Source organism: Rutidosis leptorrhynchoides, chromosome 4 (genome assembly GCF_046630445.1).
Source record: "Rutidosis leptorrhynchoides isolate AG116_Rl617_1_P2 chromosome 4, CSIRO_AGI_Rlap_v1, whole genome shotgun sequence".
Taxonomy (NCBI): domain Eukaryota; kingdom Viridiplantae; phylum Streptophyta; class Magnoliopsida; order Asterales; family Asteraceae; genus Rutidosis; species Rutidosis leptorrhynchoides.
Window position 1 is genome coordinate 198,537,578 of NC_092336.1, and position 72,089 is coordinate 198,609,666.

General features: G+C 34.4%; 3 protein-coding genes across 3 annotated transcripts in view; 2 read left to right on the forward strand and 1 right to left on the reverse strand.

Moving 5' to 3' along the window:
* LOC139843220 (oleoyl-acyl carrier protein thioesterase, chloroplastic-like) overlaps positions 1-5,470 on the forward strand; it is a 10,579-nt gene extending 5,109 nt beyond the window's left edge. The window contains exons 2-7 of the mRNA XM_071833285.1: positions 2,526-2,659; positions 2,767-2,880; positions 3,542-3,637; positions 3,722-3,809; positions 3,922-3,990; positions 4,989-5,470. Of these exons, the coding sequence (XP_071689386.1) occupies positions 2,526-2,659; positions 2,767-2,880; positions 3,542-3,637; positions 3,722-3,809; positions 3,922-3,990; positions 4,989-5,261 (774 nt within the window). The 3' untranslated portion in view covers positions 5,262-5,470. The remainder of the gene's footprint in view (positions 1-2,525; positions 2,660-2,766; positions 2,881-3,541; positions 3,638-3,721; positions 3,810-3,921; positions 3,991-4,988) is intronic.
* Positions 5,471-10,229: 4,759 nt separating this feature from the next.
* On the reverse strand, positions 10,230-16,221 carry LOC139841334 (uncharacterized). Its single transcript, XM_071831557.1, has 7 exons — positions 15,926-16,221; positions 14,197-14,261; positions 13,896-14,113; positions 12,986-13,057; positions 12,839-12,901; positions 11,721-11,761; positions 10,230-10,593 (listed from the first exon to the last, which is right to left on the reverse strand). The coding sequence occupies exons 1-7, from the start codon at positions 16,030-16,032 to the stop codon at positions 10,230-10,232; spliced, it is 930 nt and encodes a 309-aa protein (XP_071687658.1). The 5' UTR covers positions 16,033-16,221.
* A 29,586-nt stretch (positions 16,222-45,807) lies between these two features.
* LOC139841335 (uncharacterized) lies at positions 45,808-50,549 on the forward strand. Its single transcript, XM_071831558.1, has 5 exons — positions 45,808-46,105; positions 46,586-46,675; positions 46,765-46,866; positions 47,553-47,642; positions 50,422-50,549. Exons 1-5 carry the CDS (start codon positions 45,808-45,810, stop codon positions 50,547-50,549), a joined length of 708 nt encoding a protein of 235 aa, XP_071687659.1.
* The last annotated feature ends 21,540 nt before the right edge of the window (positions 50,550-72,089 follow it).

A 72,089-nucleotide genomic window follows, 5' to 3' on the forward strand; every position in this document is an offset into this window, starting at 1 on the left:
AAATAGCACACTATATCCTTGATCATCAAGCTGTCCAACAGAGATTAGTTTCTTCTTTAGGCCATGAATAACTCGGACATTTTCCAAGGTCCAATTAGTACCCAAAGAGGTCTTCAGCTCTAAGTCTCCAATCCCTGTAATGTCAAGACAATGATCATTAGCCAAACGAACTTTACCAAGATTACCTATTCGTAGATTCTTCATCAAACGTGGACTTGGAGTAGCATGAAACGATGCTCCTGAATCCATAACCCACGCATCAATTGTATTCTCAATGCAGCAAACAAGGACGTTATCATAATCATCTGTTGCAACTGCAACATTAACTTCCTTTGGCTTTGATGATGTTCCTGGCTTAGTGCACTGGTTTCGGAAGTGCCCAGTCTCCTGACAATTCCAACATTTAATATCATTCCTCGTTCTCGACACACTCCTCCTTCCTCCTTCTTGACTTTGACCTGCCCCTGGTGGTGTTACTTCTGCCTTTTCTCCTACCCATCTCTTCTGTGCTCAGCAAGTTTCCTGATGGTTCTCCTGAGCTCTTTCTTCTTATATCTTCCCCAAGAATAAAATCACGAATGCTTTCAAACTTGAGCTTTGAGGACTCTGTGGATCCACTGATAGCTGTGACTGAACCTGACCAGCTTTCTGGTAACGAAGATAATAATAGAAGAGCTTTGACTTCATCATCGAACTTGATATCAACTGACAGTAACCGAGAGATAATATTGTTGAAGTTATTAACATGATTTGTTACTGAAGCACCTTCTTTCAACCTGGTGTTTACCAACTGTCTTATCAAAAACACCTTGTTAGAAGCAGACGGCTTCTCATACATATTTGCTAAGGTCTTCATCAAACCATGTGTCGTGGTTTCGTTCACAATGTTAAAGGCAACACTTTTTGTCAACGTGAGTCTGACAACTGCTAGGGCTTTCCTGTCAAGTGTTTTCCACTCGTCGTCTTTCATTCCTTCTGGTTTATTCTCATTCAAGGCATCGATCAGATCCTTCTGACATAACAAATCTTCAACTTGCATCTTCCACCATCCAAAATCTTGCCCATCAAACTTGTCGATTTTGATCCTCCCTTCTTCACCCATTGATCTAGCTTAGATCTAAGGAATAGCAGTTGTGATGACCTTTGTAACAGCAACAGCTGTTAGATCCTGTTATCTGGATCAAAAAAGAAAACAAAACAGCAGCAATAATATTTTGGCGGCTGCTAGGGTTGATCCAGCAGTCGGCTAGAATTAAACCTGGATCAGACCTGTAATCAGCTGCGATCAGACCTGCAATCAGAGAAAAAAGTGGCGGCTGCACCTTGATTGCAACTACAGCAGCTGTTGGTGATGGCTAGGGTTAAACCTGAGCTCTAGATACCAGTTGTTAAGGCTAGAACCTGCCTTCTGACTTCTATCAGAGTAGAACCCTAATCGATTAACAATCACAAACAAGCAAGCCGAATAATAAACACAGAATAAAAACAACACGAGAATTATAGTGGTTCGGTTTCTAGGTGAAACCTACATCCACTTTGGAACTAGAGAGTATTATTATTAATTTGGAGGTGATACAAAGCATGTACATGTGAGAAAGTATTTATAGACAAGGATTAAGACAAACCCTAATCTAATTAACCTAAGCCCGGCCCATTTAAATTAGGGTTGGCCAAACCCTAACTTAACCACCAAGTAAGCCTCTGCAGAAGCCTACATACATTAACACAAAAAGCATACATATATGTATATGTAAGTGATGTACTCATTCAAAATATGGGATGTGACATTGCATTTACCAAGAGTAAGAGTGTTGTGACATTGCATTCGATATTTAAGTGGTATTATCAAATAAATTTGATCCAGTAATTCATGTATGTGGGTGGCCGGTAAAGTTTGCACTAAAAATATTTAGCAACCATTCATTCGTGATTAATCCATTATTCACCAAGAGTTAATGTAAGTGACAGGCGGCTGAATATCATCACCGAAATTTAAGTTCTGATCTTTGGAGTTCACCCAAGGTAATTATCTATAAGTTTCTTATTTATCAACGAAAGAAATATCGTACGGAACCACTTGGGCATAGCTAAGTGGCCACCGAGTTCCCATTGAAGCAGGAGATTCAGGTTCAATTCTTGGTAATGCTCCAGACTGAATTAATTGGGCTCTTGACTAGAGGGGGCGCGAATGTGCGCAATTCAGCCGGTTACGGGTCTCGTCGTTGGAGGGCTCGTCACCCAGGGGTTTTACTCGCTAGTGGGGACCCAATGTGGTTGTCGCTAGGGAGGTTTTCTCTGTGAACCCAAAAAAAAATATATCGTACGGAACATTTGTGTTTAAAATTACTTGATTTTTTTGTGTTTGTAGTTGATCATTAATCATAGTTTGTCAATTATATGGAATTATCTTGTGAGACCATCCTAAAATCTTTGCTCCGCCCTGTTAAACTTGTGCATTGTACTATATGTAGGTTATAATGTTATATTCAATGATGTAGATGGTGAATTTTGGTTATTTATTGTAGGAGGTTGGAGGCAATCATGCTCAAAGTGTTGGATTTTCGACGGATGGATTTGCTACAACGACAACTATGAGAAAGTTGCATCTAATATGGGTGACTTCACGAATGCATATTGAGATTTATCGATATCCTGCTTGGTATTATTTAAGATGTTTTTGGCTAGAAGTTGAACTATTTTGTGACATAGATTATTGGTTTTGAAGTATAAATTTTTAAGTAATTGTTGATTAATGTGCTAATAAAGGAGTGATGTGGTTGAAATCGAGACTTGGTGTCAAAGTGAAGGAAGGATTGGGACTAGACGTGATTGGATTATTAAAGACCATGCCAATGGTGAGGTCATTGGACGGGCTACAAGGTGCGTTTTAATTGCTTGTGAATGTTAAAAACTAAATAAATAAATAAAAACACTATTTTGGATTAGATAAGAGTTATAAATATATATATACATTGCTCCTCATTTATAGTTGCAAGCAATAAAATGTGGATTTTAGGATTCAAAATCCCTGTTCATTATTGTATTTTTTATTTTTTTGAAAGGCAAACTCACACACACCATTATCACGATTTAACCCACGAAATATATACAAGATGTCCATAGCAGGACTCGAACCCTCAACCTCCTAATTGGAAGGACCATCTAGAAATCGTTGGGCAGGGGCGGATCCACCCTGGTGCAACCAGGCTCACCGCCCCCGATGACCTAATTTTGTTAATAATTTCAATTGAAAACTGCGTGGCTATATGGTTATAAAATAAATGTTAGAAATGTATAACAAGCTTCTTCCCGATTAGCTCAGTTGGTGATTATGTTGTGGTAATAACTTGCGGTTCGAGACTTCATTAGAAATTTTTTTGCACAATTTCTATAATTTAAATATTTTTAATAAAATTTTGCTCCCGTCCGAAAATTTATCTTTTGGGCCAATGGCCCTTTGTTTCTGTATTCATTATTGTGGACTGCAAATGATCATTATAAAACTAGAATTGTAAATTGATCATTTTTGTTTAAAATGCAGCAAGTGGGTGATGATGAACTCGGATACTCGAAGGCTTCAAAAAGTCAGTGATGATGTAAGAGATGAATATCTAATATTTTGTCCAAAAACACCCAGGTATTTTCGTCTTTTGCTAAATATCTCTCGTTCGTTATAAAACGATAACTCAGCCCTGTTTAATTAATTATGTCGTGCTTGCAGATTAGCATTTCCGGAAGAAAACAATAACAGCCTGAAGAAAATAGCAAAACTCAACGATCCAGCTGAGTATTCAACGCTAGGTCTTGTGGTAAGACCAAATTATTCTCATTTTGCGTATAATCTCCGTTTTCCTGTTATAAACCATGGAACATTTTTCATATATATATTATTTTTTTTTTATTTTTCTTTTAAATATACAGCCAAGAAGAGCTGATCTGGATATGAACAAGCATGTTAACAACGTTACTTACATCGGATGGGTTCTTGAGGTTAGCGAAAATTGTGAATGTTCCATATTTCATTTGTCTGAAATTTTCAAATGATAAGTATCTTCCAACTCTGGCTTTTTTGAGAAAATACGTGTTTCCTAATGTTTTTTTAGAGAGAAAAAATGTGGGTCAGCTAACTGGTCAAATGGCTGATTGTTTTGTATAGGCACTGTTGTAAAATTCGGTTGAGTTGGCCGACGTGTCGGTTTTGGCACTAACCTGTCCCGTTTCGCTCAAAAACGCCTATAAAGTCGATCAACACTAAAAGTCGGGTCAAATTCGGGAAGAGTCTGGTCTGGTTCGGTCAAAGTTGGTCAAAATTTTAAGATTCTTTAAATTAGAGTTTGTGCCCTATATCTATATTTGAAATTTTAATGTTTTGTCTTTGATATGTGTATGTGCAATATATGTATAGGGGCGCGTTCTAGGGAGAAAAAAAAAGAGGAAAGAGGGGGAAGTAGCGTGACGAATGTTATTATGATGGTGATGAATGATATTACGCTGCTTCCCCCTCTTCCCCCCTTTTTTATACTTCCCCGCGATCACTCCACTATATACATATATATGTATATTGCTAAAAGTCAACGTTGGTCAACACACAACTCGTCTCTGTCTCGTCCCTGACTCAACCGACTCGTCCCTCCAAGTTTCTGACTGACTCGTTCCGACTCACAACTTTTACACCCTTGTGTTTAGGTCTGGTTGGATAGACCCAAAACACCTTCTGTTCAAAAAATTCAGAATTCTATCTAGTGTGTCAAATTTGATTAGTTGATCATGTAGTTACATATTATTATTTCCATAATAATCTAACTCTAATTTTATATACAAAATCGAGTACATATTATGATCTATGCATTTTAAATGTATATATGTCGATTTTCCATTTGCTTTTAATCATCTTTTATCGTACCCCTATGACCCGTACATAAGTAAATGGGCCAAATTGCCACTTGTCATTATAATCCAAGATATTGATAAGTTTCTCTTTTCGACAGAGCATCCCACAAGAAGTGATAGACACTCATGAGCTACAAACAATTACGTTGGACTACAGGCGTGAATGCCAACATGACGACGTAGTTGATTCTCTCACAAGTTCAGAATTGCTCATTTCAAAACTTGAAGGAAGCAACGGTTCGGCTCCTTCAAAAACGGACGGACAAGATCTAACCCCATTTTTGCACTTACTGAGATCAGCTGGCAAGGGTCTTGAATTGAACCGAGGTCGTACTGAGTGGAGAAAGAAAGCAGATAAAAGAAAAGCATAATGAACAACGGATTTGCGTTGGTTTATTGTACCTTGTTTTGTGCAATGTTAAACTTTTACTTGCCTATTTCTGTTCCTCCTTAAGACAGAATATATTTCCAGATTCTTAAACCAGAAGTGTTTGTTTTTTCGGCTCTATGTTAGTGTCCTATGTTATGCATGTAGCACCGTATAAATAATTTATCGATAATACAATGTTGTAGGTAGAAAAATAAATGTTTTTTGTTTATTATGTTGAAGTTTTACCATAACTTAACTAGTGGGAGCTGAGATTGCTTTGTTATGTTGGTTGTCTTTAAAGGTTGAAATGCGCATGTGTAAGTGGTTCCGGGTTCTTTTAGTGGGGGTCAATATGGGTCAGTTCGGCTTAGCCAGCAAACAATTCATGCCATTATTCCTTTAGGTAACTAGTTGATGTCTCTAAATAGTAGATCAAACCGATAAGGTTTTTTCCGGTTCAGACTGTTATGAGAAGGGCGATATTTATTAATCATATGTAAGCATCCGGATATCCTGAGACCGGTTTCGTCCCTTTACCCTGACCACCCTAGATTTGAAATTGAGAGGAATTCATGTCATTATTCCTTTTGGTAACTAGTTGATGTCCTAAATAGTAGACTAAAAATAATCTTTAATATTTTAAGTAATACTACAAGCTAGGAGGTTGTATACTAACATGCATTATGATCACATGTCATTATAATCTTTAATTTCAAACGCCAATATTTTCCACGTAAGTGTGAAGCGTCACCAATTTTATATTGTGCATGTTTAAGCGTCGTGAATTAATCTAAAAAGCGTCTAAAATTACAAGGTTTTTTGTAGTGTACCCATTTGACTTTAACATACTTATATGATGTGGCTCATTTAGGCCTTCTAAAAATAACCAATATTTACACATTCATAGTTCCATACAGTTAGAGAACAATACCACCAAGTATAGTTTTTATAACATTATGCATCAAGTATTATAGTATAGATAAATAAATTTTCGGCACATTATATTAGAAGTTGGCTTAAAAGCCATATTACATCTATTTATTAATGTCAATAAACATAACCAAACTCTTGTGAAACACAAACACAAATACACAAATCTTCTCATTATATCTAATTTATTTTCTAGGACTTCACATGTTTATATAAATTCATGGAGACAGAACTTTTCTAGAATTTTTAATTTTTCCAACCTTCGATTTACCAGGACCGCTTGAATAGGCACCATAGCCTCCGGGAAAACCACCATAGCCACCCGGAAAACCACCATAACCGCCTGGAAATCCACCCCACCAACCTGGTAGAAAACCCCCCAACAGGCCTCCAGGCGGGAATCCAAACGCCCCTGGAAATGGGAATGGGAACGGAAACCCAAGAATACCCGGAAGGATCCCGTGAAGATGAGCGAATTTCTCACCATTTACCGTATCAAACTTCTCGGCCTTGGTTGATTGACCCACAATCGGAATCGTAATACTCAAGAAAGCCATAAGAAAAGCAACAAACAATAACAATACTTGATGAACTCTCCCCATTGATATAAAAAACAACTCTAGAATATAAAAGATTGTTTCTCTTAACATTAATATTTAGTGTTTAACGCCTATTCAATTTATACTGCAATTTATAAGATTAGGTGTTTGAATTCATGTACTTGTTTACCTGTTATAGATGCTAATTAACAAGTGCATCTGCATCAGAACTTTACTTTGATTAGAACTCATTTATGATAGCTGAAATAATTCTTTACGACACGAAACCATTTGGGATTACAAAACACTTAATGATCTGACACAACAAACTTACATTTTTGTATTTTGTACCAGGGTTGCAATTCGTATAGGGGTAGAAATAAGTACAATACAACAACGTATCATAATGCATTTAATTGTTCGGTTCATGACTCCACGTAACTGTGTATTTGTCGCCTTGTCGGGTCAAATGTGTTTAGATTGTGGGTCGTGTTTCTTACAAATTTTCGTAGAATAATACGTTTAACCACAGTTCGCGGTACGGTGTTACTGGTAGAAGAATGTTGTGAATTGTCTTGCAATCATATTAATCTTTTCCGCTCCAAGTAAAATAAGTTTAATGTGTATATGTATGTATATGTATATATGCAATATCCACCCTAAAACGTAGTCTGTAAAATAAAAATATTCTTCCTTAGATCTCAATCCTAGACTTTTTCTCTTAATAAATTACCTTAGGTGCTAAAAGTTCAGGAAAAGACTTCGGGACAGTAAGTGATGATTTAAAAAGTGATTGTCCCAACTCTTTTACAGTTCCAGAGCAGAGGGAGCTTCAATAGTTCCATCTCTCTAGTCCACTACTTTGTTTTAGGGGTGAAGTAGCTGCTTCGAGTTGGACGTTCATGACTAGATAGGTCGTCTGGGGTAGCCGCGGTTCATTGTTCTGCTTACACACTGAGTAGGTCTCCCATTAATACTTCATCGTGAATCACCTTTGGAACTGTCGTCGTGGGATCCGTAATAGTGATCATTTAACTGATATCAGGAGTTTAATATCTAGTTATTTCTGCTTACGATACGCTTACACTTACTATAAGGACTAGGGTATCTTTTCAAAAGTAAAAGCGAGCAGTGACTCTATCGGAATTTATAAAACTCGACTGGGAGTGGGTGGAACCCAGCATAACAATTAGCATAAGCAAAGTCGAATATTTGTCACAAATCCAGATCTTGCATTCTCATCACTAGTTTTATTTTCTTTTCCCATTTTCGAATGATTGTCCCATTCTATTTTTGGTATAACTTCAAGCCTGGCTCGTTCATTCACTTGCTCATGAAACTCCATCAACTACGGCGCCCGTGAAGGGGGGGGGGGAAGGGGGGGGGGGGGGGGGGGGGGGCTAATCCAACCATCTTGCTTGCACAATGGGAAGTGCCACCAGTTTATATCTTTAACGAATCAAATTAGCCACTCCCCTTCTTTAAGGCTTTAAGGCGAACTGTATGGCGAGATAAAGACGACCTCACCTTCTCGTAGATGTGAAGAAACAAGGGTCGAAGTTTATATTGCTCACAGTAATTCCACCGATAGAAAGGATCAAGAAAGAGGCGATTAGAGTGGTACTCAAATCCATTACAGACGGCTCTAGTTATTGAGTTGACAGCAAGCGTCGATTTATTGGCGACTTGACCTACTCTTAGAGAAACTCATGGAAATTTTACCATTTTCATGGAGTCTCAATTTTATTTTTAATTTTATTTAATACTTTTTTTAAAAAAATTCCTACTTATTGGCCGGGGGTCCACTCGGAAGCAATCTCCCTATCTGTTGAATAGAGAGAGGGATGACTTTTTCTACTTTTGAGAGTGTTTTCACTCTCCGTGGAGAAATGACTTGTCTTTATTCTCGGATAGGGGAATACATCTCACCTCCCCCATACACAACTTATGTGATATTGGGGTTTGTTGTTGTTGTTGTTGTCAAATCCATTTACAATTCCAAGTTTCCTGACACATCGCATTTTCGCTTGGGTCGAGGCTACCACTCAGCCCTATGTATCAAAGAAGAATGGGAATCCTCTCGCTGGTTTTTGGAATTCGATATAAAATTCAATATCAGTAAGTGCTTTCACACCATCAACTGACATCGACTCAATCCCATTTTTAAGGAAGAGATCGGTGACCCCAAGTTCTTTACCTCATTAAGAATTTCTTTTCTGTAGGGCGAATTGTAGAGGCAAAGAAGGGCCGTTACTCCGTCCCACACAGTGTATTACTATTGGTATGTCTTTGCATATTATATAGTATCCATGTTGTAGTTTTGGATTATATAAATCCGTCGTCTCGTATAACTTCTCCAAGTATGTATCGGATTTTATTTGCATTCTTATATATATGTGCGTTTTTTCAATTTTATTACTTATTGGTTGGAAGTTCTTCCTGAAGGAGTCTCTATACTCTAGAGAAATGACTTTTCTTTACTATAAGATAAAGGAATTATTTTCGTTAAAAAATAAATGTTTTTCGTTTGTTATCTATATGAAAACGTGCCGTTGATCATGACAAATTTTTTTTTTTTCCTAAAGGCAGGCCCCCCAAAGTGTAGCAGGTGGGGATTGAACCTGGGTTCCTTTAGAACTTTTCAAGCTTCTTACCATCAAGTCACCCCTTGGGGGACAAATTTATGTTTGTTGGTTACGGTTCTTGTGTCATTTTGTGGTTTGTATTTTAGCTTATAGTTGTGTGGGTTTTTTCATCTGTAAGCTAGATGGTTAGGATTCCTACTGTTCGGTGTGGAATTTTCGCCCTCTACATTGTCTTGTTATTGGTTATCGGGTTAGCTTTTTCGGGTTGGCATAGTCATGTTTGGGGTAGCTCTTGTGTTGGGTTGGTTTGCTTTCTTCGTTGTAATTTTTTCGGTTGTTAATAAAGTTTTCGTTATTTTGGTAAAAAAAAAAGAGGGACGTTGCTTTGTTATGTTGATTTTCTCAGAGAAAGTGGTTTATGGTCCTTTTAGTGGGGGTCAATGTGGGTCAGTTTGACTTAGACAGCAAAACAATTCATGTCATTATTCCTTTTGGTAACTACTAAATGTCTTTAAATAATAGACTAATAATCTTTTAATATGTCAAGTAATACAAGCTAGAAGATTGTATACTACCCTGCATTATAACACATGTTGGGCACCCGTTTCTACCCATTTGATTTTGACATGTTTCCGTCTTAGCTATAAATATAATACAACCCAAAATGACAGATTCATATTTTAATAAAAGTTAATAGTAATAATAATAATAATAATAATACAACCAAGTATAGTATTATTTATAAAGATTATGCATCAAGTATTAGAGGTCTGTTTAACAGGCATATTACATACGTGTATTATGTCAATAAACATAGCCGAAAACCAATCAAACGCTTATAGAACAAAACATAAATTAACAGATCTTTTCATCATAGTGACTTTATTTTCTAGAGCTTCATAACTTCAGATAAATTCACGGAGATGAATTTTTATTAGATTCGTCAAATTTGTGCACCTTTGGTTTACCATGACCGCCTGAATAGCCACCAGGACCAGGACGGTCCGGAAAACGACCCCACCAACCTGGTGGGAATCCAGGAAACCCTGCTGGAAATGGGAATGGGAATGGGAATGGAAACCCATGAAAACCAGAAAAGATCCTGTGAAAATGAGCGAATTTCTCACCGTTTACCGTACTCGATCCATCAGACTCTTCGACCTTTGTTGGTTGACTTACAATCGGAATCGTAATACTCAAGAAAGTTATAAGAAATGCAGCAAACAATAACAATACTTGATGAACTCTCCCCAATCCCCATTGATATATAAAAACAACTCTAGAATATAAAATACTGTTTCTCTTAATATTTTTTTTTTTTTTTTTTTTTTTTTTTTTTTTTTTTCTCTTAATATTAATATTTAGAGTTTAGCGCCTATTCAATTTATACTGCAATTTATAAGATTAGGTGTTTAAATTCATGTCCATGTTTACCTGTTATGGATGCTAATTAACAAGTGCATCTGCATCAAAACTTTACTTTGATTAGAACTCATTTATGATAACTGGATTAACGACACGGAACCATTCGGGATTAATGCCCTTTGGGAACAATTAATGATCTGTCACAAAAGACTTACATTTCTAGACTAATTCATATAGCCACACAAGTAAGTACAACACAGCAACGCATCAAAATGCATTTAATTAATTGTTGGGTTCATGAATCCACATAATCGTGGACTTTATCGCCTTGTCGAGTCAAAAGTGTTTGGAAATTCAGGTGTTTCTTTCAAGTCTATTTAGATTAAAACCTTAGTGCCTTTGTAAAATTTTTTACTTATAGAATTAGAAATGTATAATCATTATCGATCAATGGATCGGTTTAACCACAGTTCGTGGTAAGGTTCTTTCGGTAGAAAAATGTTTTGAATTGCTTTGCAATCATATTATTTATTTTCGCTCCAACTTGAAGCTAGTTTGAATATGACTTGCAAAATTTGAGGTCAAGCTTAAAAGGCTCTAACAAAAAAAGTGTGCATATCGTCTCGCTTTTGAGGCTGGCCACGCTTATGCAGTTCAAATTTCAGCCTGCTATTGAGTTCACATTAATGGAGTAGCTATTGGCTCATCAAGCTATCGAATCCAATAAAAGCTTGTAACCTACACTTGTGTGCGCAAACTAGACAACCAATAGACATAGACAACGAATATATATGAAAGAGGATATAAGCTGATACTCGCTAACAAGTAACAACCATCAAACATGGGATTTTTGATCAACTCTACAGCCAATTGTGACAACTTTATATAGTAAACCGCTAGATTCATAAACAATAAAAAGTTCTAATCCTATAAATCTTCGACCTCACCAATACAACCATAACAAAATGTTAACCCACGAAAAAGTTACAAATAGACTCAGACCAGTTCAGTTTATGAGCCTCATGGTTTAATCCAGCTCACAATTTAGCTTCCAATGCCAGGAGGATCTTTTTTCTCGGACCCTACAAATATAAGATCCTTTAAGCAGTCAGAAAAAATGATATCTAGAGTGGGGGCTGATTCGTACACCACTAAATTTAGCCATACACCACCAACTATGCATTACAGTGTTGTACAGTACAATGTTTTAATGCACCATTGGTGGTGTATGGCTAAAATCTAGTGGTGTACGAATCAGCTCCCATTATTTATTGTTGAAGGTAGGGTGGTGAAGTATCCACCACCATTTTTACTACATCCACCATAAATTATGCATTAACATGTTGTACCGTACAATCTATTGATGCACAGTCATGGTTGATGTAGTAAAAATAATGGTGGATATATCTAGCCCATCATAGTAATGCTACTAAAACAATTATCCATAATTCATTATCACATTCTTATTAAAAAACAAATTCACCTCCACCAATAAAGTGGTAATCGTTACATTTTCATAACCATAAAAACAACGTCAAGAGGTTGAGATATGGTAATATCTCGTGCAGAAGACCATGCTAATAAATTGCATTCATATAACCAGAAACCAGAATTGCTGCCTATCAGGATCATCATACTACATTAAATTAGTGTTTTGACACATTTACTTAAAATATATGGGTTAATATGGGTTGTGTTTCATCTCAAATGGGTCAAATGAGCGAAGCCTTGCAGTTTAAGTAACAGGAGAAGGGGTCAGAAAGGGTTAAAGTCGGCTCAAAATTTATTTTTATACATCCAATCTCTTAAGCTATATCAGTCAGACTTGATTAGATATTTTGGTGAGTGTCTTTAAAATCATTATAAACAGACCAACAAGGGCGGGGTACTTTTAGGTCAACCCAATTTGACCCAGCCTATAATAAGGAAGTTTCTACATGTTACCAGACCCACCTGTCTTGCCACCTTTAGTTTCTGGATGAGTGGATGTGTGACGAACCTTAAGTAATCTTTGTGCCTATTTATAATGGTGATCTCCATTTTGTTATTTTCATAGCACCCGGTCATCAACATATACTTTTTATAGCATGCAGAACAAATAAGTAGTACAGCGAACACAGCAGACAAACCGTCAATGAGTCTTGTAGAGCATAACTTACCATTGGTATTCCTATAGCCTTTAGATCTTCATCAGTCATGTGTAAAAGGGCAGTCATATCCACCTGCAAATATAAAAATGTATTAGAGATTGGTGCAGGTTCTAAAAGCCATGCAATCGATAAAAGATTGTTCTAGAACTTTCATACTTCCTCTGCTTGAAATGTAATCGAATACTTTTCAAGACCCAGATCCTGTAAGAAGCTGTCCACTGTTTCACCCTGCGCAAGAGACATAATGCTAAGAAAAACAACCATCATTATTTATAGCAACAAAAAAAAAAAAAGATAAGAAAACAAAGAAAGAAAAAGAAATAACATATTTATGGAGCTACTACTGGTATAACAACAAGAATTTGTTTAGTAGCAGTATTACACTATTACAATATACGATACAGTGAGATTTATTATACGCAAACAAAACTAAGGGCATAAATCCATCATTGGGGTTGAGGTATCAGCACTGTTGTAAAAGTCCCTGATTAATCCCTGATTAATCCCCGATTACTCCTTTTTAAGAATAGTTCGATTTTTCAAAATCCATTGAATCAACGGTCAACATCGGTTAATCAGTCAAAATCATATTTGTCAGTCAAAGTTGGATTTAGTCGGTCAAAATTGGTCTAACATTTTAATAAATAATAAACTTGAATTTAGAGTTTTTGAACAAATGAATGATTATGTTCATATTTCTAGACAATTATGTTAAAGTTTGATTTTGTTTAACAGTTGCACATAATTTAGAAATTTATTATTTAAATTGTGTAAAAAGTCGAATCCAATTAATCCCTGATTAATCCTCGAGTTGCCAATTACTCCCCCCAAACTCCCGAACGAGTACTCCAGAGTAGCGAGTTTTTGGATATCATAGAACCAAATGCTGATTAAGAGAACTACAATCTTCTAAATAAGAACGTGAAAAAAGCGAGTATTGAGTGTTCGAGGGTTTCCAATATTAAGTGGCAACCTTTTTTTCATTAAAATGTATCATAAGCAATGAGATACATTTTAACGTTAAATTGAAACATAAACATTAACATACCTTTCTTTTCTTAGATACAGTGCTAGCAACTTTCCTAGTCTCTGTTGCAGGTACTTTAGCTACAACACTTCTCCTAATAGGACCACTATTTGGTGCCATTTTTGGCTTTGCCGGAGCTGTTACTGCTGGTTGAGAATTTGTTAAACCGGATAGCTTTTCACGCAAGTCTCTTACACCTGACAAAGATCCCTTGTTTTGGAGCTTCGAGCGGAGATCAAGGACACCAACTCTTCGATCTAAGAAAACCATAGAACATAAGTAAAGTTCACAATAAAAAAAAACATTCTTTAGTGTGAAGGCGTAATGATTCAACTCATACTTGATACTTGTGGATCAGCTTGTTCATAGAGATCGTGCTCCCATTTATCATCATCTTGCCTCTGCCTGTAACAGGAAAGTCAATAATAGTTCAAGTAAGATGTATAATACACGGGACAAAGGTGCAAATGTCCTCTATCAAGTCAAAGAATATCAAAGTCCTAAACAAATATATCGAGTGACTAAATTCATATGAAGAACACTGTCTCTAGAGCACGAGTGAAAGCTAATTTTTCTCCGCAGAAGAAAATGTTCACTGATATAGATTGAGAAATAAATATAAATAGTACCAATGATTACAAGAATACAATTCTAGAATTTACACTGCAAACCCTTAACTAACTTTAATGGCATGTTTCAAAAGTACACTAACTATGCTTACAACATAGCCCCAAAAGACCATACAGAGTAGCGAGAAAGAAGCAATAATGCCCATAAGAAAATAAAAGAGAAGATGGCACAACCTAAAATCTAATATAATAAAATCACATTGCCTAAATCCATGGATTTAAACAGAGCTAGGTGGACGAGTGGCATCCTTGCACTTTGTTGCCAAAACAAGAATCAAGCGGAAGCACAAGAGATTTATTATATGTTATTGAAATGTATGAGAATCAAACTGTTGATACTGTCTTACTTTGATACAATCATGTTTTCTAGGTGACTAATATCATTTGTAATGTTGATGACACTACTTTCAGACATGTTAAATAAAAGTCTGTCGATGAAAAAGAGCTCAGAATCGTTGACAAGATACTGGTATCTTCTTGAAATGCTTAAACCAATAAAAAGGGACAGCAGCTCAAGCGAAAATTTATTCAGAACACTAGTTTCCTGTTGTAAGTTAACACCGTATTACGTGTCATAAAGTTGTTATCTTAAGCTAAACCAAATTTCATTGGAGAACAACTCAAGGATCTAGGTTTATACTAACGAAACACTTACACATAATGCTTCCCTCATAACTACTAATGTATTACCTGCACATATTGTGTCTCACTATCTCCACACGTGCATCTAGCTTATACAGTACCATACTACTACCATTTATAAACCCCGTATAAAAAGCTGAAATCTCACTAAAGATGAGCCTGAATGGTCAATAGAATTTCTATCTTTTAGACTACTTGCACATGAACAAGTGAACCTTAACAGCTTCCAATTTCCCTAAACTGCTAAAGACGCAAAATTTGACTCAAAATAGAGAAGTAAAAATAGGATACGAACAACAGACTACAAATTCAACGTCACATAATCACCTCTTAGATATCCTTTTCTCGGAATGCAAGAACAAATAAATTACGTATAGCAACAACATACAAAATACTATTCAAGCCCATTAGGCATTCAAATTAAATGACTCCAAATTCTAAACCATACAAGTTCCACAAGTATATTTCATACAACATCTCTCAATACTAAGGGGCCACTCACATTCTACTTTTTGTAACTCACTAACTCTAAAACTAACCAACCAAGTACACGCATCAAAATCTGATATTTCGACTAGTTGAGCTTAATTACTCCTTTTTAGCAATATATATACATGTAAAACATCATTTTACATTTTCACACTAACCTAAACTTACCTATAAAAAAGATCACAGTATATCTCAATAAGCAGTAAACCTAGTTCCGTTGTTCACATAAACAAACTGCTAAAAGATAGAATTTAAATATAAATACAAAAGCTGTACATATAGTATATCCACACACACACAAAAAAAAACCTCTTGCCGGTAACTTGTCTACGGCGGCCGGAGTTTTCTAGGGTTCCGATATTAAGACGGTCTTTAATTGAATTCTTAGGGGCAGTATCCACACGATCGGCGTACATTCTTTTATAAAATTAAATGGAATCGTAACAAAAGGAGGATATGTTAAAACCCTAACCCTAAAGCCTCCTGTGATGTGATGATTGTATAAAAATTGTTCAGTAGCTCAAAATTGGGGGAACATAAGGTTCGGAAAATCAATTAATAATCGAATTAAATTAAAGGTGCTTCAATCGGGTCATTATTTAACACATCCGGGTCGTTGTTTTTGTTAACTAATGAAGTTTTTATAATGATAACCCTAAGAGCCATTCTTAAAACATTTGGACTTTATTGTTAATTTTGTAATTGTGGATATTGTTAATTGTTTTGTTAACTAATGAAGTTTTTATAATGATAACCCTAAGAGCCATTCTTAAAACATTTGGACTTTATTTGTACATTCATAATAACTATACAATATCTCATAAATAACCAACTTACTACCTTTTGTACCATTTTTTATGCACAATTTTATTCTTAAGCAAGGTTGCAAAAGACGTGATGGGGGTCGAGACATGTGAATCCTAAAAAAGTCGAGACGTTCGAAACAGGGCCGATATGTGATTTAGACGGAGATTGACCAAAGTTGACAACTAAATATATAAGTATATAAATGTATATATGTATACATATTTTAAAGCCAAAAACTTTAATTGACTAATCTGTACTCATAATCGTTATCACTACTGATTTAATACTAAAAGTTTAAACCGACAAATTTGACTGATTTTACAGACTTTCTGGCTTTTCCGAATTTTGACAGACTTTGACCCGATTTTTACATCTTTGACTCGAATTTTGACTGTTAACTGTCATATTAGACGGTTTTCTTCAAGACAGGACGGGGTAGTCACCAAACCGTCGCCACGGGCGTCGCAACGTGTCACACCCCCAAATAGGGCCTGGGGTATTTGTGACTAATTATATCAAATCACAGTTGTATAAACGAGAACGACTCTATATGAGACGTTATATTGAGTTTTGCAGCGGAAGATAAATAGGTTACATTGTATATAATGAACAACGCATTAAATGTCTTTAATTGATATGATATGTAATGAAGACTCCAAGCATAGCAAGCAATCATCATCAATTTAGCAAGTGCAAGTCTTTCAATTTATCCATGAATGACTCGTTGAAATGTTGCTTTCAATTAGCAAATACACAGCGGAAGCAATATTTAAGTACCTGAGAATAAACATGCTTTAAAGTGTCAACACGAGGTTGAGTGAGTTCATAGGTTTGTCATAAACAATGATTTCAGTAATAGATATAGACCACAAGATTTAGTTTATAAAGTTGATCTCGCAGGGACCAAAAAGTTAAGTTGATCTCGCAGGGACCAAAAGTTAAGTTGATCTCGCAAGGACCAAAAAGTTAAGTTGATCTCGCTGGGACTAAAAAGTTATGCCAGTTCGTGATATTTAGATTAAACAGTTTCAAAGTTTGCCCCGTGACAAGTTGTACTGTCCTTGTCGGCTTGAGTGGGGACTTGCAGGACATAGCCAGATATAACACAGTTTAATAGTTGGTATTTGTGTTTAACGTGTAAAACAGTTATAAAAGTTGCGCATGTATTCTCAGCCCAAAAATATATGTAAAAAGGGAGCTATGAAAACTCACGATACTGTATTTCGTATTTTACGAGTATGATAGCACTGAACAAGTGCATAGTTGTCCTCGGATTCGCGAACCAATATCAAGTATATATATTAACACATATACTCGTAATCGAATAAGTTTATATATGTTATTTCAATTGTCATATATTTCTGTAGTTATATATATATATATATATATATATATATATATATATATATATATATATATATATATATATATATATATATATATATATATATATATATATATGTTTGATTGGTATTATATTAAAAATACCTAATTTGTTATATATGAATATTTATATAAAAATGTTAATATGTTTGATATATAATTATATTTATATGAAATATAATTGTAGTATATGAAATGGTGTATTCAATGTACAAAATATTTATTTGTAAAAATAATAGTTTCGATAATTATGATTTACTAATAATTATAATAATAATGGTAATAATAGTAATTTTAATACAATTGATAGCTTTACTAACAATTATAAAGTAAAGATGATAGTTTTAATAATAGTAAAAACGATAATTTTTGTAAAAATGATAATAACGATAATAATTTTTAATAATAATAATACTAATAAAGATAATCATATTAGTAATAATAATAATGATAACATTAATAATAATACTTATTTTAATATTAGTAGTAATAATAATAATAATAATAATAATAATAATAATAATAATAATAATAATAATAATAATAATAATAATAATAATAATAATAATAATAATAATAATACTAAATGATAATACTTACTATAATCATAATAATAATATGTGTTAAATAATAATAATATTAATTATAATACTAGTAATATTAACAATAATTAGTAATAACAATAGCAGCGATAATAACAATAATAATAATAATAATGATAATAATAATTATATTAAAGATAATAATAATATATAGTATTAATGATAGTAATAATAATAATTAATTTAACAATAATAACAATAATTAATAATAATAATAATAATAATAATAATAATAATATAATAATAATAATAATAATAATAATAATAATAATAATAATAATAATAATAATAATAATAATAATAATAATAATAATAATAATAATAATAATAATAATAATAATAATAATAATAATAATAATAATAATAATAAAAACTACCTTCCAAAAGCTTCTCTAAAAAAAATGCCCCGAACCGGGCTCGAACCCGCGACCTCACGCTAACCCGCTAACACCCACGACCATTACGCTGTTACTTGTTTTAATGAATTAAATCACTGACTCATTTATTTAACCAAAAATTGCGTCTTCCTCCTCTTCTAATCGACCATCAATTTAATCGTAATAATTATGTAATCGGTTTTAGGATTTAATAACAAAACACAGACGTTTGAGATCGTTTTTTCAAACTAACAGACACGGGAGGAAAATGAAATAGCAGTAGTTGAGCTTCGAAGAGAAAAAAAAATAGATTATGAACTCAAACACCAATTTTGATTTTAAGACTGTTTTAGACGAAAATTACAACATGAAATACGTTTCAAATCATCTTTAGAAACTTTAGGATTCATCAATTTCAACAGAAACATCAAAACGGACTCAAATTTCTCGAAGAACTATTCGTTGACTTTTTAATTTTAAAACTTTGACTCGTAAATTCGAACTCGATAGGAAAAACTGATGTTTAAAACTTTGCAGATAGTTTTTATGAATGATTCCTAATAACTCTGCATTAATGGAATTTGAAATGGATTCCGAATTCAAGACTTTAAATAATGAGCAAGAATAGAGGTAGCGTGTTTCTTCTAATGGGTTTTCTGTTAAATTAAATTGAATAACAGATTATATTTGAAAATGGAAACGAATAACTGGATATGAAGGATTGATTGAATCGTGAACAATAGCTGTTTGATTTATATAACAACAAAATGTGAGTCGTTCTTCACCACAGATAGATTAGTTTATTCGCAGAAGTCAAGATCAGAGGGAAAAAAAATATTAGAAAATATAAAAGCATAATCACGATAGCTAAAAATTAAAAAAAGAAACAGATTGCAGATAATATAAAAATGGAAAGCAGATCATGTTATATAAAAAAATAGAGAGGCAGATATACCTAATTCTGTATATATATATATATATATATATATATATATATATATATATATATATATATATATATATATATATATATATATATATATATATATATATATATATAATTAATAATAATACAATTAATATTAATAATTAATAATAATAATGCAAATAATAATAATAATAATAATGATGATATTACTAATACTAATACTAATGATAATAATATTAGTAATGATAATACTCTTAATAATAATAATGATAATAATATTAATATGACAATATTAATAATAAAAATGATAATTTTATTTATAATTAATAATAATAATCATTATAGAATGTTAATAATAATATTATTATTATTAATAATAAGTTGTATTAATAATAAAGATATTTATAGTAATCTTAATAATTTTAGTAAAAAGTGATAATACTAATAATATTAATGTTATCAATAATTATTAATAATAATAATATTAATAATATTGAGAGTAATAATACTTGTAAATGATAATGATAAGTGATAATAATAATATTAATATAACAATTTAATATTAATACACAAGTATTTACAAATAATGGTTCGTGAATCGTCGGAATTTGTTGAAGTTTAAATGAACGTCTCAAAGATTTTGTTCAAATTTTTGTCGAAAATTTCCGGGTTGTCATACAATGGCTTGAGGCAGGGTCTTTTGTAACATTGTTTTTAAGGATAGCTCTTAGGGTTAGGGCTATGAATAAAAAAACCTTAAGAATATTCATCTATTGTCTTTGTTAACTATGCGGATTCAACGAGAACTTTTTAGGGGAGGAAACTTGATGGATAAAAAAAAGAGATGGTCGAATATTTTGGGTTTTGTTATAACAATTTCTATTCTACAAAAAATTGTTATTGTTCTTGTACACATAAAATTGTTCTAATTCACCCTTTTTGTTCTAATTCAACTTTTTTCCCCTTTAAATTTAGTCCGACATAGAGTTTAGGGTTTCGTTCTTAGCGTTTATGTTTAGTATTTCGAATTTAGGGTTTAGATTTAGCATTTAACATGAATGGTTTAGAGGTTAGGGTTTTAGGTTTAGAGATCTAAACCCAAAACACTAAACCCTAAACTCTAAATCGGGTGAATTTAATAAAAAAAAATTATTTGAACAAAAAAATTTGATTTAGAACAAAAACATATGAATTGGAACAATTTTTTCCATGTTTAAATAATTTTATGTTCTACACTTTTTTGTTCGAACACACTCAAAATTGTTCGACCGTCGAGTTCTCATCGTTCTCTCCTTAGTTGGGTTCTCATGGGATCCTCACTTTTATATATATATATATATATATATATATATATATATATATATATATATATATATATATATATATAACATCCCGCATTTTTTTCGTTAAATTATTTTAACGCCAGTCTTTTTATTTCAATAATATCCTTCTTAACTAGATTCGTATCCTCCGCTAGCTAACATTCTTAATTTTTTTTTATTGTTATTGGATTATAACGTCTCCCGTACTCTCGTGTAATTTAAAATAATTCGTTTGGTTAATTCCCGCACCCGACTACAAACTTGAGGGACTAATCTTGCCACTCGGGCAAACTTGACTAACTAGTAACTCCTCACCACCACACACTTCATTTCATCACCTCCTTTCCTCTTTTTCTTTCTTCCCTTTTATGCTCTCAAACACCTAAACCATTGATTCATCATCTAAATTCGGATTTGGAAGCTAACATCAAAACAAATTACATATTTGGAATCCTATCTTCATCCTCTACAATTTGATACAAATTTCACCTCCTTTGGGTAACTTTCTAAAATCACTAGATTTTGTGTTCTTGATGTTTTTGAATTATAAAAGTGTTAATTAGTGTCTATGGCTCGTGTATAACATGAATATATGTTTTGTTTGTTCGATTTGTTGTTTTGAGTAACTAGTTTGAACACTTGAAAATGGGTTTGCTTAATCTTTGATTTTGGAAGATTAAATGTTGTTAAATTGTTAAAGTTCATGTTTTAATTGTGTTACTAGTATCACTAGCTTCATTTTGATGTGTAGGTTGATTTGTAAAATTTCAAAAACATGATTAATGATTTTGTGATTCTTGATTAGGGTTTGATCGTTCATGAGATGAACTTTTTGATGCTTGAATGCCATGAAATGTTAATTTTTAGTGTTTAGTTGTAATGCATGTTTCATTACCTTCAAAACGGCATACCATATGTGTGAATTGGATTCCCGAAACGTAAAATGCATTTGTGAACTTGAAACTTGAAAATGGACTTTAAATGATCACATGATGAGAAATCGGTTATTGAAAATGATGTTTTGTTTGATGAAACATATTTAGTTATGTTCCTTGTCAAAAGAGCTTTCCAACGATATAAGATACGAGTTCTAAGTGTTTACAGTTTGTGTTTTGTGTTTGTTTGAGTTTTGATTTGGGACTTAGACAATTGAGCCTGACCAGGTACCAGCACCCGCTAAGTGCCGCGGCGCGGCGATCCTTGTCGCGGCGATCCTTGTCGCGGCGCGACAATAGGCACAGTTTTAATTCTGTCTTTCTTGTCCAAAACACGAAAAATGTTTGATAGTCTATGGACCTCCGATTCACATGTAACTTGTTCTAACATGCTTATATATGAATAAAAACCTCAGAAAAATAGTTCGAGACCCGACCCGAACGCGTTGACTTTTTCGTTGACTTTTACCCGACCAAAGTTTGACTTTTATCAAACTTAACCAAATGATTATGCAATCTTTCTAACATGATTCTATACTTGTATCTTGCATGAAACTTGACAATTTGATTCACATGCTACATAATCGATTCGTAACGAGCCATAGGACTAATTGAACATCTTTGACCGATCGTGTTTACAGTTATTGATACAACCCTATTTGTTTAGGTCAAGACTAGCGTTGTACTTGGTACGTTACTTGTTGAAGTGTCTCTGTACTCTTGCACTCAAGGTGAGATCATAGTCCCACTTTTACTCTTTTGAACTTACATTTGGGATGAGAAAACATAAACATTTCTTTTTAACTAAGTGAACACAAGTAGAGGAAAACAAACATTCTACATACGAGTTTAGAACAAAATCCTCAATTCGATTATCATTAGTTACTCTTGCAGTGTGTAAGTATAGGCGTGAACTTATGTTGTATGGCCATATGGGTTTGACAAACTCTCATCTCGGACGGTTCGCTACCGTCCACAGATGAAATATATTTTCGAGAAACAGTGTTGTTCTAGCACTATTAATGGGGTTCAACGGACGGAATGTTAAGCCTTGATAATTGGGTGCTCGTGAATATTAACTTTTAGAATGTACTACTATTTCATCAATGTTGCAAATCTTGTGGTTCGACTTACTTTTACTCACTTACTTACTTAAACCTATGATTTCACCAACGTTTTCGTTGACAGATTTCTATGTTTTTCTCAGGTCTTTGAACGATATGTGAAACATGCTTCCGCTCATTATTTTGATACTTGCATTGGATGTCGAGTATATGTGCATACATGGAGCGTCTTTCGACTTTCTTTAAAACGGTGTCGCATAGGTTTCACTTGTACTTACAACTTGTAACGAAACTTTTGGTTGAACAATTCTTGTAAACTTTGAAACAATCTTTACTTTGAAATGAATGCGACATATTTTCGAACAAACTTTGTCTTAAAGATTTATGACCATGTAATGGGACCTACGTAGACGGCGCCGTCAAACATGATTTGGTCGGGTCGCTACAGATGGTATCAGAGCATTGGTTGTAGGGATTTAGAGTTCATTGGTGTCGACCCCGAGTCATAGGGTACATTGGTGAGTCTAGACTACAACCGGCATATAGACTTGACGTAGGAATTACTTGACTACTTGTGCATTTATACTCGAACTCTCCTACTCACATCTATTCTTATTCTACCTTAATCTCACGTTGACTAATTTGATTGACACGCCACCTTAACTATATGAAGTAATGTCGAATGCACATATGAATTAGGGTAATATAATTTTCGGGATTATATTACGGTGACTCACATGGACGTTCCGACATTATGACATAAAGAATTTAAGGCGAGTTAAGGGAATTTTTCTCTCTATCCTTATTCCATATCACGGTTAGTATTGTTGAGAATACTAATCAACGATATTCTTGTGTCATGAAGGATCAATGATTCACCAAGGTCAACACAATACTCCTTCCGAAACTCTAGAACAAGCTCTTCAACGAATGATAACCACCGCCGTGGGTGCGGCCGTGGCTGATCACTTTTCCAACAACAACAATCGTGGGACCGGTAATTCAAATGAAGGTTGCTCCTACAAAAACTTCATGAGGTACAATCCTCCCACTTTCGATGGAACCGGGGGACCGGTTGCTCTCACCCGATGGTTTGATCAAACAGAATCCGTTTTTAGCATAAGCGGTTGTCGGGACCAAGATAAGGTCAAGTTTTCCACCCCCACTTTCACCGACATCGCTCTTTCATGGTGGAACAAGTACGTACAATTGGTGGGTATCGATGAAGCCCACACACTCTCCTGGACCGAATTAAGAGAAAGAATGATCACCGAATACTTCCCTCACCGAATACAAGCAATTTTTACATATATCATAAAGCATAAGCACACTATATTACATATATTACACCACACGAATACAACTATCTTATTCCGACTCGCTCGTTTCTTCTTCTTCGGTTTTGGTTCGTTTTGGCAAGTTTCTAGGGATATATGATGTTCCCCTAATACGAGCTGTCGTTTTCCACAACGGTTTAGAAAAACCTGGTGGTTTAGAGGTTCCCGGGTCATTGTTACAACTTAAGGACTTCGGGGGTTGACGATACATATAAAGTTCATCGGGGTTGGAATTAGATTTCTCTATTTTTATGCCCTTTCCCTTATTATTTTCTTTTGCTTTTTTAAATTCAGTTGGGGTAATTTCTATAACATCATCGGAATTCTCGTCGGAATCCGATTCATCGGAGAATTGGTAATCCTCCCAATATTTTGCTTCCTTGGCGGAAACACCATTGACCATAATTAACCTTGGTCGGTTGGTTGAGGATTTTCTTTTACTTAACCGTTTTATTATTTCCCCCACCGGTTCTATTTCCTCCTCCGGTTCCACCTCTTCCGGTTCTGATTCTTCTTCCGGTTCTTCTTCGGGAACTTGTGAATCAGTCCAATATACATTCGACTCTTCGTTATTATTAGGTGAGTCAATGGGATATGTGCTAGAGGCAGACATCTATCACACAATATCAAACATGTTAAGAGATTAATATATCACATAATATATACATGTTAATAATATATAGTTTCCAACAAAAATGTTAAGCAATCATTTTTAAAGAAAACACGGTCGAAGTCCAGACTCACTAATGCATCCTAACAAACTCGATAATACACACTAATGCAAATTTTATGGTTCTCTAAGACCAACGCTCGGATACCAACTAAAATGTCCCGTTCTTATTGATTAAAAACGTTCCATATTAATTGATTTCGTTGCGAGGTTTTGACCTCCATATGAGACGTTTTTCAAAGACTGCATTCATTTTTAAAACAAACCATAACCTTTATTTCATAAATAAAGGTTTAAAAAGCTTTACGTAGATTATCAAATAATGATAATCTAAAATATCCTGTTTACACACGACCATTACATAATGGTTTACAATACAAATATGTTACATCGAAATCAGTTTCTTGAATGCAGTTTTTACACAATTTCATACAAACATGGACTCCAAATCTTGTCCTTATTTTAGTATGCAACAGCGGAAGCTCTTAGTATTCACCTGAGAATAAACATGCTTTAAACGTCAACAAAAATGTTGGTGAGTTATAGGTTTAACCTATATATATCAAATCGTAACAATAGACCACAAGATTTCATATTTCAATACACATCCCATACATAGAGATAAAAATCATTCATATGGTGAACACCTGGTAACCGACATTAACAAGATGCATATATAAGAATATCCCCATCATTCCGGGACACCCTTCGAATATGATATAAATTTCAAAGTACTAAAGCATCCGGTACTTTGGATGGGGTTTGTTAGGCCCAATAGATCTATCTTTAGGATTCGCGTCAATTAGGGTGTCTGTTCCCTAATTCTTAGATTACCAGACTTAATAAAAAGGGGCATATTCGATTTCGATAATTCAACCATAGAATGTAGTTTCACGTACTTGTGTCTATTTTGTAAATCATTTATAAAACCTGCATGTATTCTCATCCCAAAAATATTAGATTTTAAAAGTGGGACTATAACTCACTTTCACAGATTTTTACTTCGTCGGGAAGTAAGACTTGGCCACTGGTTGATTCGCGAACCTATAACAATATATACATATATATCAAAGTATGTTCAAAATATATTTACAACACTTTTAATATATTTTGATGTTTTAAGTTTATTAAGTCAGCTGTCCTCGTTAGTAACCTACAACTAGTTGTCCACAGTTAGATGTACAGAAATAAATCGATAAATATTATCTTGAATCAATCCACGACCCAGTGTATACGTATCTCAGTATTGATCACAATTCAAACTATATATATTTTGGAATCAACCTCAACCCTGTATAGCTAACTCCAACATTCACATATAGAGTGTCTATGGTTGTTCCGAAATATATATAGATGTGTCGACATGATAGGTCGAAACATTGTATACGTGTCTATGGTATCTCAAGATTACATAATATACAATACAAGTTGATTAAGTTATGGTTGGAATAGATTTGTTACCAATTTTCACGTTGCTACAACAAGAAAAATTATCCAATCTTGTTTTACCCATAACTTCTTCATTTTAAATCCGTTTTGAGTGAATCAAATTGCTATGGTTTCATATTGAACTCTATTTTATGAATCTAAACAGAAAAAGTATAGGTTTATAGTCGAAAATATAAGTTACAAGTTGTTTTTGTAAAGGTAGTCATTTCAGTCGAAAGAACGACGTCTAGATGACCATTTTAGAAAACATACTTCCACTTTGAGTTTAACAATAATTTTTGGATATAGTTTCATGTTCATAATAAAAATCATTTTCTCAGAATAACAACTTTTAAATCAAAGTTTATCATAGTTTTTAATTAACTAACTCAAAACAGCCCGCGGTGTTACTACGACGGCGTAAATCCGGTTTTACGGTGTTTTTCGTGTTTCCAGGTTTTAAATCATTAAGTTAGCATATAATATAGATATAGAACATGTGTTTAGTTGATTTTAAAAATCAAGTTAGAAGGATTAACTTTTATTTGCGAACAAGTTTAGAATTAACTAAACTATGTTCTAGTGATTACAAGTTTAAACCTTCGAATAAGATAGCTTTATATGTATGAATCGAATGATGCTATGAACATCATTACTACCTCAAGTTCCTTGGATAAACCTACTAGAAATGATAAAAATAGATCTAGCTTTAAAAGATCCTTGGATGGCTTGAAAGTTCTTGAAGCAGAATCATGACACGAAAACAATTTCAAGTAAGATTTCCACTCGAAATAAGATTGTTATAGTTATAGAAATTGAATTAAAGTTTGAATATGATTATTACCCTGTATTAGAAAGATAACCTACTGTAAGTAACAAAGGTTTCTTGATCTTGGATGATTACTTGGAATGGATTTAGAAAACTTGGAAGTAAACTTGCAATCTTGGAAGTATTCTTGATTTTATGAAACTAGAACTTTTGGAATTTATGAAGAACACTTAGAACTTGAAGATAGAACTTGAGAGAGATCAATTAGATGAATAAAATTGAAGAATGAAAGTGTTTGTAGGTGTTTTTGGTCGTTGGTGTATGGATTAGATATAAAGGATATGTAATTTTGTTTTCATGTAAATAAGTCATGAATGATTACTCATATTTTTGTAATTTTATGAGATATTTCATGCTAGTTGCCAAATGATGGTTCCCACATGTGTTAGATGACTCACATGGGCTGCTAAGAGCTAATCATTGGAGTGTATATACCAATAGTACATACATCTAAAAGTTGTGTATTGTACGAGTACGAATACGGGTGCATACGAGTAGAATTGTTGATGAAACTGAACGAGGATGTAATTGTAAGAATTTTTGTTAAGTAGAAGTATTTTGATAAGTGTCTTGAAGTCTTTCAAAAGTGTATGAATACATATTAAAACACCACATGTATATACATTTTAACTGAGTCGTTAAGTCATCGTTAGTCGTTACATGTAAATGTTGTTTTGAAACCTTTAGGTTAACGATCTTGTTGAATGTTGTTAACCCATTGTTTATTATAACAAATGAGATGTTAAATTGTTATATTATCATGATATTATGATATATAATATATCTTAGTATGATATATATACAGTTAAATGTCGTTACAACGATAATCGTTACATATATGTCTCGTTTCGAAATCATTAAGTTAGTAGTCTTATTTTTACATATGCATTTCATTGTTAATACACTTAATAATATATTTACTTATCATTTAACATATTTAACCAAGTGTATCAATATCTTAATATGATTCATATGTACCTAGTAAGACGTTGTTATAACGATAATCGTTATATATATCGTTTTCTAGTTTCTTAAATTAATAGTCTCATTTTTATGTATATAACTCATTGTTAACATACCTAATGAGATACATACTTATAATAAAATCATGTTAACTATATATATAACTATATATATGTCATCGTATAGTTTTTACAAGTTTTAACGTTCGTGAATCACCGGTCAACTTGGGTGGTCAATTGTCTATATGAAACCTATTTCAATTAATCAAGTCTTAACAAGTTTGATTGCTTAACATGTTGGAAACACTTAATCATGTAAATAACAATTTCATTTAATATATATATATATATAAACATGGAAAAGTTCGGGTCACTACAGTACCTACCCGTTAAATAAATTTCGTCCCAAAATTTTAAGCAGTTGGAGGTGTTGACGTATCTTCTGGAAATAAATGCGGGTATTTATTCTTCATCTGATCTTCACGCTCCCAGGTGAACTCGGGTCCTTTACGAGCATTCCATCGAACCTTAACAATCGGTATCTTGTTTTGTTTAAGTCTCTTAACCTCACGATCCATTATTTCGACGGGTTCTTCAATGAATTGAAGTTTTTCATTGATTTGGATTTCGTCCAACGGAATAGTGAGATCTTCTTTAGCAAAACATTTCTTCAAATTTGAGATATGGAAAGTGTTATGTACAGCTGCGAGTTGTTGAGGTAGCTCCAGTTGGTAAGCTACTGGTCCGACACGATCTATAATCTTGAATGGTCCAATGTACCTTGGATTTAGTTTCCCCCGTTTGCCAAATCGAACAACGCCTTTCCAAGGTGAAACCTTAAGCATGACCATTTCTCTAATTTCATACTCTATATCTTTTCTTTTACTGTCCGCGTAGCTCTTTTGTCGACTCTGGGCGGTTTTCAATCTTTGTTGAATTTGGATGATTTTCTCGGTAGTTTCTTGTATTATCTCCGGGCCCGTAATCTGTCTATCCCTCACTTCACTCCAACAAATCAGAGACCTGCACTTTCTATCATAAAGTGCTTCAAACGGCGCCATCTCAATGCTTGAATGGTAGCTGTTGTTGTAGGAACATTCTGATAATGGTAGATGTCGATCCCAACTGTTTCTGAAATCAATAACACAAGCTCGTAGCATGTCTTCAAGCGTTTGTATCGTCATTTCGCTCTGCCCATTAGTTTGTGGATGATAGGCAGTACTCATGTCTAGACAAGTTCCCAATGCTTGCTGTAATGTCTGCCAGAATCTTGAAATAAATCTGCCATCCCTATCAGAGATAATAGAGATTGGTATTCCATGTCTGGAGACGACTTTCTTCAAATACAGTCGTGCTAACTTCTCCATCTTATCATCTTCTCTTATTGGTAGGAAGTGTGCTGACTTGGTGAGACAATCAACTATTACCCAAATAGTATCATAACCACTTGCAGTCCTTGGCAATTTAGTAATGAAATCCATGGTAATGTTTTCCCATTTCCATTCTGGGATTTCAGGTTGTTGTAGTAGACCTGATGGTTTCTGATGTTCAGCTTTGACCTTAGAACACGTCAAACATTCTCCTACATATTTAGCAATATCGGCTTTCATAACTGGCCACCAAAAATGTTTCTTGAGATCCTTGTACATCTTCCCCGTTCCAGGATGTATTGAGTATCTGGTTTTATGAGCTTCTCTAAGTACCATTTCTCTCATATCTCCAAATTTTGGTACCCAAATTCTTTCAGCCCTATACCGGGTTCCGTCTTCCCGAATATTAAGATGTTTCTCCGATCCTTTGGGTATTTCATCCTTTAAATTTCCCTCTTTTAAAACTCCTTGTTGCGCCTCCTTTATTTGAGTAGTAAGGTTAGTGTGAATCATTATATTCATAGATTTTACTCGAATGGGTTCTCTGTCCTTTCTGCTCAAGGCGTCGGCTACCACATTTGCCTTCCCCAGGTGGTAACGAATCTCAAAGTTGTAATCATTCAACAATTCAATCCACCTACGCTACCTCATATTCAGTTGTTTCTGATTAAATATGTGTTGAAGACTTTTGTGGTCGGTATATATAATACTTTTGACCCCATATAAGTAGTGCCTCCAAGTCTTTAATGCAAAAACAACCGCGCCTAATTCCAAATCATGCGTCGTATAATTTTGCTCGTGAATCTTCAATTGTCTAGACGCATAAGCAATCACCTTCGTTCGTTGTATTAATACACAACCGAGACCTTGCTTTGATGCGTCACAATAAATCACAAAATCATCATTCCCTTCAGGCAATGACAATATAGGTGTCGTAGTTAGCTTTTTCTTCAATAATTGAAACGCCTTCTCTTGTTCATCCTTCCATTCAAATTTCTTCCCTTTATGCGTTAATGCAGTCAAGGTTTTGCTATTTTTGAAAAATCTTGGATGAATCTTCTGTAGTAACCAGCCAATCCTAAATATTGACGTATATGCTTCGGAGTTTTTGGGGTTTCCCACTTTTCAACGGTTTCGATCTTTGCCGGGTCCACCTGAATACCTTCTTTGTTCACTATGTGACCGAGGAATTGAACTTCTTCCAATCAAAATGCACACTTTGAAAACTTAGCGTACAGTTTTTCTTTCCTCAATACTTCTAGCACTTTTCTCAAATGTTCTTCGTGCTCTTGATCATTCTTTGAGTAAATAAGTATGTCATCAATGAAAACAATGACAAACTTGTCAAGATATGGCCCACGCACTCGGTTCATAAGGTCCATGAACACAGCTGGTGCATTAGTCAATCGAAACGGCATAACCATAAACTCGTAATGACCATAACGCGTCCTAAAAGCAGTTTTTGGAATATCATCCTCCTTTACTCGCATTTGATGATATCCAGAACGTAAATCGATCTTCGAATAAACCGACGAGCCTTGTAGTTGATCAAATAAGTCGTCAATTCTCGGCAGTGGATAACGGTTTTTGATGGTAAGTTTGTTCAACTCTCTGTAGTCAATACACAACCTAAATGTACCATCCTTCTTCTTGACAAACAAAACCAGAGCTCCCCATGGTGATGTGCTTGGTCGAATGAAACCACGTTCTAATAGTTCTTGCAGTTGGCTTTGCAGTTCTTTCATCTCGCTGGGTGCGAGTCTATAAGGAGCACGAGCTATTGGTGCAGCTCCTGGTACAAGATCTACTTGAAATTCAACAGATCGATGTGGAGGTAGTCCCGGTAATTCTTTCGGAAATACATCGGGAAATTCTTTTGCGACGGGAACATTATTGATGCTCTTTTCTTCAGTTTGTACTTTCTCGACATGTGCTAGAACAGCATAGCAACCTTTTCTTATTAGTTTTTGTACCTTCAAATTACTAATAAGATGTAGCTTCATGTTGCCCTTTTCTCCGTACACCATTAAGGGTTCTCCTTCTTCTCGTACAATGCGAATTGCATTTTTATAACATACGGTCTCTGCTTTCACCTTCTTCAGCCAGTCCATGCCAACTATTACATCAAAACTCCCTAACTCTACTGGTATCAAATCAATCTTAAATATTTCGCTACCCAGTTTAATTTCTCGATTTCGGCATATATTATCTGCTGAAATTAATTTACCGTTTGCTAATTCGAGTAAAAATTTAATATCCAACGGCATCAATGGACAACTTAATTTAGCACAAAAATCTCTACTCATATAGCTTCTATCCGCACTCGAATCAAATAAAACGTAAGCAGATTTATTGTCAATAAGAAACGTACCCGTAACAAGCTCCGGGTCTTCCTGTGCCTCTGCCGCATTAATATTGAAAACTCTTCCGCGGCCTTGTCCATTCGTGTTCTCCTGGTTCGGGCAATTTCTAATAATGTGGCCCGATTTTCCACATTTATAACAAACTACATTGGCATAACTTGCTCCGACACTACTTGCTCCGCCATTACTCGTTTCGACACCATTTGTTCCTTTCGTTCTGTTAACCCCTGGTCCGTAGACCTCCCACTTCACCGCGCTATGACCATTTCTTTTACACTTGTTGCAAAATTTGGTGCAGAACCCCGAGTGATACTTTTCACACCTTTGGCATAGCTGCTTCTGATTGTTGTTGTTGTTGTTGCGATTGTTATTGTTGTTGGGACGATTGTTGTAGTTGCGATTGATGTTGCGATTGTTGGGATAATTGTTGCGATTATTATTGTAATTGCTGTTGTTGTTGTATTGGTGATTCTTATCACCGTTTTCCTCCCACTTTCTTTTGACTTGCTTCACATTGGCCTCTTCAGCCGTCTGTTCTTTAATTCTTTTCTCAATCTGGTTCACTAGTTTGTGAGCCATTCTACATGCCTGTTGTATGGAGGCGGGCTCGTGTGAACTTATATCTTCTTGGATTCTTTCCGGTAATCCTTTCACAAACGCGTCGATCTTCTCTTCCTCATATTCGAACGCTCCCGGACACAATAGGCACAATTCTGTGAATCGTCTTTCGTACGTGGTAATATCAAATCCTTGGGTTCGTAACCCTCTAAGTTCTGTCTTGAGCTTATTGACCTCGGTTCTGGGACGGTACTTCTCGTTCATCAAGTGCTTGAATGCTGACCACGGTAGTGCGTACGCATCATCTTGTCCCACTTGCTCTAGATAGGTATTCCACCATGTTAACGCAGAACCTATGAAGGTATGCATAGCGTACTTCACTTTGTCCTCTTCAGTACACTTACTTATGGCAAACACCGATTCAACCTTCTCGGTCCACCGTTTCAATCCGATCGGTCCTTCGGTTCCATCAAATTCCAAAGGTTTGCAGGCAGTGAATTCTTTGTAGGTGCATCCTACACGATTTCCTGTACTGCTAGATCCAAGGTTATTGTTGGTATGTAGCGCAGCCTGTACTGCGGCTATGTTTGAAGCTAGAAAAGTACGGAATTCCTCTTCATTCATATTCACGGTGTGTCGAGTAGTCGGTGCCATTTCCTTCAAAATAGTCAAATGGAACAAGTTAATCATACAGAATATTAAGAGTAGTTAATAGTATTTCGTAGCATAATATGAACTCATTTATAAAAGCTTTTTCTTCATATTAGCGTTTTATAAGTTTAAATTCGGGTAGTACCTACCCGTTAAGTTCATACTTAGTAGCTAATATACAATTCAACTACTACAATTCTATATGAAAAACTGATTATAATAATATTTCGCGTTCAAACTTTTATACAATATTTTACAAACTTACAATACCGCTTATTTTACATAAAGCATGAAATATAGCACACAATAACTTTGATACAAGATAGTTGTGAAGATAATTCTAGCTAGTACGCAAGTTGTTCACCAAAGGCAATAAAGAGACGTAATTCATACGTCCAGAAACAAGTCATGCATTCTGGTTTTACTAGGACTACTTCCCATCCTTGGTCTTGTGGAACATAACCGTTATGGCCGTTGATAAGACAGCGTGTTGTAACGTCGTCAAAGGGACGAGGGATACGTAATGACCAACAGTCTCGTAATAACCTAAAAACCTCATTTCTTACCCCAATTACCGACTCCGTCACTTGTGGGAACGTTTTGTTTAATAGTTGTAGCCCGATGTTCTTTTTCTCACTTTGGTGAGAAGCGAACATTACTAACCCGTAAGCATAGCATGCTTCTTTATGTTGCATGTTAGCCGCTTTTTCTAAATCATGAAGTCCTATATTCTGATACATTGAGTCAAAATAATTTCTTAACCCGTTGCGTAAAATAGCATTTGGGTTTCCCGCAATATATGCGTCAAAGTAAACACATCGTAACTTATGGGTTTCCCAATGTGATATCCCCCATCTTTCAAACGAAAGTCTCTTATAAACCAAGACATTCTTGGAACGTTCTTCGAATGTCTTACAAACTGATTTCGCCGTAAATAGTTGTGCCGAAGAATTCTGACCGACTCTAGACAAGATTTCATCAATCATGTCTCCAGGTAGGTCTCTTAAAATATTGGGTTGTCTATCCATTTTGTGTTTTTATACTGTAAAATAGACAAGAGTTAGATTCATAAAAAAAATACTTATTAATACAAGCAATTTTTACATATATCATAAAGCATAAGCACACTATATTACATATATTACACCACACGAATACAACTATCTTATTCCGACTCGCTCGTTTCTTCTTCTTCGGTTTTGGTTCGTTTTGCCAAGTTTCTAGGGATATATGATGTTCCCCTAATACGAGCTGTCGTTTTCCACAACGGTTTAGAAAAACCTGGTGGTTTAGAGGTTCCCGGGTCATTGTTACAACTTAAGGACTTCGGGGTTGACGATACATATAAAGTTCATCGGGGTTGGAATTAGATTTCTCTATTTTTATGCCCTTTCCCTTATTATTTTCTTTTACTTTTTTAAATTCAGTTGGGGTAATTTCTATAACATCATCGGAATTCTCGTCGGAATCCGATTCATCGGAGAATTGGTAATCCTCCCAATATTTTGCTTCCTTGGCGGAAACACCATTGACCATAATTAACCTTGGTCGGTTGGTTGAGGATTTTCTTTTACTTAACCGTTTTATTATTTCCCCCACCGGTTCTATTTCCTCCTCCGGTTCCTCCTCTTCCGGTTCTGATTCTTCTTCCGGTTCTGATTCTTCTTCCGGTTCTTCTTCGGGAATTTGTGAATCAATACAATATATATTCGACTCTTCGTTATTATTAGGTGAGTCAATGGGATATGTGCTAGAGGCAGACATCTATCACACAATATCAAACATGTTAAGAGATTAATATATCACATAATATATACATGTTAATAATATATAGTTTCCAACAAAAATGTTAAGCAATCATTTTTAAAGAAAACACGGTCGAAGTCCAGACTCACTAATGCATCCTAACAAACTCGATAATACACACTAATGCAAATTTTATGGTTCTCTAAGACCAACGCTCGAATACCAACTAAAATGTCCCGTTCTTATTGATTAAAAACGTTCCATATTAATTGATTTCGTTGCGAGGTTTTGACCTCCATATGAGACATTTTTCAAAGACTGCATTCATTTTTAAAACAAACCATAACCTTTATTTCATAAATAAAGGTTTAAAAAGCTTTACGTAGATTATCAAATAATGATAATCTAAAATATCCTGTTTACACACGACCATTACATAATGGTTTACAATACAAATATGTTACATCAAAATCAGTTTCTTGAATGCAGTTTTTACACAATATCATACAAACATGGACTCCAAATCTTGTCCTTATTTTAGTATGCAACAGCGGAAGCTCTTAGTATTCACCTGAGAATAAACATGCTTTAAACGTCAACAAAAATGTTGGTGAGTTATAGGTTTAACCTATATATATCAAATCGTAACAATAGACCACAAGATTTCATATTTCAATACACATCCCATACATAGAGATAAAAATCATTCATATGGTGAACACCTGGTAATCGACATTAACAAGATGCATATATAAGAATATCCCCATCATTCCGGGACACCCTTCGAATATGATATAAATTTCAAAGTACTAAAGCATCCGGTACTTTGAATGGGGTTTGTTAGGCCCAATAGATCTATCTTTAGGATTCGCGTCAATTAGGGTGTCTGTTCCCTAATTCTTAGATTACCAGACTTAATAAAAAGGGGCATATTCGATTTCGATAATTCAACCATAGAATGTAGTTTCACGTACTTGTGTCTATTTTGTAAATCATTTATAAAACCTGCATGTATTCTCATCCCAAAAATATTAGATTTTAAAAGTGGGACTATAACTCACTTTCACAGATTTTTACTTCGTCGGGAAGTAAGACTTGGCCACTGGTTGATTCACGAACCTATAACAATATATACATATATATCAAAGTATGTTCAAAATATATTTACAACACTTTTAATATATTTTGATGTTTTAAGTTTATTAAGTCAGCTGTCCTCGTTAGTAACCTACAACTAGTTGTCCACAGTTAGATGTACAGAAATAAATCGATAAATATTATCTTGAATCAATCCACGACCCAGTGTATACGTATCTCAGTATTGATCACAATTCAAACTATATATATTTTGGAATCAACCTCAACCCTGTATAGCTAACTCCAACATTCACATATAGAGTGTCTATGGTTGTTCCGAAATATATATAGATGTGTCGACATGATAGGTCGAAACATTGTATACGTGTCTATGGTATCTCAAGATTACATAATATACAATACAAGTTGATTAAGTTATGGTTGGAATAGATTTGTTACCAATTTTCACGTTGCTACAACAAGAAAAATTATCCAATCTTGTTTTACCCATAACTTCTTCATTTTAAATCCGTTTTGAGTGAATCAAATTGCTATGGTTTCATATTGAACTCTATTTTATGAATCTAAACAGAAAAAGTATAGGTTTATAGTCGAAAATATAAGTTACAAGTTGTTTTTGTAAAGGTAGTCATTTCAGTCGAAAGAACGACGTCTAGATGACCATTTTAGAAAACATTCTTCCACTTTGAGTTTAACAATAATTTTTGGATATAGTTTCATGTTCATAATAAAAATCATTTTCTCAGAATAACAACTTTTAAATCAAAGTTTATCATAGTTTTTAATTAACTAACCCAAAACAGCCCGCGGTGTTTCAACGACGGCGTAAATCCGGTTTTACGGTGTTTTTCGTGTTTCCAGGTTTTAAATCATTAAGTTAGCATATAATATAGATATAGAACATGTGTTTAGTTGATTTTAAAAATCAAGTTAGAAGGATTAACTTTTATTTGCGAACAAGTTTAGAATTAACTAAACTATGTTCTAGTGATTACAAGTTTAAACCTTCGAATAAGATAGCTTTATATGTATGAATCGAATGATGTTATGAACATCATTACTACCTCAAGTTCCTTGGATAAACCTACTAGAAATGATAAAAATAGATCTAGCTTTAAAAGATCCTTGGATGGCTTGAAAGTTCTTGAAGCAGAATCATGACACGAAAACAATTTCAAGTAAGATTTCCACTCGAAATAAGATTGTTATAGTTATAGAAATTGAATTAAAGTTTGAATATGATTATTACCCTGTATTAGAAAGATAACCTACTGTAAGTAACAAAGGTTTCTTGATCTTGGATGATTACTTGGAATGGATTTAGAAAACTTGGAAGTAAACTTGCAATCTTGGAAGTATTCTTGATTTTATGAAACTAGAACTTTTGGAATTTATGAAGAACACTTAGAACTTGAAGATATAACTTGAGAGAGATTAATTAGATGAAGAAAATTGAAGAATGAAAGTGTTTGTAGGTGTTTTTGGTCGTTGGTGTATGGATTAGATATAAAGGATATGTAATTTTGTTTTCATGTAAATAAGTCATGAATGATTACTCATATTTTTGTAATTTTATGAGATATTTCATGCTAGTTGCCAAATGATGGTTCCCACATGTGTTAGGTGACTCACATGGGCTGCTAAGAGCTGATCATTGGAGTGTATATACCAATAGTACATACATCTAAAAGCTATGTATTGTACGAGTACGAATACGGGTGCATACGAGTAGAATTGTTGATGAAACTGAACGAGGATGTAATTGTAAGCATTTTTGTTAAGTAGAAGTATTTTGATAAGTGTCTTGAAGTCTTTTAAAAGTGTATGAATACATATTAAAACACTACATGTATATACATTTTAACTGAGTCGTTAAGTCATCGTTAGTCATTACATGTAAATGTTGTTTTGAAACCTTTAGGTTAACGATTTTGTTGAATGTTGTTAACCCATTGTTTATTATAACAAATGAGATGTTAAATTGTTATATTATCATGATATTATGATATATAATATATCTTAGTATGATATATATACAGTTAAATGTCGTTACAACGATAATCGTTACATATATGTCTCGTTTCGAAATCATTAAGTTAGTAGTCTTATTTTTACATATGTATTTCATTGTTAATACACTTAATAATATATTTACTTATCATTTAACATAATTAACCAAGTGTATCAATATCTTAATATGATACATATGTACCTAGTAAGACGTTATTATAACGATAATCGTTATATATATCGTTTTCTAGTTTCTTAAATTAATAGTCTCATTTTTATGTATATAACTCATTGTTAACATACCTAATGAGATACATACTTATAATAAAATCATGTTAACTATATATATAACCATATATATGTCATCGTATAGTTTTTACAAGTTTTAATGTTCGTGAATCACCGGTCAACTTGGGTGGTCAATTGTCTATATGAAACCTATTTCAATTAATCAGGTCTTAACAAGTTTGATTGCTTAACATGTTGGAAACACTTAATCATGTAAATAACAATTTCATTTAATATATATATATAAAATGGAAAAGTTCGGGTCACTACAAACAGATGCTACAAACATCACTTTGGTGAATGTGGCAAGCTAATTTGCTGCCGATGCCAAGGAAGGGGTCATATGGCCAAACATTGTGGAAGTGCCACCCCCGTCACACAAAAGGGACCCAGCACACAAAAGTCGGTCACTTGCTACGCATGTGGCCAAACGGGTCATTTTAGGAATGAATGCCCAAAGAAGAAAATCAACCCCAACGCACGCGACTTCAACATTAACACCGAGGAAGCCCGAGATGACAACTAGTCACGGGTATGTTTCTTCTCGAAATTCTCATGTTTCATGTTATTCGATTCGGATGTCAATAAATGTTTTGTATCCAAGGCTAGGAGCCTACTCTTTGCACTCCACCATTTTCCCTAGGTACTACTTACGCCATTTAAGTGACCAACGAAAAATTTTTGTGTATCGATAAATTTTATCGGAGGAAGTACGTTAAACTTATTGGGTGGATAATTTAAATTTTGACTTGACACCTATAGAACTAAGGAGCTTAAAACCTATTCGTTAAGGAGAAATGTTTCCCTGCAATTATGTATAGATTATTGCGAACTAAGTAATTTCCGGTTAAGAACCGATATCCTTTTCCCCGTATCAGCAACCTCTTGAACCGTTACAAGGATCTCGCGTGTATTCCAAAATCGACCTTCATTCTGGTTATCATCAATTGAGGGTTAAGGGAGACGATGTCTCACAAATCGCTTTCCGAACTCGCTACGATAGTTATAAATTTCTTTTAGTGCCGTTCAGTTATCTAAGGCTCCGTCTGTATTCATAGACCTCCGGCACCGCGTATGCAAACTTATCTAGACAAATCCATTATCGTATTTATATACAATGTCTAAACCTATTCAAGTAAAGAAGAAAACGAACAACGTCTCCGTCTTACGCTCGAACTCTTGAGAAAAGAGCAACTCTATACCGAATTCTCCAAGTGAGAATTTTGGTTAAACGAAGTCAAATTTCTAGACCATGTTGTTAGTGGTCAACGCATTACAACACATCTCGCAATCGGAACCAAACGTAATCTGGAAACCCTCACGACTCTGACTTGTATTCGTAAAATCTTAGATCTCGCCGGTTATTACCGCAGATTCATTTTCGACTTTTTCTCGTGTTACTCGTCCTTTAACCCCGTTAACTCCCCCAGGAAAGGACTAAACCTCTCCGTGTCCGAACTTTTAACGCGATTATTCACACCAACCTTACTAGCTAAATTCATGTAACACAATAGAATTCAAATATGGAAATATTTCTACTTGAACACCCGAAAGGCATACTCTCTCGACTCGAAATCAAGGAAACTGAAATTCGTTATTTTTGCACGAACGATTGGAATACTTAATTATGGATCCGATCAATCTTCTCATCACCACGTACCACGTTACATAACACTGTTATTTCACTATGACCGTCTGATATTACTGGGACCTAAGATAACATACAATCCAAGGATACTTCCTTTCTCTTTGACTTATCGTCCTCGTGCTCCTGATACGGACAACTACTACTCAACCTCGAACTATAAAACTACGTGTACTATCTCATTTCCCCACCCAGTCTCAACATTTGACCACTAGATGTGCGATATGGCTACCTCAAGGTATAAACTCACAATGTTCTAAGTCCTCATTTCACTCCTATCTTTTTCGCTCGTACTTTAGTATAAGGAAATCTTTTATTCTAAATTCTTCATGGAGGGAGAGACTCTTCACGTTACACTGGTATTTCGCCATAAGGGTGAATAGTCCTAACGAACGTTTCCAGAAACCGATAAGAAACTTGCTCTAGCGAACGTTTTCAAATCGATAAATCTTCCGCGGCGCGGGAATCCTTGAGAAACAGAAACTTGTCCCAACCAACGTTCCGAACCCTAACTAACTTGTTCGAGCATATCTTAAGAAATTCTTTTCCAACACGGTGTACCATTGTCAATTATCCCGGATCGAAATACCCATTTCACTTCTAGGGTTACAAGAAGCCTTAGGAACACGTTTAGACATGAGTACCGCGTATCATCCACAAACTGACAGACCAAATAAACGTACGATTTACATCTTGGAAAGACATGTTACAAACTTGTATTGTTGCCTTTAGTTGATCCCTCTTACAAAGTAGTTACCACTCGTGTATTAACGCCGCTCTCTTCGAAACCTTACATCACCACAAGTGTTTTTCTTCAATTTCGTTGGACCGAAGTAGATGACAAGCAAATCATCAGATTCGACATCATTTAAGAAATAACCGTTGAGATAGTTCTGGTCCGAGAAGGGCTCAAGACGACCCGTAGTCGCCAAAAGGGCTATACCGATATTCGACGTAAACCTCTCGAATCCCAAGTCAGTAACCGAGTAATATTGAGAACCCGCACCTTGGGAAGGTGAAATCCGTTTCGGGAATCAGGGAAAGTTAAACCCACGATATATAAATCCTTTTGAAACCTTGGGGCGTATTGGAACCGCTTCCTACCGTTTAGAACTTCTGACTCAAGTAAGTTCCCCTTTACCCTACGTTCCATGTAACAAACTTAGAGACGTGTCCTACGGAACAGGAACGCGCTACTCTTCAAGATAAAATTACCATCGATGACAAACTTCTCTTCGTAGAAAGACCGGTTGAAATTATGGATCGAAAACCAAGCCTTAATACAACGTGAAATCCCGAATGTCAAAGTTCATGAGAACGCCCAAGGACGTATCTACACTTATTCATAGCATTGACAACGTAAGGTCTCGAGTAAGAAACAACGACTATTACTTACAACTAAATTTCGGGACGAAATTTCTTTTAAGGTGTGGGTAATGTAACATCCCGCATTTTTTTTCGTTAAATTATTTTAACGCCCGTCTTTTTATTTCAATAATATCCTTCATAACTAGATTCGTATCCTCCGCTAGCTAATATTCTTAATTTTTTTTGCTGTTATTGGATTATAACGTCTCCCGTACTCTCGTGTAATTTAAAATAATTCGTTTGGTTAATTTCCGCACCCGACTACAAACTTGAGGGACTAATCTTGCCACTCGGGGAAACTTGACTAACTAGTAACTCCTCACCACCACACACTTCATTTCATCACCTCCTTTCCTCTTTTTCTTTCTTCCCTTTTATGCTCTCAAACACCTAAACCATTGATTCATCATCTAAATTCGGATTTGGAAGCTAACATCAAAACAAATTACATATTTGGAATCCTATCTTCATCCTCTACAATTTGATACAAATTTCACCTCATTTGGGTAACTTTCTAAAATCACTAGATTTTGTGTTCTTGATGTTTTTGAATTATAAAAGTGTTAATTAGTGTCTATGGCTCGTGTATAACATGAATATATGTTTTGTTTGTTCGATTTGTTGTTTTGAGTAACTAGTTTGAACACTTGAAAATGGGTTTGCTTAATCTTTAATTTTGGAAGATTAAATGTTGTTAAATTGTTAAAGTTCATGTTTTAATTGTGTTACTAGTATCACTAGCTTCATTTTGATGTGTAGGTTGATTTGTAAAACTTCAAAAACATGATTAATGATTTTGTGATTCTTGATTAGGGTTTGATCGTTCTTGAGATGAACTTTTTGATGCTTGAATGCCATGAAATGTTAATTGTTAGTGTTTAGTTGTAATGCATGTTTCATTACCTTCAAAACGGCATACCATATGTGTGAATTGGATTCCCGAAACGTAAAATACATTTGTGAACTTGAAACTTGAAAATGGACTTTAAATGATCACACGATGAGAAATCGGTTATTGAAAATGATGTTTTGTTTGATGAAACAAGTTTAGTTATGTTCCTTGTCAAAAAAGTTTTCCAACGATATAAGATACGAGTTCTAAGTGTTTACGGTTTGTGTTTTGTGTTTGTTTGAGTTTTGATTTGGGACTTAGACAATTGAGCCTGACCAGGTACCAGCACCCGCTAAGTGCTGCGGCGCGGCGATCCTTGTCGCGGCGCGACAATAGGCACAGTTTTAATTTTGTCTTTCTTGTCCAAAACACGAAAAATGTTTGATAGTCTATGGACCTCCGATTCACATGTAACTTGTTCTAACATGCTTATATATGAATAAAAACCTCAGAAAAATAGTTCGAGACCCGACCCGAACGCATTGACTTTTTCGTTGACTTTGACCCGACCAAAGTTTGACTTTTGTCAAACTTAACCAAATGATTATGCAATCTTTCTAACATGATTCTATACTTGTATCTTGCATGAAACTTGACAATTTGATTCACATGCTACATAATCGATTCGTAACGAGCCATAGGACTAATTGAACATCTTTGACCGATCGTGTTTACAGTTATTGATACAACCCTATTTGTTTAGGTCAAGACTAGCGTTGTACTTGGTACGTTACTTGTTGAAGTGTCTCTGTACTCTTGCACTCAAGGTGAGATCATAGTCCCACTTTTACTCTTTTGAACTTACATTTGGGATGAGAAAACATAAACATTTCTTTTTAACTAAGTGAACACAAGTAGAGGAAAACAAACATTCTACATACGAGTTTAGAACAAAATCCTCAATTCGATTATCATTAGTTACTCTTGCAGTGTGTAAGTATAGGCGTGAACTTATGTTGTATGGCCATATGGGTTTGACAAACTCTCATCTCGGACGGTTCGCTACCGTCCACAGATGAAATATATTTTCGAGAAACAGTGTTGTTCTAGCACTATTAATGGGGTTCAACGGACGGAATGTTAAGCCTTGATAATTGGGTGCTCGTGAATATTAACTTTTTGAATGTACTACTATTTCATCAATGTTGCAAATCTTGTGGTTCGACTTACTTTTACTCACTTAGTTACTTAAACCTATGATTTCACCAACGTTTTCGTTGATAGATTTCTATGTTTTTCTCAGGTCTTTGAACGATATGTGAAACATGCTTCCGCTCATTATTTTGATACTTGCATTGGATGTCGAGTATATGTGCATACATGGAGCGTCTTTCGACTTTCTTTAAAACGGTGTCGCATAGGTTTCACTTGTACTTACAACTTGTAACGAAACTTTTGGTTGAACAATTCTTGTAAACTTTGAAACAATCTTTACTTTGAAATGAATGCGACATATTTTCGGTCAAACTTTGTCTTAAAGACTTATGACCATGTAATGGGACCTACGTAGACGGCGCCGTCAAACATGATTTGGTCGGGTCGCTACAATATATATATATATATATATATATATATATATATATATATATATATATATATATATATATATATATATATATATATATATATATATATATATATATATATATATATATATATATATATAGGGGCAGGATCAATGTGGAAGTAACCAATCGGGGGGAAGCGGGGGGAAGTAATTTTTTTTTTTCGTTTTTTTTGAAATTTTTTTTTTCGGCATCAAGATCACGCGAAAATATGAACATTTAGAAGAGAGACTTCGTGATGAATGTTATTATTTAGGCGGAAAAACGATCGACAAAAATAACATTCAAGATAATATTGTTCGTGAAGAATATGAACGTTTTTTTTCCATGTTTTGTGAAGTAAAATTTAGCCCGATTTAGAGTTTAGGGTTTAGGGTTTGGTGTTTTGGGTTTATTCCATAAACCCAAAACACCAAACCCTAAACCCTAAACTCTAAACCGTCCGTGTTAAAAACTCAATCTAAATCCTAAATCTAAACCCTAAACCCTAAATTTCTAAACTCTAATATCTAAACCATATAAACCCTAATATCTAAACCCCAATAGCTAAAACCTCAAAATACGCTCGAAAAACACGATAATTGTTATATATATATTACTTCCTCGAGCGTTTTCTCGCCAAAATAAAAACATTTATCACAAAGTGTCTCTACTAAATGTTCATATTTTCATCTCATCTATAATGTTCGTGAACAAAGTTTTTTCAAAAAACGAAAAAAAAAGTTTTTGCTTCCCCCCGCTTCCCCTCGAATGGTTACTTCCCTCTTGATTCTACCACTATATATATATATATATATATATATATATATATATATATATATATATATATATATATATATATATATATATATATATTTCTGTTTAAAATTTAACCCTTATCAATATGAAATGTTAACAAATAAATAAAATAAGTAAATATATAAGATAACAATAATTCTGGTTATAATATAGTTTAGAAAATTCTCACTTCTCTATTTTCTCGAATACTTATTTCATTTTCCTTTATTAAATATAATGAAAAATATAGAGACAAGGAAGTGGTTATGTGAAGCTAGAATTTTTTTGAAATAGGTTTCGATAATGCTAGACTTGTATCGTATCTCAAAGTTGTACCGTATGACAAAATTTAAAGACAAAATTTTGTTGGTTCTTTAACTTTGTATCAAACGTGTAGATGGCCTTAATTTTTATTTTTTTTACACTTCGTTGACCTCGAACTATCAAGACATCTCACGGATGACCTTGGAGATAACGAAAGTTAACTTTTTCCGTTAAGTTATAACATGTGCACATCATGTGAGGGTACCTTCGTCATCTTACTTTCTTTGCACTTTTGGCCTGTTAATGACATCTTAGATATGACATATAAGTTTTATATTGATCTGCTTTGATCATATATAAGACAAGTATCCACCGCTCACAAAAATGATGAAACTTACTGTTTGATGAGGTAGTGTGGCTTATTAGCGGCTTCAATTTAATTTTAGCTTTCTTACTTTTTACGGTTAGATTCATGACCAACATAACTTGTAAACTTATTTTGCATAAGTTCTTCGAATTAGAAACTGCTTAAACAAGTTGAATGTTTAACAAAAATGTGTTAGTTTTGCAGGATTAGGAAACACTTACCCTGAAATTTTCATCAGGGTTATAATTCATGAATTCGAGAGAAATATGAAATATTGTTGCCATTGAGATGAAGATGAAGTTAAAAGCGAAAGGTAAGTAAAATGACGAATGTACTCTCACGTGATGTGCACATGTTATAACTTAACACGAAAAAGTTAGCTTTCGTTACCTCTAAGATCATTCGTGAGATATCTTAATAGTTTGAGGTCAACAAAGTAAAAAGGAAAAAGTTTAAGGTCACATATGACTTTTAATACAAAGTTAAAGGACTAGCGAAGAAATTTTGTCAAGTTTAAATCATGAAATAGGTCAGATTATTTGCAAGACACTTCGAGAACAGCTGAGAACTTAAAAAGAACAAAACATGTCGGAATCCAAAAGAACGATAAACCTATATTGCCCGGCGCTATCAAAGGTTGCGCAAGTGGTTGCGCTTGACCATCAACGACTTGATTTAGGTGCTATTGCCCGCGCGTTTGGATTGGACCCTGCGACGGTGAAGTTAAACGGCCATTTTATTAGTAGAGGTGTTGATCTTATTGCTTCCTCTGTTACCTGGAAATCTCTAGTTTCGTTTTTTAGCTTACGTGGACTTTCTACCGGAGTTTGTGGGTCCCAACCGTTGATCGTTGATGGCAAGTTACTTAAACCCGGTTCTAAAAGTAAGTCCTTAAACCCTGCTTATATTAAACTCTCTATCTATCTACACGTGTTTGTTTTGTTTATATATCTAAGTATATGAACATTTATATAATATACTCGTATCTTGGAGTGTGTTATTGTGTAAATGATACGTAGTAAGAGTTTATTGTGTTTAGACTCTTTTTAAAAAAAGGTTGACTTGTAGTCAACTTTTTCTATGATGTATAGGAAATTTATATTGATATTCATCTATTATGATATGTTAACATAGGGAAATCAATAGACAAATGTTATACAATTTATGCGCATCTTTAGGCTTATAATATAGGTTTATATAGCATTGCTCTGATTTGTATATTTGTATTTGAAATAAGTTTAGTTACTAAAGGGAAAACAGTTAAGTTACATAGTATTCAAGAATGTGTTATTTAAGCTCATTGAAAACTATACAAGACTAATGCTCATGGTACACTTTCTTATGCTAATTCGTGATTTTTTAGGAGTTCATGATTCAGAAAATGCGATTCTTAACAGGAGAACTAAACTTGAGGAGTCAAACTTGAGCAAGAAAAAGAAGTTCAATGATCTTGGTAATTAATTGAATTTGTAAATTTTCTTGATTCTCTTTGCTATTGTATTAAACAAGTTGAAATGAGTATAATGGTGGTTATCTTTGTAGATATTAATAGGGGAATTGGTGTGAGTATTCCATTTAGCCTGAAGAGAAAGCAAGATGATCTAAATTCTTCTTTAAAGAAATTAAAAGTAGACAATGAACAAGGTAAGTTATTCGGTGTTGAAGCAAGTTCATATAATAAATAATCAATGGTGGCAGTTTAGACCCTTTCTTAATTTAACAGTCAAAAATCAAATGAATGAATGTGGTTAAAACGAAAAGATCAAATGGGGTGATCCTTGTGTTGTTGGTCTAGTGGTAATGGCACATGCCTCTTTGTTAGAGGTTGGGAGTTCGATTCCCTGTAGTGGCAACCATTGTACACAAGGATATTCCCTTGATCTTGAAATCCACCCAAGGTCGCCTTTCGCACATCCCGTTGCGGGGCAGCAGGGAGAGGGTCTTATCGGCCATGCCCTCGGATTTTCTCTAGGGCAACAGTTGGGGCGGGTTATGCAACTGCGAGAGATGATCGCATGGGTGGTTTAGTCCCCTGGGTGATCCCAAACTGCTGTTAAAAAAAAGATCAAATGGGGCGAACATCTCAAACGGGTCAAAAGTCATCTTTAGTGTACTTTCTATGCATACAACATCATGACTCTTTTTCAGAAAATAATATTGTCAATGTAATAAAATATTTTTTAATCACTTACACGATTCACATAATTTGAGCCTCAATTTTACATGTTATTTACCTTCTTGACCCGCTCATTCTGCCACCTCCTAACTAAATACGGGTTACCTGTGTTTTGTTCGTTCTTTTCAATATGATTGCTGATTGTGACTTTTAGGTATGCAAATCAAAGCACAACTCCCGTGCAGTTTTCTCGGCGTAAATATGAAACGGAATTGGGAAGAAGAGACGATTGTACCTGTTGCTTGCAAAAAATGCAGATAATAACATCCAGACTTAAATTGTAAGCAGATTGCATAGACATTAGATACCGTATGTTTTGTAGTTGTACATTGCATCCCTGTAATAAAATAATCCTTCCTTTGATTTATTGATTGATATCTTTAATCAATTATCGTTATATCTGTAGCAGTATTTCATGGATTGCTAAAAGTTTTAACTACTTTTATGTGTGTGAAAATGTTCTGATGATGTAAATAAGATTTGGTTAGTTTCTTGGGCTGCACACTAAAGGCTGGGCTTTTTTGGTCAGTTGACAATTTTTGTGGGTATGGAATGGGCAACTTTAACCATTTTGATAAGCGTAGCTAAATATTTCTGTTATATATATATATATATATATATATATATATATATATATATATATATATTGTAATCTGCAAATGTGTTAGAACTTAGAAGTACAAAACTATCTTTGATGACATTTTTTAGTACCCAAGAATCTTTTAGGTCAGGTAAGTCAAAATACTGTAGCAATGTTTATATATTGTAGTGTCACGACTTAGTTGAATTGTCATTTTATCACTGATAGAATAGAATATTAGACCAATGGTTTGTTTATATTGTTTTTTTATTTTTATTTTTATTTAAGGGTGTTAAAATATAAGGTGTGACCGTTATCAGTTTCATTATATTTGCATATTTTATGCAATTTATGTTGTCTAGTACTTCTCGAATGTTGTTAGTATTACCCGGATTGTCCTCGTGGTTTGTCTTATGTTTGAAAAAACTAACTTGTAGTTTGTAGCTGATGGCTATTAGCTTTTAGCCTATAGTCGTTACTTTTTTATATGTATTTAGATATTTGAGAGTAGCTAGAATTGTTATAATAAAGAGTAAATGACAAAAAGTTAAAAGTTTTTTCTCAAACGCTAGTTTTATTATTTTTTAGCTTTTAGTGTCTTCTACATCTAATAGTTTTAAGTAGGGGTGGACATAATATCCGAATCTGCAATCCGAATTATCCGAAAATTCGATCCGAAAATATCCGAAAATTCGAATATCCGGATTTTCGGATATCCGAAAATCGGATATCCGGATTTTCGGATTCGGATATCGGATCAATTTTCCAAAATTTTCGGATAATCCGATATCCGAAATAAAGTACACTTATTATTAATATATTTATTGTATTTATAGTTTAGTAGCCCAATGTTATCGCTTATGGACCTTATAGCTTTCAATGTAAACTAAACTTTTAACTTTTAAGAGTCAAAAGAACAAAGATAACAGATAGAAACAATCAATCGTTACAAAGAGTAAAGTTAGTATCCTTTGAACTTTTATTAATACTCTTTCTTGTTGAAACTAACTTGCATTCATATTTGGATACACTTTTTGTTTGGTTCATCCTTAAAAGATGAATTTGTATCATTTTTATTGTAACGATTATGACATACTAATTATAACTTGATTCGCGTTCTAGAAAACATAAAGTTATTATTTGATATAGAATAAATCACTATATAAGAAATAAATCACAATAAAAAGTTATAAGAAATATAGCAATTTATGTTAAGCAGATAATTTGTATGAATATCTCTATATAAACAGTTAACCAGATATAACTGTTATGTTTGTGTTACGATGATGTGTTAATCATATTTTGAACGTTGTTATGTATTTTACGATGATGTATTAATCGTGTTTTGAACATTTTGTAATAGGAACTATAGAATGTTGAACTCAGGCGTATGTGACTTGTTATGTAATATGTGCATTGCCATTTGTATTTTTTGCATTTATTAGATATAGTTCGGATATTCGGATAATCCAGTATCCGAATTTGAAATTTCGGATATCCGAAATTTCGGATTCGGATTTCGGATGACCGTATACACTATCCGAATTTTCGGATATCCGAAATTCGGATATCCGAAATTTCGGATATCCGGTTTTACCCACCCCTAGTTTTAAGCTCTTTTAATCAAAAGAAATTTATAATTAAATAACAATTATTTATAAAAGTTAAAAATTTCTAAAAGCTTTAAAAAGCTTCGTGCCTTACATATCCTTCAACCAGTTCATAATCCTGTTTGCTATCTAGACAGTCTGCGATTTGCAAATTTTCGTGGATAGTCTTTGAATGACGGTCAATAAAAAAGTTTGTCTTATCATTGTACATTCATTGCACGTGAGGGCAAGTTTATCAATATCCATAACTCTTAATATAAGTTGGACACTGCAATTTTTGTTTTGGAACAACATGATTTTTATTCAAAAACACACTCTCCCCTAGTAAGGCACTAGGAGAAAAGAATTAACATTACAATGACTTTACAAACCAATCATCTCAACAAGGATTACATTTAGATCTACTATTCAACTAATTAAAAGAATTTATTTTTAATATAATCAAATAAAATATATTTCTTCATCCGAGACAAACCGAAAAGCACATTATTTCGAAATCTCCATATATGCCGAAGTAATGATGTGATGATGATGTATAAACGACTCTTCGAATCGGTAGAACAATGATACACATCTAACTAAAAAAGTAATGAATACCACGAGTCGTGTACAGGGATATCGACATCAACCCACACATGGGTCTTACGCCGTAAGTCAGCAATAGAACAACTAAAGAAAAGATGATCTATTTGATGCTTTGGTATGATAGTAATTAATTTTAGAAATTCAGGCTCCTTATGTCATGAAATTTTGATGGCTTGATGTTATACAATTGACAAAACTATTTTTTATATTATATTTTTTTTGTTTAATGTTTAATAATTGATTATTAGGGATTCCGAAAATTGAAGACAAACTGAGTAATTCTCTTGATGCATTGTCTGGGAAGGATGAGAATTTCATGGTTTTCGATGATCTTTACAGTGATAGGTACCTTTCAGAGGTTACATCTGATCTATAGTGTTCTTTTGTTACTTGATCTATAAAACATTTTACATACTTATTTTTGTGGTTAAATGTAAAAGGATCGAATCAGTAAATTCTCACGCAAAATGGCACGGTTTTGCATACCTGATGCGCATGTGATGTCTCGCCTGTTTTTAGTTTACGACGTCCGCTATCTGCTATGCTCACGACCCAAGGTATTTTCGTTGTGTTATTGTAGTGATGCTACCAGTAGTGGCTAAATATGTTGTTTTATAGCATATGCATATTGGGTAAAGTTTACCACATATGTTTGTTGTTTGTATAAATAACAAAGATATATGTTTTGTTACTTTTATCCTACTGTTATGTTTAGTAGATACCAGAAATTGATATCAATTAGAACTGTTAGCATATTCATGTTCTCTTAATAAATTTAGTTACAATAATGATGGTTAGTTAGCAACTTTAGAGTTGAAACTTATTTTGTTGTAAGAATTGAAAGTTCCAGCTTACAATCTAGAAACTCACCTTCTAGATGTTCAAAGTAGCCTTCTTTGAACACCATGTAGAAGAAGCAAAGATGAACACGATGACGGCCGCCCACCATCTCCGTTCACACCATTCAACCGCCATAGAATTTTTACTATAAATAGAGGTGCAAACCTCAATTGTAAATCATCCTAAATCACTCAGAGAAGTGTACTCACAACCTAGAGAGTGTGTGTGAGTTTGAGAGTTTTTTTGTAAGAGTTTTGTAATACTCTGTAAATCTATTCTTGTGAGTAATAGAGTTGTTTTTCTCTCAAATTTATATCTCCCAACGTCCAGGCGATCCCCTCTTCCTAACAAGTGGTATCAGAGCTTGGTTAGAGACGTTGGTTGAGTTTTTGGGTTTTCGGAAGTTTTCTCAAAATTCAATTTTGAGTGTACCATTTGATTCGTCTCGTCGAACCGAGTCCAACGCAAAAAACGGCGACTTAAACGGAGTTATAACGAGCCCAGAAAATGCGGTCAAAGTTTGGTCAACTCGCCGGAATCTTGCCGGAGAAGACTACCGGTGCCGGAATTTTTGCCGGAGAAGACGATCACTGTAGCAATTCACTGTAGCAGCTGGCGACACTGTAGCAAGTCACTGTAGCAGTACTGTAGCGATACTGTAGCAATTCTGAAATTTTACAATTTGGTCCCTGAAATTTTCAGAATTTCATTTTTTTGGTCCCTGAAGTTTATAAAAATTATAATTTTGCCCCGTAAGTGGAATTTAAGCCGCGAAGTGTCTATTCCACCATTTTCAACCGTTCCGGACGTAACGGTGATCTCTGTTTTCTACAATTTAACCCCGTTTGTGTTGAAAAATTATTTGTAAGGTGATAATGTCCACAGAAGAGTCAACATCATCTTTCGGAGCTATGATTATGCTCACAGCCACAAACTACACGCTGTGGAAACCTCGAATGGAAGATCTCCTCAGCTGTAAGGATTTGTTCGATCCTATTGAATTGAAGGGTATAAACCCTGATTCTGCCAAAGAGAAAGAGTGGAAGAAATCAAACCGAAAAACTATTGGTCAGATCCGTCAATGGATTGATCATAGTGTCTTCCACCATGTTGCACAAGAGACAGACGCATATGTCCTCTGGAAAAAGTTGGAGGACATGTACCAGGCCAAGACTGCTCGGAATAAAGCCCTGCTGATGAGGCGTTTAGTCAACATGAAGCTCAAAAGTGGAACTTCAGTTGCCGGGCATACCAGTGAGTTCCAGAGCTTGGTCAACCAGTTATCGTCTGTAGAGATGCCGCTTGGCGATGAAGTTCAGGCGCTACTGCTACTTAGTTCCCTTCCCGATAGTTGGGAAACGCTGGTAGTAACACTCAGCAACTCAGCCCCGAATGGCAAACTTACCATGTCAATGGTCAAGGATGCCCTATTCAGTGAAGAGGCAAGGAGAAAAGACATGGGCACAGATCAGACCCATGCCTTTGTCACAGAGAATCGGGGGAGACAGCGAATGAGTAGCAAAAATAAATGGAGAGGCAGAAGCAAGAGCAGGGGCAGGTCAGCTGATGGCAGAAAACCAACATATAAATGTCATCATTGTGGATTAGAGGGACATATGAAGAAGAACTGCTATAGATTAAAAGAGGAACAAGGTCAAAGCAGTTCACAGCCGAAGAATAAGGGTGGAGAAACATTAGTTGCTATCACAGGTGATGTAGCTTATTGTTCAACCCATGATGAGACATGCCTTCACGTCTCACGAGAAGAAGCGGAATGGGTGGTAGATACTGCAGCTTCCTACCACGTGACTCCATACAAAGAATACTTCACAACATACAAAGCTGGTGACTTTGGAGCTGTGAAGATGGGAAATTCCAGTTCCGCTGAGATTGTCTGAATTGGTGATGTCAAGATAAAGACAAGTTCCGGGAGCACAATCACTCTGAAGGATGTCCGCCATGTGCCAGATCTTCGGCTGAATCTACTTTCCGGAGTAGCTCTCGATAAACATGGCTATGATAGTCATTTCAGTAGAGGCACATGAAAATTGTCAAGAGGTGCTATAATAGTCGCTCGAGGACACATTTGTGGCACACTGTACAAGACTCATGTGAAGATCTGCACAGACAGCATTAATGTTGCAGAAAAGGAGGCTTCACAAAATTTATGGCACCAAAGACTCGGTCACATGAGTGAGAAAGGGTTGTCTACCCTAATAAAGAAGGAGCTTATCAATGTAGACAAGGATGCTGCACTAGATTCTTGCAATCATTGTCTGTTTGGTAAGCAGCATAGAGTCTCGTTTAATTCCTCTTCAACGAGAAGATCAGAGTTACTCAGTCTGGTACACTCTGATGTTTGCGGTCCCTTAGAGGTTGAATCAATTGGCAGCAACCGATACTTTCTAACGTTTATCGACGATGCTTCTCGAAAGGTGTGGGTATATTTCTTGCGGACGAAGGACCAGGTGTTCGATTACTTCAAACAGTTCCATGTCATGGTAGAACGTGAGACAGGAAAGAAGTTAAAGTGTCTTCGATCCGACAACGGCGGTGAATACTCTTACAGGCAGTTCGATGCCTATTGCAGATCATATGGCATCCGACATGAGAAGACGGTCCCACGTACCCCTCAACATAATGGTATAGCAGAAAGAATGAACCGAACAATCATGGAACGTGTTCGGAGCATGCTCAGTATGGCTAAGCTGCCAAAGCCATTCTGGGGAGAAGCAGTCAGAGCCGCTTGTTATTTGATCAATCGATCTCCATCAGTACCACTGAATTTTGAAGTTCCGGAGAAACTTTGGTCTGGAAAGGATCCATCATACTCTCACTTAAGAGTATTTGGATGTTTGGCGTACGCACATGTATCCAAGGAGCTCACGCAGAAGCTGGATGCAAGGACCACTCCATGCATATTCATAGGCTATGGAGATGAAGAATTTGGATACAGATTATGGGATCCAAAGGAGAAAAAGGTGATCAGAAGTAGGGACGTAGTGTTCCATGAAAGCCAGACAATAGAAGATATTGAAAAGCCCACAATATCTCAGAAGTCAAATGTTGCTGCTCAGGTGCCAGAGGCAACAACGAAATCATTCATGAGAAATGAATTTTCAGTACAAGAAGAAATGCCAGAAGTAGAAGATAATGAGAAAAATGACGGTGCTGAGCAGGGGGAGCCACAACCCCATATGCCAGACGTTCCAGCACCATCACAAGGTCAAGATGATGGTGGATCTCCTCAGAATGTTCCAGAAGTTCGTAGATCTGAACGAGGTCGGATTCCATCTAGTAGATATCCAGAATCCGAGTACCTTCTACTTACTGAAGATGGAGAACCAGAGAGTTTTCATGAAGCAGTAACTCATAAGGATAAAGAAAAATGGTTGCTCGCAATGCAGGATGAGATGGATTCTCTGCAGAAAAATCAAACTTATGAGATTGTAGAACTTCCACGCGGGAAGAAGGCACTGAAAAATAAATGGGTGTTCAAGCTGAAAAAGGATGGTAGTGGAAAAGTGGTGAAATTCAAAGCACGACTTGTAGTCAAAGGATTCCAACAGAAGAAAGGGATTGATTTTGATGAGATATTTTCACCAGTAGTCAAGATGACTTCAATTAGAGTCATACTTGGATTGGTTGCAAGTATGAACTTGGAGCTTGAACAGATGGATGTAAAGACAGCTTTTCTTCATGGAGATTTACATGAAGAAATTTACATGGAGCAGCCAGAAGGTTTTGAGGTTTCAGGAGATAATCTCGTAAGCAAGCTGAAGAAAAGTTTGTACGGTTTAAAGCAGGCACCTAGGCAGTGGTACAAGAAGTTTGACTCGTGCATGGTGAGTCACGGGTACAAGAAAACTGCAGCAGATGAGTGTGTCTACATTCAGAAGTTTTCTGAAGGAGATTTCATTGCTCTTCTACTTTATGTAGACGATATTTTAATCGTAGGAAAAGACGTAACGAAGATCAACCAGCTGAAGAAGGAACTCTCTAAGTCTTTTGACATGAAAGACTTAGGACAGGCTCAACAGATTTTGGGAATGCAGATAACCCGAGATAGGAAGAATAAAAGGTTATGGCTATCTCAGGAGAAGTATATTGAACGAGTGCTTTCACGTTTCAATATGAACAATGCCAAACCTGTTAGCATTCCATTAGCTAACCATTTCAAGTTATGCAAGAGTTCTTGTCCCTCATCCAAGGAAGAGATCGGGGAGATGTCTTCAGTACCATATTCTTCAGCAGTTGGAAGTTTGATGTATGCGATGGTGTGTACAAGGCCCGATATTGCTCATGCAGTGGGAACAGTGAGTCGTTTTCTCTCCAACCCCAGGAAAGAGCATTGAAATGCAGTAAAATGGATTCTCAGATATCTTAAAGGTACAAATAATCTATGTCTTTGTTACGGGGGAGCTGATCCAATCTTGGAAGGCTATACAGATGCGGATATGGCCGGAGATCCTGATAGTAGGAAATCTACTTCAGGATTCATTTACACTTTTGCAGGGGGAGCTGTTTCATGGCAGTCAAGACTACAGAAGTGTGTTGCATTATCCACAACTGAAGCAGAGTATATTGCTGTCGCAGAAGCTGGAAAAGAAATGTTGTGGTTAAAGCGTTATCTCCAAGAATTTGGAATCAAGCAAAAGGAGTACAAGGTACATTGTGACAGTCAGAGTGCTCTAGATTTGAGCAAGAACTCCATGTACCATTCCCGTACAAAACATATTGATATTCGCTATCATTGGATACGCGAGGTAATTGATCGGCAACTGTTAAGACTAGTGAAGATCCATACAAAGGAGAATCCTGCGGATATGTTAACAAAGGTGGTGACTCGAGAGAAGTTGGAGTTATGCAGAGACATAACTGGAATGTTCGTGGATTCGGCTGGAGGGGGAGAATTGAAAGTTTCCAGCCTACAATCTAGAAGCTCACCTTCTAGATGTTCAAAGTAGCCTTCTTTGAACACCATGTAGAAGAAGCAAAGATGAACACGATGACGGCCGCCCACCATCTCCGTTCACACCATTCCACCGCCATAGAATTTTTACTATAAATAGAGGTGCAAACCTCAATTGTAAATCATCCTAAATCACTCAGAGAAGTGTAATCACAACCTAGAGAGTGTGTGTGAGTTTGAGAGTTTTTTTGTAAGAGTTTTGTAATACTCTGTAAATCTATTCTTGTGAGTAATAGAGTTATTTTTCTCTCAAATTTATATCTCCCAACGTCCAGGCGATCCCCTCTTCCTAACAAGCTGCTTGATATATTTAGGAGGATAAAATGGACGTATGTTCTTCGTCTTTTATTCTCATTGCAAATTCAATACAATAACTAATTAATGTATGAAACAGACTACATTGGGTACGTCCAAGACATTCAATGCATTAAACAAAGCAGCAACGTAAAACGAACACCAAAAAGGCAGAAGATCAATCGATATCATCAACTTAGAGTAAGTTCACAAACTATTCACATTTGTACTAACAGAAAAGCAATGCCTCCACACACACACACACACACACACACACACACACAAAACTATATTCATTCCGATTTTTATTGACAACACATCATAAATGTGGTAAGAACTCTGCATTATTGCTTCCTGTCGATATATGTTCCGTTGCATCACTATCATCCCATATTGTTTTCATGCGAATTTATGTTTCATTTTAACGGTAGTTATTTGCATATATTTTTTGGAAGAACGTTTACAACTTATGACCGAATATATAAAGGAAAAGATGCTTTTCTCTCAAAATTGTGTACTTATTGGTTGTATAAATTGCTATCTTCGCTTTTTAAGAAACTTCATATATGTTGGTAAGTAACATACTATTGATTTGATTCACTTATCTGTTGAGAAAAGTGACACCGAATTATAGCAAACCGCTAGTAATACTCGAAATAATGACAATAAAGGAACACCAAGATTTAACGTAGAAAATCCCAATAGGGTAAAAGTCATGGGCAAGGAAATAAACGTTTCACTAATAAGAATTACACTTCTCTATAATTACAAGGATAAACATTAATCTTTATATCTCTTGTAATTAGGAGATTACTCACAAACTATCTATTTAATCTATTAGAACAAGAATGGAGAATGAATTATGGGATGAGAAAATGTGTCTGCATGATAATCTATTTATAGTACTTGGATATGGGGTTGGCGAAGTATGAAACCAAAAGTCTTCCATAGAATAATAATACCATCAAATACATGTGGGTATTTGACCATAGAATTCACCAACCAAGCCTCCATATTTGACAATCTCTCACTTGAAGATTCGATTGAAGCTCAATCAATCTTCACACGATAATCCTTTCTTGCCAATGATGTTGCTTACGTCTCTGCTAGGCCGCATGAGGAACGACACCAAATAAACTTGTCACGGTTGATTGACTTTGTTAGAAAATCGGCCACATTGTCGTCAGTATGAATTTTCTGCACATCCACGGTTCCTTCTTCCACTTTCTCACTAACGAAGTGATACTGAACTCGTATATGCTTTGTTTTCGAATGAAATGCCGGATTCCTTGCAAGATGCAAGGCACTGTGGTTGTCACAAAATAAAGTGATATTCTTCTGTTTGTGCCCGAGTTCCTCCAACAACATCTTCAACCATACTGCCTCTTTAGTAGCTTGAGTAGCTTCTACATATTCTGCTTCTGTTGTTGACGTTGCCACAACTGACTACAGTTTTGAAACCCAGCTTACTGTTCCACCACAAAGTTTGAAAACATATGCAGTGGTAGATTTACTTTTATCGATATCACCTGCATAATCTGAATCAACATACCCTTTGACAATAAATTCCAGTTCCCCATAACATAATGCAACATCTTAGGTTCCCTTGATGTATTTAAGGATCCTCTTTACCGCATTCCAATGCTCTTTACCAGGATTCGCCATGTACCGACTAACTACTCCCACTGCATGTGCAATGTCTGGTCTTGTACATATCATTGCGAACATTAAACTTCACACTGCTGATGCATACGGTACTCGAGACATCTCCTTCCTCTCGTCTACACTGCTAGGACACATAACAGAGGATAACTTGAGATTAGTAGGAAGTGAGGTTGAGACTGGCTTACTATCTTGCATATTGAAACGCTCCAAGATTTTCTTCAAATAACTCTTTTGAGAAAGCCAAATCTTCCTATTATCTCTGTCTCGGTGAATTTGCATCCCTAGAATCTTGTTTGCGGCACCCAAGTCTTTCATTTCAAACTCCCTAGCCAATTGAGCCTTCAGCTTATTAATACGATCTTTGTTGGGGCCTGCAACCAACATGTCGTCTACATATAACAGCAAAACGACAAAATCATTGTCCCCAAACCTCTTGAAATACGCACAAGGGTCTGCATAAAGTCTGTTATATTCAAGGCTCATTATGAAAGAATCAAATCTCTTGTACCAACATCTCGGCGCCTGTTTGAGACCATACAGAGATTTCTTTAACCTGCAAACCAAGTTCTTTTTTCCTTGTAGTTCAAAACCTTCTGGTTGAAGCATATAAATTTCTTCTTCAAGATTTCCATGAAGAAATGCAGTTTTCACATCTAGCTGCTCTAGATGCAAATCAAATGTAGCACACATCGCTAGAACTACTCGAATTGTTGTAAGTCAAACCACATGAGAAAATATTTCATTAAAGTCTGTACCTTCTTTCTGAGCATATCCTTTAACCACCAGTCTTGCACGATACCGCTCCACTTGATCATCGCCATTTCGCTTGATCTTATATACCCATTTATTTCCAATAGGTTTTCTACCTTTCGGAAATGGCACAAGTTCCCATGTTTTATTTATATGAAGAGCTTCAATTTCTTCCTGCATAGCCGTCATCCACTGAGATGCATCTGAATGATTCAGTGCCTCACGAAGAGTTGTTGGCTCTCCTTCCTCTGTTAGAAGACAATATGCAACATTGCTTTCCATAATATAATCTGAGTGCCACCCTGGACGTTTCCTTTCCCGATTAGAAATACGAGTCGCTGGAGCTTCATGAACGACTACTTGATTTTCCTCGTGCTCTGGTATTGCTTCAGAAGAATCTTTATGAAATTCATTTCCAACATGTATCGGTGTAGTTTCTTTTGAAGTGCTAACATCTTCAAGATTTTTGTCTTCTGTAAAGATAACATCTCTGCTGATGACTACTTTGTGGGCAGTGGGGTCCCACAAGCGATACCCCTTAACTCCATCAGCATACCCCAAGAACAAACACTTTCTGGACTTCGGATCCAACTTTGTCATTTCTTGAGAATTGTACATTACGTACACAGGACTTCCAAATATATGAAGGTCAGAATAATCAACTAGTTTTTCAGTCCACATCTCCATAGGCGATTTCAACTCAATTGCGGTTGATGGTGACCGATTTATCACGTAACAGGCAGTACTTACTGCTTCTGCCCAGAATGATTTTCCCAAGCTTGCAGTTGCCAACATCGCCCTTGTTCTATCTAACAAGGTTCTGTTCATCCGCTCTGACACTCCATTTTGTTGAGGAGTGTATGCCGTCGTGAACTGCCTTTTGATACCTTCTTGTTTGCAGAACTTATCAAATTCATCACCAGTGTATTCTCCTCCATTATCCGTCCTTAAACACTTGATCTTTTTACCAGATTCAAGTTCAACACGTGCTTTGTAAACTTTCAAAACTTCAAACACATCTGCCTTCCTCTTGATTGGGTACACCCAACATCTCCTAGTGTAATCATCAATAAATGATACAAAATACTTTGCTCTTCCTAGGGATTGGACTCGTGCTTGCCACACATCAGAGTGAACCAATTCTAGGAACAATTTACTTCTAGAACTTGATGTGTTAAACTTCAGGCGATGCTGCTTGCTGATTACACAATGCTCACAGAAAGGTAGCGATACCTTTGTAAGACCAGGAATAAGATTTCTTTCAACAAGAATCTTCATACCTTGTTCAGACATGTGTCCAACCTTTTGATGCCATGTTATAGCAGCTTTATCACTTGAACCATGTGATGACCCGGGAATTTCTAACCAAATTTAAACTTTAATCTTTATATAATTTCGACACAATAAGCAAAGTCTGTAAGATTGAGTCTCAAAAACTTTGAACTGAGTTCATGAAATCAAATTACCCTTTGACTGTGCTCGACGATTCACGAACATTTGTGTGTAAATATATATCATAAGTATATATTATAATTGGGAATAATACAATATAATTGAAACATTAGAATTAAATATGCAAAATAATATACATGATAATAAAGTTGTATTAACACTAATATTATTGTTACTACTTTCATTATAGTTAATATTAACATCAATATTAGTATTATTAATGATTAATGTTATTATTATTATTATTATTACTACTACTATGATTAACATCATTATGATTATAGTTAGTATTTTAATTATTAATAAAATTAGTATTTTAATTATTATTATTAATATGTTTATTAATTTTTAATATTAATTAAATAAAGATTCTTAGGACAAATAATTACGCATAATTTTGCATATATCACTATCCATTCTATTCTTTTTCCATGCTCTCTGTTATGCTTGTGATTAACTTTTGATTGAATCAAATAACCCACTTGACTAATTTTTGCCTTTCTGTTACCCACCTATCTATATCTATCATAATCTAACCTTCTTTATCTATTTTATATATATCTTTACCTATCTAATTTAAGGATATAATATTTATAAGAGTTCGATATAGGGAAGGAAACTTCAAGTTGTCTAACTGTTTCACTGATGGTTCAGTTTCACTTCATTTTCTCAAAAACCAATCACCACTAGTATTATTACATTTGTTTGATACTTTATCAAATTATGCAATTTGATATTTGTATAAACAAATACATATTCATATGAAACACATCTTCATTCATCAAACACTTCATTTATGTACTATTGCTAACCACCCGGTTTCTACTTCTTTCTCCTGCTCGATATCATCACTTAAACTTAGAATCACATCTCTCTATCTCATCTATCTCTCCCTTCGGTGATGTTAGGGAACCATCACCACCTCACCACCTCAACACTCATCACTGTTCTTGTTACATCTAATCTGTTATGGAAACGAGAAACAATTACTACAAGTCGTCACCCCCACAATTCGATCACCAAAACTTGATCACTGCCACGCTCACCTGTATCAAACCCTTCTCCTGTTTCACTTTCAAATTAGGACCAAGAACCAATAACTCATCACTTAATATCACAAGACCATCACCAAACTAACTCGTCATCTTCGTCGGCCAAACAAGAAACTACCATACATCTAACACCATCGATCATCGTTGTTGCAGCCGTAAATCACTATCAAACCACAACAACCTGCACCACTTTACTGCTCGAAACATTACTATTACGATCTGTGATTTCTGCACTCATTGAAACCCACCAACAACATACTTCGAGATTTAGGTTCACCACGAACAAATTTCATACTAGGCCACTTGAAAGTCCTCAATGTACCATCCTGTATTCACCATTACCGAAACCCAATCACTATCGTGGTGCTACTAAATTGCTTTTACTACACCTGCAAACCATTAAATCAACATACATATACAACTACATACATATATCACAAATTGAAAACATTACTTACACACTTGGTCAATCAAACGATTATCAAAAACTTGCAACTCATCACTGCTACAGCCTTGTTGTTGCTTCAGCTACTCGCCACCTCTGTTTCTGTTAGTTCAATCCAAAACCACCACCATTAAATCCACAAAAATTTGCTGCTGCATACTACTTGTTACTTCTTGTTTTACAGCCAATCCAAATCTTGTAGGTGTTGCTACTACTCATTTTCTTTTCCATCAAGCCTCAAATCAAAACCTAAACCTAAATCACTTGCTAATTATGTTTTTGTATTGCTGCAACCCGAAACAAGAACACTGCCATTGCTGCAATTAGAAAAATGAAACCACAATATATATATATATATATATATATATATATATATATATATATATATATATATATATATATATATATATATATATATATATATATATATATATAGAGAGATGAAGAATTAAAGGGATATAATGAACCAATTACCTATTTCCCAAATTAGTAAACCGATTGTTTGATTATTAAATTGAGGAAACCGTGAACCATGATTTTCTTCTTCTGTGTGTCTGCTACCCTCGATCTAATAAGATCCCTAGCATTCGAATGAATTAAACAGAAATCGATTTACTTACTTAGATTCTTAATTAAATATCGATCGCCATAGATTGATAACGGGTTCTGAGTGGTGTCTTTTATGAATTGATGAATGATGATAAATAACGAGGTTAGATGATGATGATGATCCTGATTCGATGAAGATCGATCTGGATGAACTGCTATCCGTATTGATTGATGTTCGAAGATGATGATAACGAAGTGGGTGAACCGTTTAACTTTAGGGTTTCTATCCAATTGCTTAAACGAGCTATTAACTGGAAAAATTGTTATAATAAGCTGTTGGGCTGCAAGATACATTGGGCTGCTATGATCTATAATAAGAGAAGATAGTATAAAATAAAACAATCTAAACTGATAATAATAATCGAAATTAACGAGCAGAGTAATGGTGGGAGTGTTTGTGTTTAAACGGGAGGTCGTGGGTTCTAGCTCCGTCGTAGGCTTTTTTTTAGAAAAGCTTTGAAAAAGGGTATACACTTTTATGTTTTCATTATTATTATTATTAAGTAAAAGTATTATTATTATTATTGTTGTTATCATTAATATTATTATTATCATTTTTACAAAATTATCATTATTAAAACATTATTATTATTATTATTATTATTATTATTATTATTATTATTATTATTATTATTATTATTATTATTATTATTATTATTATTATTATTATTATTATTATTATTATTATTATTATTATTATTATTATTATTATTATTATTATCATTTTACTATTAATATCATTATTTCTATTATTACTATTTTTAAAAATGATTATTAGTTGTTGTTATTATCATCGTTACAAAGATATTACAACTCTTCATTTTTCAGTATTATTTTACCAAATAAATATATTTAAGCTATAAATGGAACACATAAGTTATTAAAATAATAAGTAGATCACTAAATATACATAATGTTGTTCGGTTACAATGATGTATATTAATTATATACAAATGATTTAGGTTCGTGAATCCGAGGCCAACCCTATACCTGTTAAATGACGTCATATGTATTTTTACTACAAAATACAGTACGGTGAGTTCATTTCATTTGCCTTTTTACCCTTTATATTTTTGGGCAGAGAATACAAGCGCAACTTTTATAACTGTTTTACGAAATAGACACAAGTAATCGAAATTACGTTCTATGGTTGAATGATCGAAACTGAATATGCCCCTTTTTAGTCTGGTAATCTAAGAATTAGGGAACAGACACCCTAATTGACGCGAACTCTAAAGATAGATCTATCGGGCCCAACAAGCCCCATCCAAAGTACCGGATGCTTTAGTACTTCAAAATTTATATCATGTCCGAAGGAGGATCCCGGAATGATGGGGATATTCTTATATACATATTGTGAATGTCGGTTACCAGGTGTTCAATCCATATGAATGATATTTTTGTCTCTATGCATGGGACGTATGTTTATGAGAAATGGAAATATGAAATCTTGTGGTCTATTAAAATTATGAAATGATTATTTTTGTTAAACTAATGAACTCACTAACCTTTTGGTTGACACTTGAAAGCATGTTTATTCTCAGGTACGAAAGAACTCTTCCGCTGTGCATTAACTTATATTAGAGACATTACTTGGAGTCATTCATGGCATATTTCAAAAGACGTTGCATTCAATTCATTGAGTTTATCAATATTATTATTAAGTCAATTATAGTTGGATATATTATGAAATTGTATACCTGCTGTCAACTTTCGATGAAATGAAAGTTTGTCTTTTCAAAAACGAATGCAATGTTTGTAAAATGTATCATATAGGGGTCAAGTACCTCGCGATGTAATCAACTGTTGTGAATTGTTTATAATCGATATGGACTTCGTCCGGATGGATTAGGACGGGTCCTTTCAGTTGGTATCAGAGCGGTGGTCGTAGCGAATTAGGTCTTGCATTAGTGTGTCTAACTAGGAGTTGTTAGGATGCATTAGTGAGTCTGGACTTCGACTTAATAGTTGTTAGGTTACTTTAAGGAGTCTGGACTTGAACCTGGTCTGCATGTCAAAAGTTTTGCTTATCATTTCGTGTCGAAAATTACCTGCTTATCATTCTTAGAGAATCACTTGCTTATCATTCTTAGTCTAGACACGTTTTACTGCATTGACTGCATGAATAGTGTATAGACAAAATTCATATCTTAGCGTATCTGCTACTTCATATCTTAGCGTATCTGTTACTGTAACTTTGCCTGACAACTTCTGTAGATTCCTCCGTAACTTATGGAATTTTAGTATTATATATGCATATGTAAATTATGTATTGCAGGGTACTAATCTACATCCTATAATCTAATTCTTATCGAGAATCCTTCATCTGATCGTACGAGATGAATCCCTCAACCAGTTCGAGTCCCTCAGATCCCGATAGCTATTCCGATAGTTATTCCGACAACTATTCCGACATGCTCCGAAAGCGGTGTCACCAGAATGAATCAATCTATCAGACATCCCCAATTCATCTGATGGGTTCGTAGTCGACTTAATCAATGGAGACATGAAGAAGGCGATCCTTTCCACCAACCGAATTCATCTCTTGGTGAAGAATCTGAAGCACTTACCGGCGAACCTGTCCGAAGCACCATTTTCACATTCATTTACAGGATACCACGCAATGATAATATAATATCAAAAATTCTAAAACTTTATTCATTCGCTCATTCCTACCGACAACCATTCCGGAGTAATAAGTCAACGAGCTTCGCGCCCGAGTTGTAACCTTGGAAAATATGGTGTAAAACGTACCAGCTTCAGCAACATCAACGGCACCAATAGTACCATCAATAACAGCATCATTACCATCAATAATCCATGCCTCAACATCTCATTCTGTACCTCGAGTATAATCATCGTTCTACGTATCGTTCTACATCAATTATCTTCATTCTTCATGGCAATTAAGTAATCTCTAAATGTTTTAGAGATTATGTATTCTAGTTCTAACGGTAAACCAAATGAGTTTTATATCATATTAACTCAATGAATCCATGATTACATCTGAAGAAAATATATATGTATATATGTTTTCATAAAGATTGTAATTAAAATTCTTTTGTACAAACTGTTAATGATGAAAATATTTTAACGGGTAGGTAATACCAGAGGAATATTTAGATTTCACACTAATAAGTTACACTGTACATTCTGCAAATCTGATTCAACATTCATTTACTATTCTTCTTACATCCACAGATATACGTATCCGTTCGCCGCAGAATAACCATTTTCATTCAATTTCATATTTGGATTTTTACCTATCAAAATCCAACAAGTGGCATAATGAAGAAAACATTTGACAAAATAAAATTTGTTAGAAACAGACAAATTAACTATGAGAAATTTTGTTAAGAATCAACGCTAACTGTTCCTAGCTAACTGTTAATTCCGTATTACCTTTTATTTATCGCAATTTATATTCTCGTAATTTTATTTATCGTCATTTAATTTCTGTTATTTACTTTACGCATTTAATTTATCGTCATTTAATTTCTGTTATTTATTTTACGCACTTTAAATATCGGGACATGTATACAAAGTTTTGACATATCATATCGACGCATCTATATATATTATTTGGAATCACCATAGACACTCTATATGCAGTAATGATTGAGTTCTCTATACAGGGTTGAGGTTGATTCTATAATAATATATATACTTTGAGTTGTGATCGAGTCCGAGACATGTACACGGGTCACGATACGTGTTAATTAATTCAAATATTATATATTAAATTATATATGAATATGAATTATTGAACTGTTAATTGTAGACTATCGACTGTGGACTAATAACATTGGACAATTAAAATGAATTAAAATATTGATTATAACATATGAAACTAAACAATTCTTCAAGTTTGCCACTTGATTTTATCTTAAACCTCATTTGTATCTTGACGATTACAATCTACGTTCAAACCTTCCATGATTCTTGAAAACACCTCAATCGATAGGATGAATCAACCGCACTTCATCTACGGAAGGAAAGATTTATGCATATAGTTATGCACCTGAGAAACTCTCGACAACTGAGTAAAAGTTTAACACGTAGCCGCGTCAGATCCTTTGGCATTTATTAGCAAAAATAACTTTGCGACCCCTTTTCAAAGTAGCAAATTTTGTCACAGCTCCAGCAAGACAACTTCGACTTTTCGTACGAAACAACTTTATTATAACGTTGATATAAATGCGTGCTCTTTTATTGTTACCAGGGAACCTTTCATATTCCACCATATTACCATCAGCGTTTAATCATCTAAAAACACAATTCTCCTGAAACCACCTCGGATTAATAACCGATGATTCATATATCATAGCATTAGATGCAGAGGAAACAGAAAAATGGTAGATGGTCTAAACGGCCAAAAGTTGATGATAAAGAAAGGAGTGTTAGGAACGCTCGATAGAAAATTAGGTATTGAAAAACAGATTGAGCTACTCATGAAGAAGACCAAGGACAAATACAAGGACCAAACCCTATATTCAAAGGATTCAGGTAATTCCGGGATCCGTTAAAATCTTTAGAGAATATCTTGCTCCGAAGTCATGTTAAAATCTTGCGGAAAACCTTTCTCCATCAACCATCGAACTTAGAAATTCCAAAATATCATCATCAATATCTTCGATATTTCTGAGGATATTTTCATAAATATTCTCGTCCGAAATTTTATACCTCCTCGTGCTTTCTGTGTATAATTATATGGGAAACATTCAATAGAAAATTTAGTACCGAAAAGCAGATTATGCGAAACTATGAAGAAAGCCGTGGACAAATCACAAAGAATAAGTTTGAATTCAAAGAATCCAAATGATTCAATGTTTGCTAAAGTCTTTAGTAAATATTTTGCTCCTTACTCTAAACCTTTGCAGACAATAGTTTCCATCATCCTCTGATCTTAGATATTCCGAGATATCATCGTATCTTTTATTATAAATATCCTCCATATTTCTGGAGATATTTTTATAACTATTCTTATCTGAAATCATTAATCTCTTCGTGCTATCAGTATTACATCATATAGAAACTGTTAGTTTCTATATTCTGTAAACTTTCGAGATTAAAATATGAATGTTATTGAAGTAATGTTGGAAATTGATGCATGAGTTAGTATAATATAATGACACTTGATCAACGTGATTATATTACAGTAAGTCATGCTGAGTTCTAATGGGACATGATGGTTCACAGTAGATCATACCACCATCATGTGTCATGTTACATAACTCTTTCATTCTAATTAACTTCTGAACATATCAAGAAAGTATATTCTTGATAGCTCTATTCTCAATGATTCTGGTAATTTGACGAATCAAATCGTGCTATTACGTTCTTTCTTGATTATAACATTAAATTCATTTAAAACTCCATACTTACAAATTCTAGACCATTACTCGTTTTACTAGAGATCGAGAGGAGATTAAAAAGACGAAGAGCTCCGAAACATAAAGGAAGATATAAAACTCGACAACAACACTAAAATTACAATAATTAAAAATTAAAACATCACGACAATTAAAAATTAAAAGATTACAATCAAACTACTCGTCGTCGTCAATTGTCATCTGCAAAGTAGCATTCACCAGTCATTTCACCATTCGTGAGGTACTCTGAAGACATCGGTATTTCTCTTGATGCCTCAACTGCTGCTTCAGCTGATTCATCGAGGTAACGATAACCCAACGTCTCTTCATCTTCAAGAACCGCATACAAAGAAATGCGTTTACCGCGATCTTCAATGGTATCTTTTATAAAGCACCATTGATCATCGGTACACAGAAAACTTGCCCTACAATCCGCATCATAATCGTCTTTATAAAAGAACACAGACGTGAATTCACACAGAACTTTTTCCTTTAGAAAGGATAGCAAGTCTTGTAAACTAACATCACGAATGTCGATATCTTCAAACGAAATATTGTCGCCCTACTTATATTCCTTCATATGATTACGAAAATCACCTCCATAATGAACATCGAATGAAACAATCATTGGGGAAAGTGTTATCATTTTTGCAGTTTAGGAGTGTTTGATTTTGATTTTAAGAAAGGTGGAAATATAAAAGAAATATATGTTTGAGTGTATAAAATGAAGTATATAGTTGGTATTTATATAGTATAAAAGTAGCCGTTGGGATAGCCTTTGGAATTTTTTTTTTTAGTTTTATTTTACTAACGGCTAAAAATTTAGCCGTTGGGACCTCTCTTACGATAATTTCATTCGTACTCTTCGAATAATCGAATTGTTTTATCCATATTACTCAATAATGATAAAACTCTATTTTATCAACTCATATTCGTCATGAAAACATATTTATTGTTAACCATGACAACCACACTCAAATTTCGGGACGAAATTTCTTTAACGGGTAGGTACTGTGATGACCCGGAAATTTCCAACCAAATTTAAACTTTAATCTTTATATAATTTCGACACGATAAGCAAAGTCTGTAAGATTGAGTCTCAAAAACTTTGAACTGTGTTCATGAAATCAAATTACCCTTTGACCGTGCTCGACGATTCACGAACATTTGTGTGTAAATATATATCATAAGTATATATTATAATTGGGAATAATAAAATATAATTGAAACATTAGAATTAAATATGCAAAATAATATACATGATAATAAAGTTGTATTAACACTAATATTATTGTTACTACTTTCATTATAGTTAATATTAACATCAATATTAGTATTATTAATGATTAATGTTATTATTATTATTATTACTACTACTATGATTAACATCATTATGATTATAGTTAGTATTTTAATTATTAATAAAATTAGTATTTTAATTATTATTAATATGTTTATTAATTTTTAATATTAATTAAATAAAGATTCTTAGGACAAATAATTACGCATAATTTTGCATATATCACTATCCATTCTATTCTTTTTCCATGCTCTCTGTTATGCTTGTGATTAACTTTTGATTGAATCAAATAACCCACTTGACTTATTTTTGCCTTTCTGTTACCCACCTATCTATATCTATCATAATCTAACCTTCTTTATCTATTTTATATATATCTTTACCTATCTAATTTAAGGATATAATATTTATACGAGTTCGATATAGGGAAGGAAACTTCAAGTTGTCTAACTGTTTCACTGATGGTTCAGTTTCACTTCATTTTCTCAAAAACCAATCACCACTAGTATTATTACATTTGTTTGATACTTTATCAAATTATGCAACTTGATATTCGTATAAACAAATACATATTCATATGAAACACATCTTCATTCATCAAACACCTCATTTATGTACTACTGCTAACCACCCGGTTTCTACTTCTTTCTCCTGCTCGATATCATCACTTAAACTTAGAATCACATCTCTCTATCTCATCTATCTCTCCCTACGGTGATGTTAGGGAACCATCACCACCTCACCACCTCAACACTCATCACTGTTCTTGTTACATCTATTCTGTTATGGAAACGAGAAACAATTACTACAAGTCGTCACCCCCACAATTCGATCACCAAAACTTGATCACTGCCACGCTCACCTGTATCAAACCCTTCTCCTGTTTCACTTTCAAATTAGGACCAAGAACCAATAACTCATCACTTAATATCACAAGACCATCACCAAACTAACTCGTCATCTTCGTCGGCCAAACAAGAAACTACCATACATCTAACACCATCGATCATCGTTGTTGCAGCCGTAAATCACTATCAAACCACAACAACCTGCACCACTTTACTGCTCGAAACATTACTATTACGATCTGTTATTTCTGCACTCATTGAAACCCACCAACAACATACTTCGAGTTTTAGGTTCACCACGAACAAATTTCATACTAGGCCACTTGAAAGTCCTCAATGTACCATCCTGTATTCACCATTACCGAAACCCAATCACTATCGTGGTGCTACTAAATTGCTTTTACTACACCTGCAAACCATTAAATCAACATACATATACAACTACATACATATATCACAAATTGAAAACATTACTTACACACTTGGTCAATCAAACGATTATCAAAAACTTGCAACTCATCACTGCTACAGCCTTGTTGTTGCTTCAGCTACTCGCCACCTCTGTTTCTGTTAGTTCAATCCAAAACCACCACCATTAAATCCACAAAAATTTGCTGCTGCATACTACTTGTTTCTTCTTGTTTTACAGCCAATCCAAATCTTGTAGGTGTTGCTACTACTCATTTTCTTTTCCATCAAGCCTCAAATCAAAACCTAAACCTAAATCACTTGCTAATTATGTTTTTGTATTGCTGCAACCCGAAACAAGAACACTTCCATTGCTGCAATTAGTAAATGAAACCACAATATATATATATATATATATATATATATATATATATATATATATATATATATATATATATATATATATATATATATATATATATATATATAGATAGATGAAGAATTAAAGGGATATAATGAACCAATTACCTATTTCCCAAATTAGTAAACCGATGTTTGATTATTAAATTGAGGAAACCGTGAACCATGATTTTTTTCTTCTGTGTGTCTGCTACCCTCGATCTAATAAGATCCCTAGCATTCGAATGAATTAAACAGAAATCGATTTACTTACTTAGATTCTTAATTAAATATCGATCGTCATAGATTGATAACGGGTTCTGAGTGGTGTCTTTTATGAATTGATGAATGATGATAAATAACGAGGTTAGATGATGATGATGATCCTGATTCGATGAAGATCGATCTGGATGAACTGCTATCCGTATTGATTGATGTTCGAAGATGATGATAACGAAGTGGGTGAACCGTTTAACTTTAGGGTTTCTACCCAATTGCTTAAACGAGCTATTAACTGGAAAAATTGTTATAATAAGCTGTTGGGCTGCAAGATCCATTGGGCTGCTATGATCTATAATAAGAGAAGATAGTATAAAATAAAACAATCTAAACTGATAATAATAATCGAAATTAATGAGCAGAGTAATGGTGTGAGTGTTTGTGTTTAAACGGGAGGTCGTGGGTTCAAGCTCCGTCGTAGGCTTTTTTTAGAAAAGCTTTGAAAAAGGGTATACACTTTTATGTTTTCATTATTATTATTATTAAGTAAAAGTATTATTATTATTATTGTTGTTATCATTAATATTATTATTATCATTTTTACAAAATTATCATTATTAAAACATTATTATTATTATTATTATTATTATTATTATTATTATTATTATTATTATTATTATTATTATTATTATTATTATTATTATTATTATTATTATTATTATTATTATTATCATTTTACTATTAATATCATTATTTCTATTATTTCTATTTTTAAAAATGATTATTAGTTGTTGTTATTATCATCGTTACAAAGATATTACAACTCTTCATTTTTCAGTATTATTTTACCAAATAAATATATTTAAGCTATAAATGGAACACATAAGTTATTAAAATAATAAGTAGATCACTAAATATACATAATGTTGTTCGGTTACAATGATGTATATTAATTATATACAAATGATTTAGGTTCGTGAATCCGAGGCCAACCCTATACCTGTTAAATGACGTCATATGTATTTTTACTACAAAATACAGTACGGTGAGTTCATTTCATTTGCCTTTTTACCCTTTATATTTTTGGGCTGAGAATACATGCGCAACTTTTATAACTGTTTTACGAAATAGACACAAGTAATCGAAATTACATTCTATGGTTGAATGATCGAAACTGAATATGCCCCTTTTTAGTCTGGTAATCTAAGAATTAGGGAACAGACACCCTAATTGATACGAACTCTAAAGATAGATCTATCGGGCCCAACAAGCCCCATCCAAAGTACCGGAT

Excerpts from the sequence above, each read along its gene's own strand:
- LOC139841334 (XM_071831557.1), bottom strand. The coding sequence starts at position 16,032 with ATGTACGCCGATCGTGTGGATACTGCCCCTAAGAATTCAATTAAAGAC. Across the intron at positions 14,114-14,196 it reads AGCTGATCCACAAGTATCAA|ATCGAAGAGTTGGTGTCCTT; the intron begins GTATGAGTTGAA and ends TGGTTTTCTTAG. Across the intron at positions 12,902-12,985 it reads TTACATTTCAAGCAGAGGAA|GTGGATATGACTGCCCTTTT; the intron begins GTATGAAAGTTC and ends TTATATTTGCAG.
- LOC139841335 (XM_071831558.1), top strand. The coding sequence starts at position 45,808 with ATGTCGGAATCCAAAAGAACGATAAACCTATATTGCCCGGCGCTATCA. Across the intron at positions 46,867-47,552 it reads AAAAGTAGACAATGAACAAG|GTATGCAAATCAAAGCACAA; the intron begins GTAAGTTATTCG and ends TGTGACTTTTAG. Across the intron at positions 47,643-50,421 it reads GACGATTGTACCTGTTGCTT|GGATTCCGAAAATTGAAGAC; the intron begins GCAAAAAATGCA and ends ATTGATTATTAG.